We start from the raw sequence: 72,089 nt of genomic DNA, 5'->3' as shown, positions 1-72,089 counted from the left end.
ACTGTGATCTTTTCTACTTACTATTCTCAATTTGACACTATTTTATTAAGCATAAGAAATTCACATATGTAAAACCTTTAGAATTTAAGCATTCAGATCAATTAATCCTCAACATTCATAGGGAGAGATCAAGAAGAATATTATTATCTCATTCTACACAGACGTAACTCGGAAATACTACACTTTTGTTGGGTCTTATTGGCTTATATCTGTAATTCTAGCTACTTGGGAGGCTGAGATCTGAGGATTATGGTTTTCAACCAGCTTTGGGCAAAAAACTTTGTGAAGCTCATATTTACAATTAACCACCAAAATAAACTGGAGGTGGAACTGTGGATCAAACAGTAAAGAAATAACATTGAGCAAAAAAGTTCAGGAACAGTGCCGAAGCCCTGAGTTCAAGCGCCAAGATGGATACACACACACACACACACACACACACACACACACACACACACACACAGAGACACACCACACCACACACATAAAAGAAATACTGCATGTTTTCATGTTTATGTGACATATAATAGCATGAATGTGTTCATATGAATATGAACCCATAAAACCAAAACTTGGACCCAGGTCTCTGATAATAAGAACAGGACTCAGCATATTTTTCCTATGAAGATTTGCCTTTTCTTTAAAAGTCAGCTATACAAAGATCTGCCTTCACCTCCATAATAATCTTAGTTACAATATTCATTCTTACAATATTCATGTAAGAGAAATGTTCAGATATTATCAGGGGCCCATTTTGTTCCATCCACTGTTCACATCTTCACATTCTTGGCCATTCCATCTTCTTCTGGATGATTCTGGACTTGTTCTGACCTGTACATAAATTGTAAAAGATTCAATTGATTAGTTGTAATTCGGATTATTGTTACTTAGAAAAGATTCCAAATTAATAAGTACTAGGAAGGAAAAACCAGTAATAGCTTTAAGAACTTCACTCATAAGTTACTGGGCTCCATGTTCATTTGGATTTTTCTACATTATAACCTTCTTATCCAAAGTTTGTTACCCAGAAGTAAGACTGTCTTCACAACTCATAGCAGCTGACATTTATTGCTGGAATAGAACTTGAAGGACATGATCAGATTTAAAAATATGGTTTAATCTCTACAAGACAGTCAGCTTATACTTCATTCATGGTATCTTGTATTTCAGTAAAATCACTGGCTGCTTATGGCGATTAAACAAAATAATTTGGTAGCAATGCAAGAGAGAATAAATGGCACACAAAATAAAGAAAGTGGACCTAGGAATGTTTACAAGAGAGTCTGATTATTATTTTTTGATTATAAAGACTTCAACATGTTTTCTTGAGGACAAAAAGTAGTCTAAAACTCAGTGGCTTACATTGTGAGTCAACTCTTTCCCCAAAGGATCTAATTAAGATCTTTCTATAGCATTCTTGGTTAAACCACATATGACAACTTATATGATAACTTATTGACAGCCTGGAAAGAATCACCGAGAATCACAACTCTGAGAAAAGAGAAAACTAAACAATAACTAATAATAATTTCTAGGATTCACAGAGGTAAGAATTGGTAAGGGATCAATATAATGAGATGACATATCAAAATCGAGAGACAAAGGATAAAAAGACAAACAATAACAGCACAATTTGTCATTGCTTGATGTAATGTATGTTGCTCATGGAGGATAGAAGTCAGGACATAGGCATGTCAAAAGATCACAGTTGTTGTATGCTCTCATTTTGCACAGTGGTATTGGTTGTTTTTATTGTATTGTATAGTTATATTCCATTGTATAATATGTTGTTGTTTTTCTATTGGCTTCAAATCCAGTGTTTCATCTGATCTTTTGCTCTCATGATGTTGGATTCCTACTTATTCATACAATTCTTGTATCGTTAGTTCTTATCAAAGTCTTTTCTATTTTTGGCTATTACTAATGATTCTTTCCAGTTCATCCTCAGCCATTTTTCCTGCTTTGAATATTTTTTATAGTTTTCACTTTGATTTTAGTAGTATTATCTTGAAATTTTCTGTTTTCACCATAGTCTGATAGCAGGCTTCCTAAAACTTGATGGACTCTTTGTTATCTTTTTCCAGGTGTTCCTAATAGTTTCTGTCCATAGAGGTTTCTTGATTTGGAATGTAGTTGTGAATTGAAAAGAAAATTTTATACCCTATCTTAGAAACCTATATGATCAAAGATGGTAGAAAATAGACATTTATATAGAAATTCTTACATTTTCCCCTGTGTTAATTGTAGTCAATGATCTCTCAGTTAAAAGAATAGTGTTTATCATTTTATTACTAAAAGTATGTGCAAAAGCTGTTAGGTATAAAAAACTACAACCAATAAAACTAAACTCTATTAAAATTATTATCATTACTACCTTTATAAACACTGTTTTGCCTGTATATTTCACTCTAGAAGTAGAGAGAGAGAGACAGAGACAGAGACAGACACAGAGAGAGAAAGAGAGAGAGAGAGAGATTCAGGAAAAATATGCTTCCATTGTTATGAGGTTTGATAGGAGCAAAACATTCTCTAGCAAAGACTTAAAACTTATGCTTATAGGGAGAGAATTTATAATAATCGAATTATTAGAATGAAATTAACTTTTGTAGTGTATTCTGTCTCTGATTTTTGTTGCTTTTTAAAAAATTATTACTTTCCAGACCCTTTTCTGACACTCAAAGACAATCAGGAGTACACGACCAAAGATAACCCCCAATGCTCTTTTGTTCTTTTTCATGCTCAAGATGAGAAACATTCTCTTCCTCTATTTTCTACCAGAATCAAAGGAGCTGTGACTCATTGCTCACAAAGCTGGGAAATTTTCTCTGGAACCAAAAACATGGGGCTTCCTAAGCCAAATTTGGGCACAGTTCTGTTTAAAGAAGAGGAAGTAGATAGATTTCTGGCTTGGAGAAGATACTAAAAGAAGCGAAATTTGGGGAAATGCACAAGAAGAAAGCATTATGGGATATATGATTATTCTCCACAACTAGAGAGCAGCCATGGGACATGAAAGGGTTGGGCAGTTGATCTCCATACTGTGTACAGTGCTTCGGGATGAGTTGACTGGACTGTGGAGTGAATTGTCTTTGCTTTTGGCTCTTCCCCAAACTCCATTGAGATTTACTACTGTACAACTAGAACGAGTTATTAATTGAAGCTTATTTGAATATGTGTTCATATGACAAGGAGAGCGGAACAAACTAATTGGGATATCCTACCTTCTGCTTTCAAAAGAGCAGGCAATCAGTTTTGCACTGTGAGTTGTACCTGACATTCATATGCTATTATTACCATAATAGAAACTTTATATATAATAGCTGATTTAGTATACACAGATGAGTGCTGTTTTTATTGCAGAGAACGGAATGTTTGGTACTTGTATCTGTGAAATGAAAATAGTGAAAAAAACCACTTAAAATTGATGAATAGTTGGAGGTAGTGGAGATGGAGAAAGTGAGATTGAACAAGAGTATCAATCTCATTAAAATACTGTGTGTAAATGTATGAAAGACTATGGAGAAACCTCTGTGGATAATCAGAAATGTAACAACAGAAATGTGAAACAGGTGTTCCGAAGGGTGTTTGTAGGAGGCAGGAGGATGAGAGGAGTCGGTGAAGTAGAATGACTATGGCCAAAATACTTTCTGTATGTGTGTGAAAATGGAATAATGAAGCTTGTTCAGGCTGGTTTAGGAAGAGGGGAAGGATGTGATGGGAAGTGACGGAGAAGTCCAGTCTGATCAAGGTATATTGTATACATATCTGAACCTGCTGAAATGAAACCATCTTGTATAATTAATTGTTACCAATAAAATATGAGGAAAATGAATGAGGCTTTAAGTGTAAGTTTCAGGCTTATACATGAGCAGTTTGAGGATTCACAAAGTTAAAGAGATTGGTGAAACCTCACAACCAATGAATGACGAGAGACATTTAGCCGAGTCTTCCAGCAGCTCAGTGTGTTCCCAGCTGTTAGAAGCCTTCTAATCTAAGATATTCCTTATCTTCAATAATCTGGAATAGCATACATTTTTTTCCACTTAAATGAGACTGATTACCCTGGGACAATTTTAATGTAAATATAAACAAACATCCTCACCAAAATAGCTCCAGAGGTCAAGGAGGCAAGCTAATGAGAACAACACTGGCATGCTGGGGGACAATTGTTTTCCTGTAGTAAGGTCAAAGGAAATGATTTGCCAAATGAAATGAAATGAAACAGGCTTAGGAATTCTCATATTGATCTTCAAGAAGGTGGATGGCTGTCATGTATTTGTGGACCCCACAGTGTTTTGAAAACAGCTCCGTGGAATCACACTTTCAAATGGTAGCTCCAGCCTTATTACTGAGGGTAATCCTGGGTAGACAAAATCTCACTCATCTATCTTCCAGTTACAATTGAATTTCACTAAGCCTTACTCCCCTTTCCCTTTTCTACAAGTTGTGTATTTTATCTAGAATCACGAATCTAGCTAGGTTTAACCTGGATATGCATCATGTCTTGTAATAGAAGGTGAGGAACTTGCTTCCAGTCTCAGTTTGCCCAGGAATTAACCTAGTGTGTGTGGCCAAATCATACGACCTGTTTGTGCTTCATGGAATCCCTCTAGAATATGAACCTGCTTATTGGCTTTGAAGAAAGCTGTCATGTCACTAAGACATATGTTCAGATAACTTTTTTTTGCTGTACTGTGTTAGTGAAGAGAGAACAATAGAACAAAAAGGGGTGGAAGGGTAAGAAGAAGGAGGGGGAGAGAGAGAGAGATATCTGTCTACAATAGCACTAGTACCCTAAGGTTCCATTTTCATGATCTCATTTACATCTAATTACCTTTTAAAGGCTTTGCTGACAACACCATCACCTAGGAGGCTGAGGCTTCATTCTGTACATAAATGGGAGATTTAACCACTCCACAATACTTCACTGTTACTGTATTATTCCTGCCTAGCTTGCTTTGGGATGGAGGCTCATACAACTTCCACAGGTATATTGATGCACAAAAAGACTGCTGCACTCAAAGAAGTTTGAAATCTCTGTATAAATAAAATCAAATAAATTGTGTTTTCATTAAAGTTCTCAGAGAGGTAAACCACAAATGTCCATTTCTGAATTATAGAATACTTGCTAATATCTCCCAGAAGAGCAATCCACGGAAAATAATTTAAAGAACAAATATATTGACCATAAAATATGTGTATATATGTAAGTAAATTTATATGTATGCATATGTGCATGTAAATTATGACTACCTAGAAAAAACTGTGGCATACATATGCAAGCAATTAATATCAACAAATAGCAATATTATGACAGAATCACTGGGAGTGGTTTTTTTTCATCAGTGAAATGCAGGAATTATGGAACAATAGAATGTCAGAATGGAGAGGCTTTAAATTATAATTATGTGTTTTAAAATTTTTGTAGTGTTTTCTTAAACTAAATTTTTTTGCAGGTCCAGGGCTTGAACTCAGGGCCTGGTCCCTGGTCCCTGAGCCTCTCTGTGCTGAAGGCTAGCACTCTACCATTTGAGCCACAGCCACACTGCCAGATTTTTGTGAGTAATTAATTGGAGGTAAGAGTCTTATGGACTTTCCTGCCCAAGCTGGCTTTGAACTACAATCTCTACATAACAGGCTCCTGAATAGCTGCGATTACAGGCATGAGCCACTGATACCTGGCTTAAACTAAATTATACACGGAATCTTTCTGTGTCTGTATGTAGATAAATGCATATGTGTAACAGATTTTGCATGGGATAATGTGAAATACATGCAAGATAGCGACTGAGGACGTTGATTGACCTCTAGTGCATACTTTATTTTATCTATTCACTTATTTCTTTTGGGTTGGTTGTGAGGCTTGAACACAGGCCCTGGGTGCTGTCTCTGAGCTCTTTTGTTTCAGGCTAGTGCTCTACCACTTTGAGCCACAGCATCATTTTAAGTTTTCTGGTAGTTAATTGGAGATTATAGTCTTACAGAGTTTTCTGCCAGGGCTGGTTTCAAACTCAGATCCCATCCTCCTAAGTAGCTAGGATTACAAGTGTGAGCTACTAGTATCCAGCACGTATTTTGTTTTTTAAGAAAAAATAAAGAATCAGACTCTAAAAGGCCGAGGTGACTTTTCACATTGTATTGGCTAACTGAGGCTAAAAGCAAGGATTAGAATTCAAACATTCTAATTTAGTCCAGTGCTCATTCTCCCACACATTGATTCTCTATTTTCTTAAACTTTCAAATCACTTTTTTTGCTCAAATAAAATATCCTGTAAAACAATGTAACATGCTAAACAGAAGTGAAATGCAGCTCCTCTATTACTGGGGGTAGGAGATTAAGTTGGAGGAAGGAGAATTGGAGGACTGACAGCCTTGCCTGTCTCTTAGAGTAACCCTTACTGATTCTTGGTGGCTATGGGATACACAGCTTGAAAATAATGCTTCTGGCTCATGCCTATAATCCTAACTACTCAGGAGGCTGAGATCTGAGGATCATGGTTCAAAGCCAGGCTGGGCAGGAAAGTCCATAAGACACTTATCTTTATAAGTTATTAAAAAAGCTAGAAGTGGAGCAAAAGAAACTCAAGGACAGCCCCCAGGCCCTGAGTCCAAGCCCCATAATAGGCAAAATAATAATAGTTAATAATAATCATAAAACAATAATAATACAGTACATTAGACCTGTCAGAGCAATGCATTGGGAGCTTCAAAGAGGAAGGATACCACTAACACACATTAGAAGGACTAGCCTGATAAGGACTAGCCTGACGCCTTTTGGCGCTTACCCCTTAAGTGAGATCATGGCTCATAGTTAAAAAGGAAATTAAAAAATTTCATTGGCAAAGGGATTGTTCTTTCTGAAAGAACAAAATGGCAAATCTTATTTTTAATTTAAAGGGAGAAAATAAACAGTTCCTCTAAGCCTTACTAAATGAGCTGGCATGAGTTACCACAGCAGAGGCACAAAGAGCCTCAGGGCACGAGCTACTAGAAACTTGGCTAACTATCCAATTTGGTGAATCAATCCCCTTTCCATTTAATGAGATCAGGCTCCGGAAGAAAGGCAGGTGGCAGCATTGTGCAAAGCAGTGGGGGGGGGGGGGGTCTCATTTCAGTGCTTGTCTGGATAAGAAGACCCTAAACATCCTGCATGCCTCATCCTCAGCATGTATCTGAATTATTCACACAAAGTTGAAGTTGAATCGAATCACTCAACATTCTGTGAGATTTCTTCCTTTTTTTCTTCCCACTTGAAGAGAGACGACTATCAGCCCAGAAATTGAGTTGCCTTTTGTTGATGAAGTGAGATGGGAGGTAATTCAGAAGAGGAAATTTTTTGACCTATATGTCCAGCTGAGATTAATGCCTTCATTTTAAGTGAAGTAAGTCAAGCCCAGACTGTTTCTCCTTACATGTGGTAGCTAGGTTTAGCTTACAAACTCATAAGTATATATATGCAAAGGTATTAACTGAAATATGGTGGATTCAAGAGTTGAATTCCTTAGAGAGCTAATACCAAAGTTCAGCAAAATAAAACACCAGGAATCATGTACTCGAAAGGAGAAAGGTGGGGTCAGATGAAGGAAGAGAAGAGAGGGAGAGTGCTGACAAGAATCCAATGACTATTTAACAGAAACAAGAAGAGAAAGGGCAGGTGTGGCTAGGGGAGAATGTGGAAGGGGTGACATTGATCAAGATATATTGCATTCAGACACTGCTTTGTTAAATGACAAGTCCTTTATACAACTAAAATAAATCAGAAATAAAAGACACAAACTCTTGCTGTAGAACAGAGCCTGCCTTAGGGTGATGGCAGTCTTATGGCTGTTTGAAAACATTTACTCTCCTAGGAAAGAGTCATCTGAGACGGGTCTGATTCTCATCATTATCTGAGAACACCAAACAATAAGCATGAGATATATTATGCCCACACCTGAATTCAGGAAGGAATGTGCATAGCGTATCTCCTCACAGTGTGAACTAGAGTACTATGAATCAGATTTACAGTGTTGGCACCTTGCCTTTGGTCTCTCTTCAGTACAACTTTGCTCACAGCACATTGGGCAGATCTCAAAGCACCATGCAACCGCAGGTTTTTTTTTCTATTCAAATCTAGAGATTATTGAAGATAGCAACCTCTGGTGTGTTGCTATATAGTATATCACATCAATAATATATGTATGAGCAATGTTATATATTATTATATATTAATAAAGAACATATATTTTTCTTGGGTTATGTTTGTACACTAAGGATAATTAAATTTCCCATTAGAGTCTCTGTGATATCTTTTTAAATTTTTGCTTTGATCAAGGAGCTTATTTTTAATCAGAAGACCTGCATTTAAACCTGTTCTACCTCTTGTTAAATATCCTATTTAGTGATTCTATGGACCTTGATATAATTTCAAAACTGTATAAAAATATAATCCTCATTAGACTCCAGTCTCTATGTGTCTCAGTGCTTCAAAGTTGTGGGCAAGTGGATATGGAAGTCACTGATTTATTTAATAATTATGCATATTGAAAATGATATTGTCAGATATTGTACTAGTATCTGAGGAATAGGAATGAACACTGCCTCATTTCCAATGAGTTCTAGTGTATATGCATTTAATTTGTATTTGTTACCTATATACAATTCTAATATCTTTAGTTTTTTGAAGCATGAACATTTGCTATAATCAGGATCCACCTGAAGTTAGAAGAAAGTACAGAATCTTAAGGACAAATGAGGATGTACACATAGACAAAAAGCAAGAGCCACAAAATTGGTGGAGATAAAGAAGAGGAAATATTAAAGATCTGAGTGGCATACAAATACAAGCCTGTAGTACAATTACAAGTCAGAGAACAAAGATAATGCTTTATTATATGTTAGAATCCAATACCAGTAAACCATTCATTATGTGGCTGATTATATTTACAGAATAGATGTTCAATATGGGGATGGAGGTTCTGTAGCCTTGCTCAACTGAAGCTGTTTCTCTTAGATATTTGACATTTTCTGAATTTGTGTGGTTCAAAACCTTGCTATATCTGATATTCTTGAGGATAAATAAAGTGAGTTTTTTTTCCCTTGCAACCAGGAGGTATTAAGTCTAGATTTCTTGAGAGGGATCATTGGTTTATATGCTTGGGGAGAGAGGCACTCTTACCTTTCTTGTGCTTTATGCTTTCCTAAATTTCTAAATTCTTACATCTTTTTGAAGCAGTATATCAATCAGTGCTTTTGTTTATGTAAATATTTATACTACATGGTAAACTAATGTTTTACTTTAGTCATTATTTTGCATTTGCAGTGCAGAAAACAATCCATGTAGTTTAATTCCGTCAAATGTAATAACAACTCCTATACAGTGCTTGCCAAAACTTCCATTAAACACATATGCCTTGACTCACTGATTCCAATAATTGGGAAAACAACCTCTTCTAGCAGCTGGAGAATTCATGTTGCCATTGAACAGAGAGAGAGAGGAGAGAGAGAGAGAGAGAGAGAGAGAGAGAGAGAGAGAGAGAGAGAGCGAGAGAGAGAGCGAGAGAGAGAGCAAGTGTGAGAGAGGACCCCTGGAACTTTACTCACAAAGTTTCTTTCTGTGATGAGAAGTTCTAATGTTTCTCCTACTCCTTCCTGTAGTAGTTTCTTGGCTTCAAGTCTTACACTGAGGTATTTAGTCCATTTTGCATTGGTATTAGGGTAAGGTGATAGATAGGGACCCAGTTTTAGTTTTCCACATTTGGAAATCTAGTTTTCACAATACCATTTGTTAAGGAGGCTGTCTTACTTATAGCCTATGTTTTGGCATCTCTTTTCAACTATTAAATAGCTATAGGTCTATGAGTTTATCTTTAGGTCTTCTATTTTGTTCCATGGGTCCTCCGTCTTAAATTTCATTACCTCAGTCCATGCCCAGTAATATAATAAAAATATTCATGTTGTAAAACACACTAAACACACTTCAGTTTACCAGTTTATATGGAGAAGATGTTCATGACCTTTTAATATGTACTTTTTCTGTCTAGGGCCTTGTACTCATTGTTTAGTTCTACTTCTTTCATCTGTTCTCTTCCTGAAGATTATTGTTTGATTTTTCTTCTTCAATGGAGATAGCAGTGACCTTTAGTCATTTCTGCAAACTAGCATCTACCCTTGCTTTCCCGATCTCCATCCAACTAACTGGTCCTTACCAGAAGTCTCTGGCAGCCTAGTATAATAAAACAACCATGATTGTCTCATTAATTCTTGGTTCTGGCTTCCTTGCTAATCAGGTTAGCACTGCTAAAATTACTAAGAGAGGAAAGAATTGGTCCTCAGACTACGGTTCCAAGAAGCAGGCCAGAGATAAACATTTTCCAGCTGGGGAAATAAAACCTTCTATTTAGATATATGTGACCATCCACGAATTTAACCCATCTATACTTTAGATTTCTTGAAGGCAGGGTGCTCTTATACCTGACTTCTGAACCTTGTTTTGAAGGAGGCTTTAATCTTATTGTATTAAAGGCAAGAGAATTCTGAAATATTGCCTTTTTCCCTCTCTGTCCTTTGTGAATTCTCTTACTGCTTCTCAGAATGTGTCTGAGGGGAACACATTGTGCTTACATCTCAATAGGTGCTGCAACTGGAGGTAAATAGATTTGTTTTTGGCTTCTACTAACATTGTCTTGTAATTAATCAAAGCTGTTGATCACAATGTTATAAACATTCTTGCTGAAGGCTGAAGTATGGAGTTCGATACACATAAATTGCCCCAGGTTATTTATGTAACAATAATAGAAAAAAGTAGCTCTGTATGACTGAAGTAAATGAAAACTTACAGAAATAACAGTTTCCGTTTCATTGTAGCCTTATTTCTTGGTCACTATGACTTGAAAATACATTTGAGAACAATGACTCTTGCATTAATTTTGTGAAATGCCAACCCAGCTTACAAAGAAGGCTCCCTCCTCCCATCTATAAGATTATTAGCAAGATGGTATTATATAGCTATTCTTATCAATGACAAATACTCTAAAAACAGTACAGCAAACATTGACTGAGGATGACAGGTGTGCCTTAATGCATGTAGACTGTATTTGTGGCTGTGGCCTCCCTAATCACCCTGGAAGTCCTCATGAATGGAGAAGCACCCATGCTATTGCTTATATTCTTTCTGGAATTTGCATATACTGAAATAAAAACTCCAGAAATAGCAGCTGAGGAAACTGCCTGTAAAGTGTTGTCTAGCAACTCAAGTCTGAATGAGAATGACACACAGCTAGAGCTGTCTGAATTATCTGTGGAAAATAAATCCCTGGACCAACCTGGGAACTCTCATGCAGCAAGGTCCAGGTTGGAAGATAATTGGAATGATAATGGTTTTGATACTGTTGTATCCACTATTTATAAGGTCATTATCCTGATTATTTGTAGCAAATGCTTATAACCCAACTCTGTCTTCTATCTAATTAAAGAATATATGTTATAATTCTGATTTAATTGTATGTTTAACATCCTGAAGGAAGTCATATGAAGAGGCATGTCTTTGTGTGTTCTTCTTAATGTGCTGTGGGTACAGAGGGCCTGGTCACTAGTAAATAGGCAGACTTTGGAGATGAATTTCTCAGAAATAACTGAATTGTGAGAAGGTTGAAAGGCATGACATTGATCAAGATGCATTGTCTTCACTAACTGTTTTGTTAAAAGCTAATTCCTTTGTACAATTACTTAAAGGTAATAATAATAATAATAAAGAAATAACAAAACTATCCGTTATTTCCCTGAAGAAAAACATACAGTACCATAGGCAAAATGTGCATTTCTGCTTTTCCATTATACCTGGAAAAGTGAGAGCTAACAGAGAACAGGAATGAAAACACAATACATTGCAGTGGATATAAAACAGATACTGCAGGCTGCTACTTAGTGTTGTTATTCTAATAAGAAAATGGCATACAGTCAAAGCCATTTGATTTTCTGCAGTAAGTGTTTTGATACAAAAATAACCTTGGGGTTGACATATTGCTTGGTTGAAAAAAATCAAACCATTTTCCTCTTCCATCAAAGTATTATTTTTATAATAGTCCTTTTTAGATCAATTAAAGACCAGGAAAATTTTTGGTGGTATAATAAAGAAGAAAGAACATTGAATTCCTGGTAAGAATGTTCCTAAGTCAAAGAACTTAGTAAGTACTTTTTGCCTTTGTATTGTGATACTGCTTCTTAGAAATTTTAAGAGCTAGTACATAAAGGACAAATTTATTTTAAATTAACAACTAAATAGGAAAGAATAAGATGACTTTTCTCTTTGGTATCAACTTTTCCTGGCCATATTCTGTGCTTTTTGTCCATTTTTTTTCTAATTATTTGGCACTAACTCACTTTCATTTTTGGCTGTAATTTTACTCTATTCTCTCTCCAGACAATCTCAGTTACTCTCATCAACTGACATATCCAGATGAATATGTAAGCCTTCAAATTTCCTTGTGACTGATACCTCCAGAGTAATAGCTGTTATATATTCACTGGGTACTAATTATGTGCTTGACATATGATCAATAAGGGGACATACATGACTCCCTATACCTACTAATGAGGTGAGATCCCTTTTGTGATAGTAGGTGAAGGTTCTGCCCATTTGTGTTTCTTCCCATTCCCTTTCCCACATGCCAATGTAGGGCCTTCCTTCATAAATACCTTCCACCCAAATCTTCATCATAGTGTAATATCCAGGCTAGATTCTGATTTATCACCTGGAGCATAAATAAATATTTATCTTTCCCCCATTACCTAAAGTAGCTGAATGTTAGGCAAGGCTACGGTTAGGGAAAAGGATGGATCTGAGAAACCAGAAGAATGAAGGCAGAGAAAGACACAGATCAAATGAACCTTAAGGAAAGTTAAAGAGGGATGCCATGGTGGACTGAAAAAAGTCAGGAGACAGGAGGGTTTGGGGTGGGGGAGTGGGCTTTCATGCTTAGATTAAGCTTCTGGGCTGAAGACTGGGTTGGAGAATTTCAGGGAGAGTAATCATTGGAGCAAGCAATATTGAGTTATGAGAACAGAGTAGATTCTTATCAGCATAGAAAAGTACCTTTAAAAATTTTAAATATTTTTAGAACAGAAAAACAGTGGGCATTTCCAACATGACAATAAATTCCTATTCAATAATGATCAGGGGCTTCATGTCTGTGAGGGGTGGGTCAATCTTATTTCACCTCTATATTCTTAGACAGTTGCCACTGTGTCTCCTCTAGGGAATTCTGCTGAGACTTATTGGCCAGACCTACTGATTGAAGGATCTGGAGAGAAGTCAGGATTCTTAAGAAGTGAGACATGTGGTGGTGGGGGCTGGGGCTGGGGCTGCAAAAGAGGTAGGTGACAGGTTATCTGACTCACCACCTCTTCTTTGGTATCCCCAGTAACATGCAGCTGCTTGGAAACAGGGAACCGTTTTCGTATCCATCTTTGTAGTGTTCCTGCTTATCTATGCCTGGAAGGCAGTAGACAGCTGCCTCTGTGAGATCTTCCAGGAAGACTCTGAGTCAAGACTTGAGAAGAGAGGCTTGGATAGTTCAGGAGACCCTGGTGTGAAAGTAGGAAAGGGAGGCAGGGTGCAGTACTAAGACAATGTGCTTGTATGTGGGCTGATTTACTAGAACTTCATCCCTCAAGGGAATCCCGGGACACTGTATTCAAAGAACCTCACAGCCATTCTGCTGTGGGTCCAGGAAGAAGGAATATTTACATTTTAATCCCTGTGATTAAAAAAGCTGCTGAGCTCCATAAATCACACCCATTCTGCCAGGAAGAATGGGACTTTTGGATTTCAAAGAAAGTCTTAGGTAAAAGAGAGGAAGGTTTTAGGAAGTGGAAGTTAGATCAGTACATGATGACAGGTAATGCCAGAAGTATGGAGCGAGTCACTGCTAGAGCATCTCTCCTGATGGTCAGAAAAGTAATCCTTACAACCAAGAATTATGAGTGAACCTCAGGTCCACAAAATACCGAGCCAGTTATCTTCAAGTGTGCAAAAAAGTGATTCAGCCCTATGTTCAAACACAACTATTGTGTAGGAAAGGAACAGCTATCCAAAATATCTCAAGATGAAAACCAATTGATAATTCAATTTATTGTTTCCTGGCAGACGGGGCTTCTGGGCAAGCGTCATAGTTATAATGACATAGAAATAAAGAAAACTTCAGAGTAAAGAGGACATGATTAAACAAAGAGGCAACAGCTCACAGGGATGGATTCTGAGCAATCGAAGAGACCAGAAGCAGGAAGGACAAAGGAAACAGGCACTGTGCCTCTGTGTTTTATTAATGCCAAGAATCCTACCCATACTAGGCAGGGGAGGGGGAGTTTTGTCCAGATGGCAGGGGGAAGAGGAGATTTTGAACTGAGTCCATTAAGAATCAAAGGACTTTAAATAGGCACGAATGGAAGCAATTCCTGTGACTCTGTTTTCTCTTGTTTCAGGGAACTCAGTGGCTACAGGTGTGGCACTCTGGTCACATTCCCCCCAACATTATCCTTTGAATAATAGTTTTAGATGGATGGTTAAAATCTGTACTCCTGAAGTTTTTTCAATCTTTTGTCCATTAGTATAAGTATCTTGGACCTTTTGAACTAAAGATAGCTGAAGAAACTGTTTCTATTAAAGATTCTACACATGGCTTGAGTTGGCTGATGAGAATATTGTATTTATGGAGAACTGAAACATTGTAAGATCATAGCCAAAACTATCTAGAGGTATTTTAGGCCTTTGAGAAGTATTGATCTTAACTTGTCTATCTGTTCTTATTTGGAAAGTTTTTCATTTGCCTCTGAGTTTAGCAGATCTCCAGCCTCTACCAACTCTAAAGCTAAGAACATTACAAGTTCACATCTGAAACCTTTACATGAGTTTGCTACACCTGCCTACCTGATATTCCCACTAATATAAATGGGAAATGTATTACTTTATTACTTCTTTTGTTCTTTGGTTATGAACTTTGTGTTGCTTATTCCAGGATAGAACATGTCACTAAGGGTAAGTTTAATCCAGGTTCACAGGCCCTGTTCTCTTATATTTGGATCAGAACAAAATATTTTCTAATATATTTTAAAAGCCTAATTGTCTTACTTTAGTACTACTTATGCTGACACAGTGCTCGGTTTTGGAGAAAGGCTAAATGTGAAGCAGACACAGAAGTCTCTAAATGTCCCAGGATACTTTGCAAAAAATCACTTAACCTGGATTCATCATCAAGTATTTTGCTCCCTGTAGATAGAGAATATAAACCCCATAAAGTTTTCCTTTCTGTGCTTGGATGTAAGAAGATACTAGAATATAACCCAAAGCTCCACTTTATCACTATGGTTTCTCATGTATATCATATTTAGAGAAATAGAGGCAAAATAAGCTATGAGCAGCTTATTCAATAAAGTCCCCTGCCACCATTTTTCACGTAATCTGGGAACTAACTAGTCCACACTGAATTCAGTGCCTTTCAAGACTGTTTTTTTTTTTTTTTCGGGTTCTTGGGCTTGGGACTCAGAGCCTGAGCACTGTCCCTGGCTTCTTTTTGCTCAAGCCTAGCACTCTACCTCTTGAGTCATAGGGCCACTCCTGGCCTTTTCTGTTCATGTGGTGCTGAGGAATCGAACCCAGAGCTTCATGCATGCTAGGCAAGTATTCTACCTCCCAGCCCCTTTCAATAATTTTTATAGACATAATTACTTTGTAATGTACAGTTCTACAGGTCTACAGTTCTACAGGTCTACAATTCTACAGTTGCTTCCTGGCTCCTAGGAAGTACAATCTTGTTTTTTAAAAATGATCTTATAAAAAAATAATCTTATCCTGAAGTAAGATCTTCAGTGAATACTGATTTAATTATGTTTATAAAATCAACTTATTATCAAGTTATTGAAAAGATGAGCAAGAGTTCATCTTTTATTCTTTTTTATCTTTTATTCTTATTAATTATAAAATTCAATTAATAAAAGCATGAACCCTAAAGGGTTCAAATTTTATTAAATAGAAAGTCTCATTAATCTTCCTACTTCTGATGAATAAACTAAGGTTAGACTGGAAATAAAAGTAGCAAAATTTTTATATATGTATATACGTAGTTATTAAGGTATACATATATAAGCTACATAATCTAATATGTATATAATTTGTGTAATCTAATAGAAAAACCAGATATATTTTAATAATCTTGATGAATAGGATAAATACTATAGCCATTACAATTCCAAGCCTATTTTAAATGATATTATGGTTTAAACCTTATAGTCCCCATGCTAATGGCTCATACCATTAATTGGAGTTACTTAAGAAGCTGAGATCTGAAAGATGGTTATTCAAAGTCAGTATGGGCAGAAAAGTTCATTAGGTTTCATCTCTAGAATAACAAGAATAAATTCAGGCTAGAAGTGTGGCTTCAGTGGTATACTGCCAGCTGACCAAGCAAGTTAAGGGAGGGTTAATCCTTGTTCAAATTCCAATACAGTTTTAAAAGTGTGTGTATGTGTATGTGTGTGTGTGTGTGTGTATCTGTCTGTCTGTGTGTGTGTCTGTGTCTGTGTGTGACAGATGTGGTGGCACATGCTTGTCATGCTATTGTTAGCTGAGACCAGAGGATCTTAATTTTGAGCTCAACCTTACTCCTTAATAAATTCGAGCCAAACAGGGCCTACACAACTTCAAGGCCAGCCAGAGCTATTAGTGACATTTTGTATAAAAATTACATACATACCTAAATAAATAAGAAAGACAGAATATATGCCAAAATATTAGGTAATTCTAAACTTTCTTTTCTTATGGAATAATTTCACTTTATAGTTGAGAAAATGAGACAGCTTTAAAGCCAGCATTTACTTGACGTCTTGTTTTTTAATTGATAAAGGAGTGATGAAATTTTAGTTCTGTCCTTAGGACCCTTAATTCATTTGCCACCACCATGTTTACAGGTGTAATAATACAGGTAGGTTTGTTTTTTTCTTTTTCTTCTGCCTGTCCTGGGCTTGAACTCAGGGCCTGGGCACTGTGCCAGAGCTTCTTTTGTTCAAGGCTAGTGCTCTACTATTTGAGCCACAGCACCACTTCCAGCTTTTTCTGGGGAATGTTTTGGAAATAAAAGTCTTGTGGACTTTCTTGCCTGGGCTGGTGTCCTGGTAGTTTTTAGCAGATGTGTTCCATGGGTGGTCAGGACACATTGCTATTGTTCTTTGCCCTCCATAGGTGTAAGAAGGAGCACAATAAATTCCTGGAATTGTCACAGATCACAGAGCTGGTCAGCACAAACAGCTGTAAATGGAACAAAATACCCTTATCTTCTTACTTTCTCTTTTCTAAAGAGGAATAGATTTTTTGCTTATTTTCAGAGTGTGTTCTGATATGGACTAGCCAGAGAACAGCAAATCACTCTACTTCTCCCATGTGTCAAATGTCTATAATTACCAAAGTTAATGCTGTTTCTGAGAATTTCCTTCATGCTTTGTAGTTTCAGCCCCAAGCAGTTCCTTCTCCTTTTACTCTGGTGAGTTTATTTTAGCATGCTCATATCAATTAAGCTCTTAAATAACAGGAAACTCAAGGAGATGGCACTATTGATTAAGGTACTTACCAGAACTGCATTTGCCTATACATAAGAGGTGCTGAATTTTTAGCTATGATACTCAAGAAAAGACTATTCCATGGAGACAATTTTCCAGCTTCCAGCTTTACTGTGACTTCTTCTCCAGTGAGGCCAGCACCCCTACTCCTTGACACCACTGGTCCATGCATGCTGGGGAGGTGTCCTGGGATTTTTTGCTAGGTTTTACATTTTCATTAGTACCAAAGTTCTGTGAAACAAACTCAGGATAGCAGTTCTGCATTTCTAATACAACTGGTAACATACCTTACGTAGTTATTTAGGTTTATTACATGGATATAGTTAAATGTTGGTACAGGGATTCCTGCCATCTAACCAATTTAAGTCTGTATTGACAATATCTAGCCAAACCTGCACCCCCAAAACCTGATCATGGAAGCTTCGCATTCTAGTTCAAAAGGCTAAAAATACTGTCTTCCTATCCCCCCCCACCCTTCTACCACTTAGACAATCACATGCATTGTTTTGTTCTTTAGGCCTTCTCCCAACAGGATTTACTGTACAGGAAGTCTTTTCTCCAACATTTTGCAAGCTACTTTAAGCCCAGTATCCACAAATGTGTCAGTTCCCGCTATCTGTAGACAACCTATTCTCTTTTCTGTTCTTGTAGGCTGATGTCTCTATTTGGCCAGTAGTACAATCTTAGTCACTACAGCTTTATAATCAGGTGTACACAGTCTCTGGCAGAGCAAGTTTTCTCACCATTTTCTTCAAGAATTACTTGACTACTTTTGATTCCACATTTCACTATTAATTTTAGAATCAGTCAAATTTTGCAGAAAAGAACAGTTGAGAATTTGACTAACCATGTAATGCATCTATAAATTCAAATAAAAAGAATTAGTATGTTTTAACAGTGGTAATTTAATTCCTGAAAATAATGTAACTTCTGGATTAGTGGATACTCTTATTTTCTTCTTAGAACCCTGAGGAAGTAGAATTTGAGGCAGATGATCTGTGACTTATTTATGACCTTCTGATTACTGACCTAGATTTTTAGTATAAATACAGCAAGTGGATCTCTAGAAAAATAGACTAATGGTCTTTGTCATGGAATGGTTTGAACAGGATGTCCATAGTACCAAAGAACTTACTGTATACAAATCTAAAATGTATTGATATATGGGACATGGTTCTTTAGAAAATGACATTTAAGCTCTGAAACTCTGTAGGTTATAAAATTAAATATTTTGCAAGTTAAGATTTCAATACTATATGAAGAAATTTCTTTGGAAACTCCAACTGTCAATCCAAAAGCAGAGGATTTGTGTCTCATGCATGAAGGGAGAACTTGGGTAGCCATGTAATAAGGTGTTTAAACCTTTTCCTTGCTTTGCTTGTGACTCGTGTTTATTTCATGTCCTTGAAACTTTAGTGAGATTTAATAAAGCATAAGAAAATTGGTTTTAATGAGCTTGGGAAAGGTGATACACATATTTTTCCATGTGTATTTCTTCATTTATAGCATTTCAGAAAATTTTAAGTGTTATTGTTAAACGTCTATTTCCTGTTTCTGGCATATAGAAATATATTCTGTACCTAATAGCCTTTGAAGTTGGGATTATTAATTTGTATCTTCATATTATTGTATCTCTATGTGGTTTTCTACATATGCAGCCCTATCATCTACAGACATGAATAGTTGGTTTCTTATTTTCCATGATTTATCCCTTTATTATTTTATACTTTATGCTTTGCACTAATTTTGAATTCAATACATTTTTATGAATGTTTCAATTTAGAAGACATTAATTTTTTTCCATAATTATGTTAACCATGAGGTTTTTAATGCTCTATATCTTTAATGAAGTTCTCTACCTCCATTTTCATTCAATAATAAATGAATATTTTATCAATTTTTTGCATGTCATGAGATGATTTTTTCTTTATTCCATTATTGATAATACAGATATTGATAGGTTAGTCAAACATTATTTAAGAAGTGTTCTAAGCTGAATGTCAGTGGCTCATATCTATAATCCTAGCTACTCAGGAGGCTGAGATCTAAGTTTCATGGTTCAAAGCCGGCCCGGCAGGAAATCTGTGAGACACTTATCTCCCATAAACTACTCAGGAAAAACCTGAAGTGGTTCTGTTGCTCAAGCGGTAGAGCACTAACCTTGCATACAAAAAACACAGAGTACAAAGAGGCTCAGGGACAGAGCCCAGGCCCTGAGTTCAAACCCCAAAGTCAGCAGAAAAAAAAGGGGAGGTGGGGAGTGGCAATGCAATTGTATACAGAAAACCATGCTATTGTGAGTAGAGAAAGGATTAGAAAATTCCATAGATGATTGCTAACATTATTCATTATGACTACTATTAGAGCTATTTCAGTGAAATAGTCCTTGTGATTCTGGAGGGAGGCAGCCAGGAAAGAAACAAAGTTGGCAATACAGAACTTTCTCTTAGGTTCTGCTGATAGTGTCTCTAACACTCAAGGCAAACTTAGGGAATAGTGTGATGCCTGTGCTTTTTCTATGTAGTTGGCCATTTTCACCTCCAGTTCTTCTATCTCTTCCTACTGAGCCAGTGAGGACACAGACTCAGTGTTCCAGAGGGAGAAATGGGGACCTTCCAGACAGCATTGCTCATGTCACCTGAGGAGTTGGGCTATTGTCTGTGCCTTATCCTTCAGAATCTGTTCTTCCAGATGAAATTTTGGTGTGTGAAATGGAGATAAGGTGGGCATACGATGCAATAACACTTCTATTTCCTTTTGTTATGAGCTGAAGTATATCTTCTTGTCCAAATTTGTTGTTGAAGCCCTAATGCCATTACTGCAGAATGTGACAGTATTTGGAGCTAGGGCCATTAAAAGAGGTACACAAGTTACAATGAAATCACGAAGGTGGCCTCCAATCTAATCTTGCCAATGTCTTTATAGAAAAGGAAACTGAAACATCAAGGGTCATATATACACAGAAAAAAATATAAGAAGGAAGTTACCCATCAGTAAAAGAGAAAGGCCTCAGGGGGAAGGGAGGGGGAAGCCTCTGCTAATAGCATAAACTTGGACTTCTAGAGTCCAGAACTGTGGGGAAGTAAATTCCTGTTGTCTAAGTCACCTAGTTTGTAAAATTTTGTTATGGCAACAATAGCAAATTAACATATCCTCTTGATCCTGTGCCTTCTGAATTTTACCCACATCCTTTTCCATCGCTGTCTTCCAGAGTTGTTTAGACGGCACCTTCTCTGAGTATGACCATCCTGGGCATTGGATCAGAGCAGTGTGTATTCAGCTGTGATACTTCACGGATGGTTGGAAGTTACATTGCTGTTTCACTGGGAGCAATTGACAGATTCGCTCCCAGAAGTCTAGTTGATGGCATTTCCTCTCCATATGAATTTCTGTTGTTACCTCTGCCTCTTACCTGCCAGCAGAGGATAAGTTTGGTTTGTATCCATTTTTCTCAGTGCAGAATCCAAAATATACCCCAAGAATGGACAAGGAGTACTTAGAATGAAAACTTCAAGATCAAAAAAATTCCTTTTCTAGGGATGGAGTTTTACTTATTCTTTCTTCTGGGAAAAGCCAGCTCCACAGGCCAAAAGGAATGAACTACATATAAGCCATTTTAACTTCAGCTACTGAGAAACCTGGGTAAGACTGGAAGACAGAGGGTGAGCCTTTTTGGATAGCTTGCAGCCCCAGTTCTCAAACGATGTTCGCACTTTTTTCTGAGCTTCTGCAAATAAATCTCTCACCACCAACTTCTTCCATATTTGATATCTTAAAGGAGCCACTCGTGTCCTGCAACCGCTAATCTCTGCTCCTAGCCCAGAATAGGAGCTAATCTAGTTCACACTCTCTCAGCTCTGTTCCAAATATTATTTGCATTATAGTATAAATATTATATTATCTAACTTGTGTTTCTCTTTCTTTTACCAGGAGTTTACATTAGGATCAAGGGCTCTTAGCATGAGTTTTCTATTTGCTTCAGGACTCCATAAGCACCCAGATTGTTGATAGATACTAGATCATTTTCTTTCAGGGACTTTTGATTCTTAATGGCTCCAGAAGGTATCATACTGAAATGAAAACTTTTACTACCCAGATACATTTGGCCTAAGAAGAAAATTCTGTGCTTGTTTCTATTGTCATGTGCAATCTAGTCTATTTCCACAAAGTTAATCTTGGTAAAAAAACACATAAAATTCCCACATTTGATTTTGGACATTATCACATTGGAATTTTCAACTCATTAATATAAGAGTAGATTACAAGTTTTTTTTTTTTGACAATTGCTAATTTAGAGCGTTTTTGTGGGTTCCAAAGTGATCCTTTGGTGCATTACACTTGAATCAAGAATCCCAGATAACATTTTCTGGCTGGGGATATGTCCTAGTGGTAGAGTGCTTGCCTAGCATACGTGAAGCCCTGGGTTCAATTCCTCAGTACCACATATATAGAAAAGGCCAGAAGTGGTCCTGTGGCTCAAGTGGTAAAATGCTAGCTAACCTTGAGCAAAATGAAGCCAGGGACAGTGCTTAGGCCCTGAGTGCAAGACTCAGGACTGGCAAGAAAAAAGCCAGATAACATTTTCTTGCTGGTATCCTTTGATATGAGTCCAAGACCATTACCAAGATGAGAAACCTATCTCAAAGAATCATGCTGAAAAATGGCGACTCATTTTTAATAAGGGTTTTTAGGGTATTTTCCAATTTTCATGTTTCTGTTAGGCTTTGCACTTTGTTTATGCAGAAACTGACTCTAATTGCATGTTATAGGAACTCACAAAACAAAAATGTATTTTTTGATCTCTTTGTTTTTATATATTATCAGCTATAGACTTCTGATTATTTTTAACCAAACCACACACTAACTGCTCAGTCTTAAAATCACTTGGTTTCTCATAATGGTTCTGAATACAAGTAGCATATTTAAACAAAATAAAATGAGAAGTAGTAAATTAATAGAATAAGGGACTGTGAGAAAAATTAAGAAAATTTTTGGAACTTTGGGTAGTGTTTATCAAAAACTATTTTTCAAAATTGTTTGCCAGTCGCTTGAAATGAAACATTAGATTACTTAACCAAACTTTGGATTATTTGGCATCATTTGAGATGATTTTTTGGTATCTTAAATGAATTATAATAATTTGTTTTTTGCTTTGATTCCAAGAGTACATAATTATATTAATACAGGTATAATAAATTTCATGATGAATGTACTTTCAACCTTAGGTATCCCTCAAATTCAATCCTAGTCAGTTAATATAAATCTTGCTCTCTTTTGTTTACATGGAGGAGGAAAGAAATTGGACACAGTGGGTGAGTTTTGTATGATGGACTTTCAGTAAGTTTTCTTGTCCAATATACAATTGTCCATTAGTTCAGGAATTAAAAACTCCTACAGGTGAATAAAAAACATCTTAGGAAAAAATGTTAAAAGGTTTAGTCTTTCCTGTTTCCTCCACACAGAGCTAATTTCCAGGCTGGAAGAAGCATTAGCATGCGTAGGCATACATACCAGAAGGCTCTGTAAAAGGGGAAGAAAAAGTACTGTCTGAATGAAATCTCTTCTTTAACTGTTGATTCTAGATAGGAATGGATAAAAGAAAAAGTGGAAAAAAATGCCTTTTTTTCTAGATAATTTATTTAAAAATTTGAATATTTGTAAAAGGTGGCAAACCTGTGATGGATATTTCCATAGGCAGAATTAGCAAAATTACAATATTTTTTTCATTAAAAGTCACTGAGTTAGGAGACCTGGATTGTTTTCTAGCTGGTTTGGAGTAAAATTTTTCTGCTTTGTGCTCTACTTTCTAGCCATAAAATGAGGACTTCAAAGAGTGGTAAAAGCATTGGTTCCTAAGGTCTTGAAATCTGAAAAGTGATGATTCTAAAATAATTTCCACAAATTTATCTCTGAAGTTCCATATTTAAAGGTTGTTTTGTGAAACTTATATTGAAGATGTTTTTCTCTGAGAGGCAACAAGTTGTGACGATATGAGCTAGTGGTGACTTAACAAAGGAAGAATACACCAGATGACAGTTAAAGAAAGAAACCAGGTATATATAAAGCTTGGAAAGAATTTGAGCTGGATTCAAACACTAACTCACCTAGAATAACTTGGGCTTCATAGTTACTAGTATTAAGGAAAGTGTAGCGCACCTAGAAATGACATGACATTTGCTTTATGGGTCTCCTCAAAGTAAAGTGACTCTGGAAATAAAAATGGAGTTTTCTTTGAAAGGGCTCAGATGAACCTGTGGCTCAGATGACTCACATCAGAGGAACAATGAGCAGTTTCCTCAGAATTTATCTGACTTCCTCGAGTAGAATTCTTTTTTAGAAGAAAGTTGACAAAGATTTAGAGGTGTGTGCTATCAACCTAAAAGGGTGAGAAGAAGCAAAGATGCTTTGTTTCTGTAAGACAGACTATAGGTTCCACAGATCGGACTCTTGAATCCACATGAAAGGAACTGAGAAGAGGATTATGCAAGGTCTGTGGCAACAGTGCCAAAAAAAGAGGAATACTGAAAAGTGATGCTTTGGCTCAGGTAGAAATCACTCCTGTGGGAGGCAGAGGGAGGCACAGTGAAAATCAGCGCCTTCTACTTGCTAGGCAAGTGATCTACTTGAGACACACCCCCAGCTCCCACAAAACACAATTTTGTAAATTTACTTTAAAATGGTATGCTTGCAAAATCTCCTTAAAAGCTTTTCCATTTTTTTTAGTATGTTCATTTTATTTTTCAGTGCTCCAGAGTTTTTGGTGTAGAGATCTTTCATCTCCTTGGTTAGATTTGTTTATATATACATATATAACATATATATATATATAAAACACATATTTAACATATATATATATGTTAGTTTTTGAGGTCACTGTGAAAGGGACTAATTTCAGAATTCTTTTTCAATGAGCTTATTTTTGTCTCTCTACTGTCTGGTTTTGGGTATTTTCTTGAGTCCACTGGAGGAGGATGTGTGGGTTTATTTATGGGCTTTTTGTTCTGTTTCATTGTTTTACATATCAATTTTTATGCCAAGAACATGTTGTTTTTGTTATTATGGCTCTGTAAGATAATTTAAAATCAGGTATTGTGATAACTTCCACCATTTCTCTTTACTCAGACTGAGTTGGGAATCACAGAAGTGCTTTTACATGAATTTGAGAATGTTTTCCCCCTAATTCTGAGAAGAATATTATTGGTATTTTGAATCAATAGATCACTTTTAGTAATATAGCCATTTTTCACAATACTCATTCTGATGATCTATGAACATGAGAGGTCTTTTTATCTTTTAGTGTAGATAGTTTTTTTTCACTGTTTTATAGTTTTCAGGATAGAAGTAGGTCTTTTATTTCTTTGGTTAGATTTATTCTGGTATTCATTAATTTTTTTAGGTCATTTTGATTGGGACTGGTTTGCGACTCTTTTCATTGAATTTGTTATTAGTGTATAGAAATACTACTGATTTCTGCATATTTATTCTGTATCCTGCTAATTTGTTGCAGCTTTATCAGACCCCAAATTATTAAGGTCTTATCAATAGAGGATCAGCTAATATGCAAGTATTTAAAAAGAGATTTTACAAATCATGCCTGATTTGTCTTCTTTCTATTCTTTGTATAGTTTTTAACCAGACTACAGTTCTTTTTATAAATACTGAGTAAATGTTAAGAAAATTCGATATCTATATGCAGAAAGCTGCAATCAGATGAAAAATAATTGCTCATCATTCCTAGTCATCAGGGAAATGCAAATAACCTCAGTGGGAAAAATATTACTCCAGTAAGAATAGCTTAATCAGAAAGACTAAGGATAACAATGCTAGTAAGGATGTGGTGCAAAGGGAGGCTTTGAACATTGTTGTTAGTCATGTAAATTAGTGTTCCTAGTGTGGAAAACAGGATGGAGGTTCCTCAAAATGTTACAATAGTATTTGCATCTGAGCTAGTAATCCTATTGCTGGCTTAACCAATTAGCTAAAGCAATGCATGTATAGCTCTGTTTATTGTGGAATTATTCACAAATGCCAAGAAATGGAAACCAACACGTGTCCATCAACTGGTGCATAGATTGTGTAGTTATGGATGTGTAATTTATAGACATAATGAAACAGTTTTCCACCATGGAAGCCATTTAGAGCAAGGTGGTTGAATTCTGGGTCACATAGAACAATGTGAATCATGTTAAATGGAACAAACCAGGCAGAGACATTCAAGTACCATATATTCATACTAAATATTTAAAAGTTGATTTCATTTTGAAGGTGGAAGAATTGTCACTAGAGACCAGAAAAGTATACGGAAGTGGGACAATGTTTATTAAAAGGTTTTAAGTTACAGTTAGGAACAAGAAGTTCTAGTTATTGAACTCAGGGCCTCATACTTGCTAGACAGAAAACCTATCACAACATACTTCTAGCCCTTTTTTCAGTGATTATTTGTGAGGTAGCTTCTCATGTTATGCCCAGCAAGGCCTTGTCTTGATGCTTCTAGTGTGATTCTCTTACTTGTTAGGGATAACAGGTACAGGCCACTGAGCCCACCTTTGTTTCCTGCTGAGAGGACTGATACCAACCACTGCATCCACTTATTGATGATTAAGAATTTTCATTCTTTTTTTTTTTTCTTTTTACTAGCCCTGGGGCTTGAACTCAGGGTCCAGACACTGACCCTGAGCTTCTTTTGCTCAAGGCTAGCACTCTACCACTTGAGCCACAGCACCACTTCTGGCTTTTTTCTATATATGCGGTGCTGAGGAATTGAACCCAGGGCTTCACATATGCAAGGCAAGCACCCTACCTCTAGGCCACATTCCCAGTCCAAGAATTTTCATTCTTTAAAAGCTTCTACTTATTGCTGCTGAGAAGGGAATCTGTCTGCTTGTCCATTTTTGTATTATCCAATATAAAAGCTTGTATTTTATATTCTCTGAGATTTAAGATGTTTTGATTGCAACTCAAGTACTGGCTTATTGGTTGATAAAGCAATCATATATAAAGAGCATTCTAGAGATGTTTTAAAAGAAGTCAATCATGATAGAGTGTTCATTTTCAAACCATGGTTTTTAGAATCTTGCAAAGCCTTTTTGAACTTTCCCTTCCTCCCTCCTTCCCTTCCTTGTTTTCTGGTACCGGGAATCAAACGCAAGGTTGTACACTCACTGCTTTTACATTTCAGTTTACTTTTTCAGATAGGCACTCACTAACTTTTACCCAGGCTCATTTCAAACCAAGATTCTCCATTCTTTCCCTCTGAGGTGCTTGGGTTATACGCATGTACCACTAGATTGGTTTTTGACTTGCAACCATTTTCCCACAGGAAAATGTCCTCAATTGCTTACTATGTTTCTACCCTGAATATTTCTTCTTGTTTTACTCCTCTCCACTGGGTGCCATTTTAAGCATTCTGTGCCCAAGAGATCTCATGCTTTGGGGAAAAAAATGTAAAAGTTTTTTCTGCTTTCCTGTACTAGTTTCAAAGTATGTTATTATGTCAAATATTTTCTAGGTGTTATGCACTTTTCTTTTAATTCTGTGTCCTTTGAGACTCTTCAGGTTAATATTATTTTTCTTTGTTCATATCTTCATAAGTGTGAGCTAAACCACTTAACTTGACATCACAAGCCCTTGCTATTTGAAAGAGATAAATATTATAAGGTGGGAAAATGTCTCCCATTTTGATGAGCAGAGCAGAATCAGATGAAATTATGGCTTGGTTAATGCTCAGAGTTTGCGAGGTCAGTACTGCTTTGAGGTTCTTCTTTCTCATAAGTCTTTACAGGGAAGGTTCCACCTTCTGGATGAGTTTTTAACTTACACAATAACATATTTATACAATGGACCAGACATGGTGAAGTTTCTTTTTTTTCCTACTGTTGTTGGAACTACTGTCTTTCTTGCTCACTCTGCTATGTCTGCTTTTCTTTCCATTCAAGAGGCTCACCAGCCCAACTCATTGCACATAGTAGGCTTTATATGTTCAAATTTGCAGTCTAGTTGTCTTTTTTATTTACCACATGATTAAAATGATGAGATCATCAGACTGAAACAAGTAAGTTAGGCAAAGCAATACCAATAGAAAGACTAGTACTATAAATAGCAGGCAGAAAAGAATTAAGGCACTTTGAAATAGGAAATGGACCTAAGAAAGACAGTCAAAACACCCTCACCAGAAACATTTGTCCAGAATGAATATAACTATTCTCAGATGTTTTCTACTGGAAAGATGAAAGGAAAAGAGTTTGAAAGAAAAACAAGACAAAAAAGTTGTGCCTAAGGATCTATTGCAGAGAAAAATCTCATTGTATTTTAACTTCTTCAAAAACTACATTATAGAAAGTTTATAAATAAACAGACCATCAACTTTTGGGCTTTTTCTGAAGTCTCTTGTATTTTAAGATACAGGAACATAAAATACAGTTGTGGTACAGGTTTCACTTCTCTTTTTCCTTTTAGTTAGTTGAAATAAGACAAAGTTCTCTGTTTAGTACAATCTGTCCATCCAATTTCTTAACACAGGCCAAAAGTAGCATGGTGTCCTTGGGCCTTGTAAGAGAGAGGAGTAATGAGAACTGGATGAACCCCATTTAGCACTGAGGTCTGAAGTCAGGCCCACACCCTCGTTCTTAAAATTCAGAGAAAAGTTAAATTGGTACAAAAATAGATCCTCTGGAAACATTTCCTACTTGGACATAACATTTTAGTATTTTGGTTCTTTTGATGTTTCACATCAAGCACTGTGAAATAAATAACAATGGGAGCCCTTTTCAGAAAAATCAGATGAACCCAGTGATTTATCAAGTAGATGCTGCATGGTCGATTCATGGAGGGAGCAATTCATGCTTCTAGGCTTCCGTTCCAGTACTCACCAGTCACCACACGTGGAAGTGAGTGGACAACAGATAGAGATTTAAACACCAGGTACATAGGGGTCTACGTGGTTGAAAAATAGTACAATTGCAAAGGGAATGGGCTTGAGACTTTTAGCAGAAAATACATGTAGAATAAGATAAAAAAAATTTAAAGGTAGAATGTAAAAATGAATTTGGGACCTTAGAGTCCATAATATTTTATTTCAGCCAGTCATATTTTTCTTGTAAAACAAAACTATCATCAAGAAAAGAGAAACAGAAAAGAGAGACTCTGGTTTTCTGTTCCTTTCTATCCACATGGATTTCAGTGACTTTCACTCACTGCTGTACCATTGCCAACACTCTCTGAAAGGGAAGATAGAAGATTGTGAATCGTGCCAATGAGTACAAACAAGGAGAAAAAGATGCTGCATGAATGTTCCACTTATCAGAGGAAACCCACACAGTAGATGTACTCTGGGGATTTCCCTCCCTCCATTCTGTACAGCTGGAGCTGCGAGTTATCAGAGACAATCTTTTCTGGTCTCAAAAAGCATTTCTCTTTTACCTCAACCTCAAGCTTATTCCTCTTTGCTAAGATATCAGAAACCATTTTTCCTCCCTTAAACTTAAGATGAATTCTCCTAGGTTGATAACTCCATGTTCAAGTTTAGATAACAAATATTCTTTCATAAAGGTCAAAATGAAAAAAGGGACAGGTAACTTTTTTTCATTATATTCTGGCTGCTTTTCCAACGGCAATGAACCAAGAGTAAAATGGAGTGAGAAGTTTCTTTTTTTTTCTTTTTTTTTTTTGCCAGTCCTGGGCTTGGACTCAGGGCCTGAGCACTGTCCCTGGCTTCTTTTTGCTCAAGGCTAGCACTCTGCCACTTGAGCCACAGTGCCACTTCTGGCCGTTTTCTATATATGTGGTGCTGGGGAATCGAACTCAGGGCTTCATGTATGCAAGGAAAGCACCCTTGCCACTAGGGCACATTCCCAGCCCAGGAGTGAGGAGTTTTGAAAAACATGTGAAGAATTTGTAGATTAGTCAAAGATAATTAAAATAATCTTGCAGATTTCTACCTTCCTACAGCACTCTCTACTCTGAAGCTTTTGATAGCTTTCTCATCAAAGGCAAGGACAAAATAAGTAGTCTTCCAGAACCAAGTGTAAAATAAACTTTCAAAAGATTAGGTGAGGCAGGTTTAATGGAGCTCAAAACATTTGTGTTATAATTGGTCACTGGATTGATGGTAAGATTCCCTAGTGATATTTCACATTATTGAGTAAATAACTTATTTTTGGCTCTACAAACATCTAACTAAAGTTGAAGTCCAGGTCAAGATAACCTAGAGTTATCCTGTAATAAGTTAGATTACTTCTTCTATCATTCTGTTTGAAAGATTTTGAATGAATTAATAAATAATAGTGTGTGCTTACTAAGTAACTATTTTAGAAATCCTGAAAGATTATGGGGGCATGAGGTTTTTAAAAGAGGATATTTGGAAACTAAAAAAAAAATAATAAGTCTCATATCTGGTAAAGAATTATAAGAATATTGAGTGGGAGGAACAATTATATAGACAAAATGCTTTTAAGTATGGATTATTTTATTATAATGCCAAATGAATTAAATATCTTTTTTTTAATTTATCGATCCTGGGGCTTGAACTCTGGGCCTGGGTGCTGTCCTTAAGCTTTTCATCTTAAGGCTAGTGCTCTACCACTTGAGCCACTTATGATTTTCTGGTTGCTAACTGGAGAAAAGAGTCTCACAGACTTTCCTGCCCAGGCTGGCTTTAAACTATGATCCTCAGATCTCAGCCTCCAGAATAGCAAGGATTATAGGCATGAGACATCGGCACAAGCTGAATTAAATATCTTTTGATAAAGGAAATGAGAAAAACTGAAATAATAAATTAAGTGAACCAGGTAAAAAAAGAGAAATAACTACAAAAGCAATACTTGCAAAAATGTTTGGTGTAAGTGAACTGAACACCTGGGGGGGGGGGAGGGAAAGGGGGGGAGGGAGGGGGGCATGAGGGACAAGGCAACAAACAGTACAAGAAATGTATCCAATGCCCAATGTATGATACTGTAACCTCTCTGTACATCAGTTTGATAATAAAAATTTGAGAAAAAAAATAAATTAAGTGAACCATATTCCTACCATTCAAATATAACAACAATCATAGGAATACACAGAATACAACTAGCATCTGGGAATGTTTACCAGAAAAGGTTTATGGAAAGTACATATAGCATTGCAATGAAATCATAATAAATGTTCTCTGAGCACTAGCTATATAGGTGATAACATGGGTTAAATAAATTAGGTCTAGCTTAATTTTTAAAACAATTTGTAAACTATTAAAGAATAGAAAGTTAAAAATATACAGTGAATTACGTTTTTATTTCCATTTTACAGAAAAGGAGAATGCCAGATCAAAATAAATATTTATCCTTAAGTGTAGGAGTTTGAATTTTTGTTTATAGCCGTCTTAATTTCAGACCTTTTATTTTAAAAATATGTTTATTATCATGTTAATTGTAAGAAGGATTTCACTGTAGTATTTATGACATGCACAAAATGTACATTGATCAAACACACCTACCTATTCTTCCAACCTCCATCTTTCTCTCCACTCCCTCTTTTCAATTTTTGGAGTATTATACTTTTTCCTTATATGCTTATAGTATACTTAGATACCAATCAGCCCTTGTTTTGTTTTAACCATTGGGTTTTTTTTTCCTTTTATTTTTTTTTTCTCAAATTTTTATTATCAAACTGCCATTGGGTTTTTTTTATGTATACAATGTTTCATTTAATTCTCTTTAAGGAAATCTCCACATCTGTCATATGAAACCAAGTCTTCCTATATAAACAAATCCTTTCAGCCTTAAATCACATTGGGATTTGAAATACATATTTAGATTAGATTATATATACATATAAAGTACAAATACAAGTACACATTATATAGCATACATATGTAAATATATACTAAGATATTAATAGATTATCATTTTAAAAATTGGAGTCTAAATTTTAGTATTTTCTAGTATCAATATATTTATACAAGATTGCTGTTTCTTTTAAATATGTTAGGCTTTTTATCCAGATTTCGTATTTCCTAGCATAAGCATATTTGTATTAGATTAACATTCCACTGGGTTCAAATATTTGATTTTGCTTCAATGATTGCCTGTTAGTTGCATTAGAAATCTGTTTTTGACATTTGCTATTTAACCAGTCCATTACGTGGCCAGTTAAGACCCACCCGTTGAAAATCTGTCCCTGGCTTGCATAGCTTGTCCGAACAAATGAGGTCATTATTTACCCTGAAACTGGTTCCAAATTAAGCTTATATTTTATTTACAAGATCATACTTATTACTAGTTGTTTGGCAAATTTCAGTGTGATAAGAAAATTGCTGCCCCCTGAATAGTCTAGGTCCCAAATCAAAGAGAATCTCTCTCTCTCTCTGTGTGTGTGTGTGTGTGTGTGTGTGTGTGTGTGTGTTCCAATAAGATGTACTTGAAACACAGGGATAATATTTGGTTCTGCTTATGGGAACCTAGGGCTCATCTTTAAAACTAGTAAGGTCCTTACCAGTTTCTCATTGTTTAGAAAATCTTTTATATATACCACACATACATCTAGTGGATATTAGATGATCTAGTGGATGAATGATGATCTTGGGAATTCAGAGCAAAAGGGCTCTTGGCAAGAAAGGATCAAATAGAAAAATGTTTTGTACATTGGTTGTGAAGGCTTTGGAGAAGCATATCAGGAGAGCAAGGTGAAGCACTGAAAGAAATTTTGAGACATTTGAATTGATAGCTCTACCTTTTGTTTACTTTTCCAGTGGAAATTAACTTGTATCTGTTTGTTCTACAAAATAAAATGTTCACATCTACTTCTTCCTACTGTTCCCATAGATGGTAGACATTCAGGCCTTTAGGCCTCCATCATTCCACAGACAGTCCAAGATCTTGGAGAACTGAAAGAGGGCCAGGAAGGGTGAACTATCTATGCCAGAAGTCAGCTTCTTTTCATGTGGGCTGGTTTCAGTAGTAAAGGAGGATTTTAAGAGAGAGAGAGAAAGAGACAGAGAGATAACAGAGACAGAGACACACAGAGAGACAGAAACAGGGACACAGAAAGAGACATAGAGAGAGAGATAGAGACAGAGAAAGCGAGGCAGAGACAGAGAGACAGAGACAGGAGTTTCTGGAGGCCTAACCTCAGAAATCAGCATGATGCAAATAAAACAATCTTAAATCTACTGATAACAAATCAAGCTCTATGCTACCTCTCTGAACATTCTTTAAACCACTTTGTATCTCAAATACAGCTTAGATTCAGTCAAGTATACATACAGTATAATTTATTCCCTTAACATTAATTGGTCCTCTGAGAGTAGAGCAAAGAAACTAGAATGGAGATCCAAGATTACCACAAATGCTTGATTTGGCACCAAAAACTAACCTTTCCCCCACTTCAAGAAGATCTTGAGGACACACTATGCTTATCTTCTCAAGTTTCAGGGCACACTAAGTTCTGGACTATTGTTATCACTAGCCTTCAATGTCATTTTTTGTAGGAATTGAAAGAGGGTCTATACAACCTGGGAGAACATCAGGCAATCATTGGTAACTTAGGTAAGAAACTTAAAAATTTGCCATCATCTAAGATGGAGGGAGGAATTTCAGGCTGATGTGTCCTGGTAGGACCACACTAAGATATTGATACATGTGAAAGTTACCCAACAATTACCGTTCTTTGGATTTTTCTGTGGTAATACACATGATCATATACAAAATACTTTTATGGGTGAAGGCAAATTTGGGCAGTTGAATTATTAGTTGGATCAAAGAGATTTTGGAGCATCTACAAACAATATGCTCTACTTTCTAATTCTTTCCCAGACTCATTTGTTACACACCCATGTCTTTCAGTATTCCAATTGACAGCTGAATGTAAGCAGTGAAGGTCTGATTCTTTGATCCCACAGAGTTTCTGGCCTAGATTAATAGAGAGAAATTCAAAGATTCAGGGCAGATGTCTAATGATGTAAGTGGAAGAGATGGAGTTGGAAAGTAAGTATGAGGACACATTAAACACTTTGTTTTCTACTTGAACTCAAAGTTTCTGAACAACTATCATGTGAATTAGTGGGTAAATTGCTAATTGTGTCTGTGGAGCATTATTGTATATATATTTTCATATGAAGTGTAACAATAAAAATGTTACAAAATTACTACTAAATGAATTGTTAAAAATGATTACAGTCTCAGTTATAAAATTAGTGATGTTTTTGTCTTATGTTCTTGAATTATGCTTTTCATAAAGTTTACATGGGCATAAATGTCTTTAGATATTACAGAGCTGAAACATTTTAAAATCTACAAGCAAATAAATAATCTTATTCAATCTCAGAAATAAAATAAAAATAAACTTTTCCTGAAACTTCAGTTTGGTTACTGTTTCCATTATTCAACTCTCTCTTGCAGACAAGTGCTTATTTTTTTTATGTCTGTGTTTATTTGTAAGTAGAATTCAATTTGCTGCTTTTATTTTCCATTTATACACATATGAAACTTTTCTGTTATCAGTCACATTTAATATTTTAGTATGCAAGTGAAATAAATGCATTTGTTGTATTACTTTAAGTCTTAATGGAGCCCTTAGGAATTAAAACAAAAGAGTCTTGTCTTGCTGGATTTGTCCAACCTGGGATAACTTCATTAAACTATTAATAGAGTAGATTTCATCTCTGGGGCTAGCATCTGGAGAACAACATCAGTACTTTAAAAAAGAGAAGAAGGGATGTTGAAGTTAATAAAGTAGCCTAAGATTCCAACATTCTTTCTCCTCTTAGTAAATGGAAACACAGTCTTGTGAAGATTGGTATCTCAAAATATATAGCTTTGGGAGAAGAATCTCTGTTGTGTGACCCATATTTGTTGAAATTTCTTAAAATATAAAGCTAGCAGAAGTTCCTGAGTGGGCAGACATGTCTGAGTATGGCCGTGAAAATAGAAAGCTGGTAAGACTTGCCAAGTTCTTGGGCTCCGATTGCCCAGGGGTCCTTCTGCAATGGAACACCCTGATTTGGGAGGAACAAATGTCCACATGCTTGCAGCCTTCAGAACATTCTCAGTGTACCAGTAGCATTCTTTAAAAGATGCACTGCTAAGACCTGAATACTGTCTTCATCCCTCTCTAGGGTTTTACAGTTGTTGTTTTTTTTCACCATGAATTTTTGAAGGACTAGATTTTTTGTTGCTGGCAACACCTGGGAAGTAGAAATGGCTTGGATTAGATAGGGGTTTGAAAGGCAGAATTTTTGTTGCAGAGGAGTTCATTGCTATTATAACTTACAGCTATTGCCTTTGTTGTGTTTCTATTTTATGGACTTTTAGACTATTACTTTGATATTTTGATGTATTTTACCTGAAGGAAAACTATAGTTTACAGTCTTGAAACATGCACTTGCTTGGAGGGAAATAAGAAGCCACTTATTGGAGAAATCATTCAGTGAATGGCAAATGGAAACAGCTTTGCAGGTGAATCTGTGGTTCCTGAAAGCAGAAATCACCTTCATTCTGGAGGACATGTTTAGGAGAAGTTTCCTCACTCTGTTAGGCAGATGACATAGATGGTCTCAGAAGTGGCTCAGACACACAAGTCCTGGGCAGTGGCAGGGAATTGCTCACAATCATGACATTGGCTTCCACGATCAGATGAACAAATACAGGGTAAAATGATATGACAAAGTTTTCAGAATTAATTTTGGACAGGAGTTAATTTTTTGGTGGTCAATACCATCATGCTGGAAAGTGATGATTTCAGCATCTGCTCTGAAACAGAAGTAGAGCTCATCAAAATCTCTCACAAACTGAATTTGCCTTGAGAGCCGGCAGAGCATCCCAGTCAGTGAGAAGGTAGGCAGCGAGCACGTCCATGCAGCCTCCTCTGTCCTTTGGTATGGGCGGTTCTATGGTTTGGAGAACATGTGCCTCTTCCAGAGGCAAGGAGCATCTCCGCTAAGCAGAAATGTGCATTTCCTTGGAAAACATTGTTAGTTATTGTGGTGGCTTGGCCATGTAGTCCTGAGTGACAACACTCAGTGCCTGTGAGATGCTTTATGGAGGAGAGTCGACTGGCTCAGCATCTTGGATTAACAATTTTATACTGGGTAGTTCAACTTCTAACTGCTTCCTCCCAGATGTGGACACAGTTTTGGCCACACAGTGTAAATCAGCTGAGCTCTTTGTGGTCTTCATCATAGATCGTTCTGGGATAAATTTAGCTTCACTCTTGCTTTATTGATGGAACCTACTCACAATGCATGCAACAAGGTCAAGAGCAGATTAATTTAGTAATAAATATCAAGATCAAAGTTCAACTGTTGGCCCTGGTGTGAGCTAGGCAGACTAGTTGACTGCTTTTCTCATTAAGTGGAATATGCACTCCACAATAAGCTTGCTTTCTTATTTTAATCAAATGTATATGTAAGTTATGATTGCGTGTATAGAAACTGTCAATGTCTCTTGTATGTACACACATAGTTCTTGATTTCACAGGAAGGATCTGGAAGCCCTGGTGAATACTTTTGATGCTATACACGGTCTGTGAGATTTCTCTAGAAACATACTATTGAAATGATCCCTGAAAGTATAGTATTAGCTGAACACTTTTGAGTGTGTGCATTAGATTGGCTTTATCTTCTAATTAAATGGCACTTGCATTCTTAAATATTACTCAGATGAACACTCAAAAGTGCAGATTCGGTGTGCAGAAACAGTGCTCTTATAAAAATGTTTCTATTTTTGTGCTAAACTCTCAATCAGATTTGCAGATGAGTATAGTTTTTTTCTCTAGGAGACTATTCCTACATCTGAATCTAATGCGTGCCAATGATGAAAACTTGAGAAAAATAGAGTAAGATATAGCTTTGGTATTTAAAAACAAATGGTGTAATGCTTTTATGTCAAAATAAATATATCAAATAAACTTTGTGGCAATTTTTTTCTGTGTTCAGCTATTCTGAGGAAAATTAGGTTTCGTTTTACAATAGAGAATGCATGTTTAGAAAAGTATCAGTGAGGGCTGGGGATATAGCCTAGTGGCAAGAGTGCCTGCCTCGGATACATGAGGCCCTAGGTTCAATTCCCCAGCACCACATATACAGAAAACGGCCAGAAGCGGCGCTGTGGCTCAAGTGGCAGAGTGCTAGCCTTGAGCGGGAAGAAGCCAGGGACAGTGCTCAGGCCCTGAGTCCAAGGCCCAGGACTGGCCAAAAAAAAAAAAAAAAAAGAAAAGTATCAGTGACTGTCATGTAAGCTCTAAGAGAATTGGATTTGAAAGTCATGAAACCTGTTTTTGATTCATTAATTAATTTGTGAAATATTTATTATGATTCAACTACATGTTTTACATTGTGGAAACATGAATAGATCAGAGTGGTTCTGTCTTTCAAAGTGCTACAACCTTGTGTGTTATTATTATTTATATATGCAAAATACTCATGTCATACAAGATTATAAACATGAGTAAGTACATACCCCTAAGCCAAGTCATTTTTTTAAAGCATGTAAACAAAATTTATCTTTTATAATTGTATTTACTTAGTTTTCATATTATTGGTTAATGTTTAACTATTGTAAGTTATTCCCTTGTGAAAGTACAATTGATCTTTCTTTCCCAGTTGGTCAGAATTTAGGCCTTCCCACTTTCTACTATAAAAATATCTTTGTAGTATTTGCTTGCATGTATGTATATGAACATTTTTAGTAGGAAAGTTACTTTATCATGTGAAAACTGTATCTTTAACTTTGCCAACAAAGGCCAAAATATTGTCCAAAGAGAATGTACAAATTTCAACTCATATGCAACACAGGAAAAGTAAAGTCATCTCTTAAGGTCATATTTCATTTTTTTCACTCAGATAAAAATGAAAAAGTATTTCAAAATTATTTCTTTATACTTTTCCTAAATTATTTGCATTTGAACTCTGTTTAGTATATTTATTAATTTTTTTCCTGCTCCATGAATAGTACTGGTTTCTTCAGACTTTTATATGTCTAACCTCATTAATTCATTATGTTCATATTCTAAGTATGAATTCTATGATTTGCAGAAAAATGTCTTTTCCCACTTTGTGATTTAACTCTTTCTTTTGTTTATAGTGTTGTCTTATAACAACTTTATTTGCAATTCAGTATACTTCAATTTGTAAATGATTTCACAGTTGCTTGTCTCCTTTAAAATACAGATGACTGCTGGGTGCCGGGTGCCCTTGGCTCATGCCTGTAATCCTAGCTATTTAGGAGGCTGAAATCTGAGGATTGCAGCTTGAAACCAGCTAGGGCAGAAAAGTCCCCATAAGATTCTTATTTCCAATAAACTACTCATAAAAAGCTGGAAGTGGCGCTGTGGTTCAAGTGGTAGAGTGCTTGCCTTGAGCACAAAGAAGCTCTGGGACAGAGCTCTGGCACAGAGTTCAAGCCCCAGGATATCCACCCCCCCCCAAAAAAAGGGAAGAAATAGATTCCCACTCAATTTACAAAAAGTATTCTCCTAGACCTTATTCCAAAAGCTTTAAGATTTGGCTATGCTACACACACACACACACACACACACACACACACACACACACAAACACTTTCCCCATGGTTATACACAGTAATTAAAAGCATGAATGAGGATAAGATTTCTTCAAATGAAAGTATAAAGTAAGAAAAAAAAAGATCTAAATGAGATTCAAAGAACTCTAATAACTAGTGACTAATACAAAAGTAGAAAATGAAATGCCAAAGAGGTAGAGAATAATCTTGAAGTTCTTATTACCTCTGTAACCAAATAAAAATAATTTCAATAAGTGGAGAGTATTCAATGGTGTCAGATTGTATGCTAGGACATTTATAAGGTCCTGGATCCTTAAAGCTACTTACTACAAGAAGGAGAGGGAAAACACTAAAACTCATTGGCATCAGAAAGAATTTTCGTAGTGGGACTCCAGGGACTCAGCAAATTGGAGGAAGAATTGATAAATAGAAGCACATTAAGGTAAAATCATCTTCACAATGAAGGACATAGTTGTTAAGCTCAAAACACAGTTTACAGAATGGGAGAACATCTTTAAAGGTCACGTCTTAGAGGTACCAAAGGCCAATAAATACATGAGGAATTGCTCAACATGCTTGGTCATAAAGGAAATGAAAATCAAAACAAAATTGAGATTCCATCTCACTCTAGTCAAAATGGTGATCATCAAGAATATGAACAACAATAGATGATGATGATGATACTGGGTTAAAAGTATCCTATCCTGTTGGTGGGGATGCTAATTAGTGCAACCATTATGGAAGGCAGTATGCAGACTTTATTAATCCATGAGGAAGAATAAGAGCATGTCATTTGCAGGGAAGATGATGGACCTGAAAAAAACAAAACACCATTATATTTAGTGAAGTAAGACAGGCTCAGAGAGAAAAGGACACTTGTTTTCTCTCAGAGGTGAAAAATTAGACCTAAAGTATAAACATACTTGAAAGCACATACAGGACAATGTGCATAGTCCTATCTGCACAGTACTATATGCACGTGATCAAACTAATCAAAGGAGTGAGATTCAACAGAATAATCTTTTTGAACAATTAGCAGGCAATTCAACAACATTGGTACCGGGAAGCTTGTCATGACTGAGGGGATGGAGGCAGAAGTTTACTTCTTTAATTTTTGTTTAATTCATTGCTGCCTTCTCCCAAAGTGTACCCAGGTGCTTATACTGCTTTTCCTGGACTATTAACACTGTGTTACTTAATTGTGTTATTACTGGCTGCAACAAAATAGACTCAGGTCTATTTTATCTCGTTATAAAGAGCATTTCAATGCCAGTGACTGAGTCTTATAACCCTGCCACTCAGAAGGCTGAGAGCTGAGAATTGAGGTTTGAACCCATCCTAGGCAGACATTTAATGAGACTCTTATTTCCAGTTAACCAGCAAAAATATGGAATGGAGGAATGGTTCATGTGGTGGAGTGACAGTCATGAATGAAAAAGCCGAGTGAGAATGTAAAGCATTGGGTTTAAGTTTCAATACAAGCTAAGTAAATAAAGAAGTAAATATACATCAATAACAATAAAACCTCCCAAATCCTACATTTCATCTAACATCCTCTCTCAAGTATCATTTTGTTTGTCTTTCATTACCTAGACTTTGAGAGAATAGTATCTTCTTGCAGTTTTGATTTTCACAAATCTCACTCATTTCTTAATCTATTCCAACATGACTCTTCTTAAGGTCAACAGACATCTTCATATTAGTAGATGAAGTATGAATTTTCACTACGTTATAATTGTCTCAGCACAATCTGATATCTTGAATTTCCCACAGTTATTATAATTATTTTGTTTGGTTTTTGAGATAATACCGCCTTCTAGGTCCCCCCTCCCCTTATCACCTAATCTCCTAACTTCCTGATCCTTAAATAAGTTATCATTTGAGTTTTTCTAAATCTCATTTGCAGATTCTTATTTTCTAACTCTATACTCTTATTTGAGCAATTCTATCCCCCATGACACTAATTACCACATACCTATTTGTACATACATACATACATACATATATACATACATACATATATTTACAGGCTTCTTCTTTGAAACTAACATAAAGATACATCTATATCTACAGATACATCTTTGCTATATATCTTTACTACTGTGTGTGTGTGTATATGTGTGTGTTTTTAATTTTAAGGACTTATTTTTAACATCATAAAATAGTTTCCAAGCTCTGGAGGTGCAGCTCCAAAAGTCATGATACTCTTACACAAAATCTAATCATTTGCTATAATTTCTTGTATGGTAAATTGGACCATAGTCCATTCACTTAGGCATGTCCTAAATCTGATGTTTCATTTGCCTCTTTTCTCTGACCTTCAACAGAAATCAAGGTTATTATATAGCTAATTTGAAGACAGACATAAATTCTGTGATAGCTTTCTTTTCAAACTTCTCCATTTATCTTCAGAAATAGTACAAATTTTTATTTCATAGAACTACAATAATCACTGCTTTTATTATCATCAGTTATACATTTTGAAAGGGTGTTCAGTAGACATATCTAATTGTTGCAGAATTTTTGCTCAATCTCCAAAGGCAAGAACAATAGATGCAAGGTGCATCTCAGCTGTCAATTTTCACTTAAATTTTCCAAAAATAAGCAACTCCATAGATAACTCTAGAATTCACAGACAATTCTGAGGAGGTGTCTCGTGGACCACATTCCTTCATAATAAGGACATTCCTCTGGATTTCAAGGTTCATGAATATCGTTCACATATTCAATTCAGTAACAACATTAAAGTTATTTGCTTGCCTTTCTCAGACTTAGCTTACTCTTTGACTCTAGCCTTCATCTAGCACTTAGAATTGAGGTTTTTTTCCCACTGCTTTTGCAGTTTCTGAACTGTTAGATACTTTTATACAGGTTAGCATGCCTTTACAAGTGAAGTTCTGCAGCTGTCTTTATACTTGAGTTCTCACACCTTCTAAAAATGATTTTAAGTGTTAACCTCTAACCTCGAGCTGTATGTGAGATCATAAATAACCCCTGGAGAAGGCATTTCTTTTGATATTTCAACTGTCCTATTCTCCATCTCTGACATTTAACCATAGAGACTTCGAAACAATGTGTTTGCCAGCAAACTACGATTTCCCAGGATTATCCCATAATTATGCATTTTTAAATATCAGATAGAAGTACATCTCTTTGGCACTTATTTGCATTTTGTGGTTTTTCATTGTTGGGCAACATCAGCACATTTTTCTAAAATCCATGCTCCAAAAATGGATTGCATAATGTTGCATAATGAAGGTAGGTTTTTACCTAGAATAAAGGGGAAAATGACTCAATGAACAAGAACAAGGCTGAAATCCTGAAATTTCCATATTATTCACTAAGCCCCAAATGATATTTTATGTCAGAGGTGTTTGTTTTTAATGCAGTGTTAAATATATCTGCACATATGAGAAGCTGTAAGATTATTGTATCTGTATTTTTTTCCAACACAGAATGATTCACAACTTATAAAAATGTATCATGGAGTACATTTTTGTTGAAATACAACACAATTACAATCAACTTTTTGATGAATTAGACCATCTCAACTACATTGAAAGAGAAAATGGAAAATCCACAGCATCATTGTGGTTACTTAAGTTTTGTGGGAAGTATAAGAAAAATTAAAACTCCCAGAGGATTATTTTTGTTTCTGTGAAACTTATCATGTGCTAAATAAGATGAGAATAGGTCAAAGAGATAAAAAAAAATGGTTACACATTTCACCTTAATAGAAATGTTGCCTGCAATTTGTCATAGCTAGAATCTGGAACCAACCCAGATGCCCCTCAGTAGATGAATGGATCAGGAAAATGTGGTACATATACACAATGGAATTTTATGCCTCTATCAGAAAGAATGACATTGCCCCATTTGTAAGGAAATGAAAGGACTTGGAAAAAGTTATACTAAGTGAAGTGAGCCAGACCCAAAGAAACATGGACTCTACGGTCTCCCTTATCAGGAATAATTAACACAGGTTTAGACAAGTCACAGCAGAGGATCACAAGAGCCCAATAGCTATACCCTTATGAACACATAAGATGATGCTAAGTGAAATGAACTCCATGTTATGGAAACGATTGTTATATCACAGTTGTAACTACTTTCATCGTGCTATGTGTAACTGTAGCTTCTATTATTGATGATCTTCTTGTATCCCCTTCCTGTGGTTGTACCTACACTATCTCTGTATCTTATCTGAGTACATTGGAAACCGTATATACTGGTATTAGAACTAGGAAATTGAAAAGGAATACCAAAATCGAGAGACAACAGGTAAAAAAAGACAACTACAAAAGCAATACTTGCAAAACTGTTTGATATAAATGAACTGAACAATTCATGGGAGGGGGGGATGGAAAGGGGGAGGTGGGAATGAGGGAGGAGGTAACAAACAGTACAAGAAATGTATCCAATGCCTAACGTATGAAACTGTAACCTCTCTGTACATCAGTTTGATAATAAAAATTAAAAAAAAAGAAATGTTGCCTGAATAAGATACTTGAAATTATATCAAACTCAGAAATAAACAAATTTGAAATTTCTCTTGTTTACAACCTCCACAGGGCTTAGTTTGAAGCATTTTATTGATTAAAACAGTAGAAAGTCAGAATATTAGACTTTTAAAAAAGTTATTTATTTCTGTTATTATTCTTACGTAGTTGTATAAAAGGGATTCAATTCAACATGTCATATCAGTTTGTGAATACAATGTATATATCTAAAAATTTTCAATTTATTGTCAAGGTGATGTACAGAGAAGTTACAGTTACATATGTTAGGTAGTAAGTACATTTCTTGTTACCCCTTCCTCCCTCATTTTTTTCCAACCTCCCCTCCCCCACTCCCAGTTGCCCACCAGTTAATTTCCAAAATTTTGCATTGGTTCACCTTTTATCCTTTGTCTCACCAATTTGATGTTCTCCTTCCCTTCCCTAGTTCAGATAAATATATATACAACACCAAGGGCACCAAAATAAAAAATATTAGCAACAGTGAATAAACCATAGAAAAGAGAAAAGAAAAAATTTCACATAGTACATTAAAAATAACAGCCACAATTAAAAAAAACCCTCTTGTTTCCATATTAAGTAAAGTGAACCAGGCCCAAAGAAACATAGATTCCATGGTTTCCCTCCTTGGTAATAATTAGCAAATGTCTAGGATAGTCCTAACAGAGGATCACAGTATCAGTAGCTGTGTACATATGATCATATAAGGTGATGCTAAGTGCAATGAATGCAAAGATATGGAAAAAAGAATATTAGACTTTTAAGGACAAATGAATAATTTGCTCAAATAGAAATAAGTGGTTTATTATTGCTGTTATTTTCAACATACCATGTGAAATTATGCTCTTTTTCTTTTGTCTTTTTTCCCCATGATTTTACCCCTGATGTCACTGTAACTGATTTTGGTACCCTGGATATTGTATATACATGTATTGGAACTAGGGAAGGGAAGGGGAATATCAAAATTGAAAGATAAGGGATAAAAAGACAAACCAATGCAACAGCAATGCTTACAAAACTATATGCTGTAAACCAACTGTACAACTCATGGGGAGGAGAGGGACATGAAGAGGGTGAAGGTGGGGGGGTGGAAGAATGAGGGAGGAGGTAACAAGTTGAATAAGAAATGTACACACTGACTTATGTATGAAACTGTAACCTGTCTGTACATCACTTTGAAACTTAATTAATTAATTAATAGGGGACACCACAGAGGAGATTTACCCACTCTCAACTAGCTAAATACATCAGAAAGCCAGCTGCTGAGAAAAGAATGTGTTCAAAATCTAAAATATTGGAACCTTTATAGTTGGCGCCTGGGCAAGACTGTCTCTTGTCCTTGTGAGGAACTGATGTTAAAACTTCCCTTGGGAGAAGTTGGGGAAGAAGATGGATCAGGGGGAATCAATGGAAGTTTACAGAGTAACAAAATAATCAAGAGACTCAGGGTTTCCAGAGACTCAGGGGAGAGGTTAATATTGTTGGCTACAAATAGTAACAAAGTGTTTTTATCCACCAGGAAAATATTTTATATGCTAATTGTGGTATCTTCTAATTGGTTCATCAAAATTCATTCCATTTTATACTTTAAGCAGGTTAATTTGTGTGTGTGTGTGTGTGTGTGTGTGCCTCAAAAAAGAATTAAAAACAAAAGACCTCCTGAGGCAACAAACAATACAAGAAATGTATCCAATGCCTAATGTATGAAACTGTAACCTCTCTGTACATCAGTTCGATAATAAAAATTTGAAAAAAAAATAAAAATGGGCAAAGAAAAATTTAAAAGGCAATTTGTAAAACAGAACTTTTGTAATAACTCCTTCACCCAAATAAAGATGCTCAAATTCTGGAATAATTAATAAAATGTGTGTTTATGTAGTATTGTGAAAACACTCACATCTTACTAATAAAGTGTTAAAGTATATGTCATGAAAGATGGGAACTATAATTTAGAACAGTTACTTCAGAAAATAATTTGATCTTAAAAATTATACAAATCCATTCCATGTGAGTCAACAATTCCATTTACTGGCACACAGTATAAGAAAATTCTGTACTAATGTAGGAGGAAAGTTGAACACGAACCTTATACAAACCCTACAGTTTTTGAACTTGAGCTTTCTCAAGCCCTTACAAGATATGGCAATGGCCATTTCTCCTTCTCACAGATGTTACTGCTGATCTTTATACTGAAGACTTTGTCTAATTATTCAATTTAAATCAGCATTTTCTATCCCTAATAATGATCACATTAGTTGTGTGTTATAGGTGTAACAATTAATGACTACATTACTGCTTGAAATTATGTTGTTCATTTATTTGTTGGTAATTCCTTTTTTTTACCCACAGAGTGGAACTTAAACAGCAAATAGACAATGATTTGTCTGCCTTCTTGTATATAGAAGATCTCTAACAGATTTAACACACTAGATATTCATATAGTTAATAAGACATTACATTATTTGTTAATGCAAAATTCTAGAAATGACCTACATATGTATTAATGTTGTTTATTCTTATATCAGTTATAATAATAAATAGCTAGTAATAGAAGTGAAGCACTGGGTCCACAACAGAGTTAAGTAAAAGCAATCAAGCTTTCAAACTATTTTATATTAAATTATTAAAGTAAATTAAAAGTAACATCTTCTAGACCTTACTACTCAATGAGTTCTGTGGATTGGTGTGGGTTTGTGAACTGAACAGTATGTTCCATTACGAAGATTTGGGAATGTATTAAGTAACTTTTTAGCAATTTAGTATTACTATGACATCCAACCTGTGATCAGTGGATTGCTTCTCATAATGTTATGGACAAGTGATCAAAAACACCTGTGAACCGCTTTGTGGTCTAAACTACTCATCAGATACCAGTGAAACAAACATGTTCCTCAAAATTATGAGACACACAAAAATAAAGTGATGTCATTTGCAAGGAAGTGAATGGACTTGGAAAAATTATATTAAGTAAAGTTAGGCTCAGAGGTTGTTAGATATCAGAGAAAGTTAGATCTAAATTATAAATACATATGTAAATATATAAAGGCTAGTATTCATCTCTCTTTCTCTTTACACACACACACACACACACAAATGTGTTAATTAAAGTATGATATATGCAGGGGAGAATTCCAATGGTGCAATGCCTTTGAACAACAAAGTTATAGTAACAAAATGAAAACAAAAACCAGGAATCTGGAATATGTGTCTTGGAGGTATGAGGTCAAGGGAAGGGCATGCAGACAAAGAGAAAGAGAAATGGAGGATGAATGTATTCATAAGGGTCAATGCACATATGTGAAAGTAGAACTAGGTAAATTGAGGGGATTGGTGGGGTTGGGAGAGATGTGCAGAAAGATATTGATCAAGAGGCATTGTACTCACCAACTGACATGTTGACTTAAAACCTCTTTATATAAATGCTTCATGATATTAAGAATAATGCATGGTTCCATTACATATAGATTAAGAAATGTGACTTCAGGGCTGGGGATATAGCCTAGTGGCAAGAGTGCCTGCCTCGGATACACGAGGCCCTAGGTTCGATTCCCCAGCACCACATATACAGAAAACGGCCAGAAGCGGTGCTGTGGCTCAAGTGGCAGAGTGCTAGCCTTGAGTGGGAAGAAGCCAGGGACAGTGCTCAGGCCCTGAGTTCAAGGCCCAGGACTGGCCAAAAAAAAAAAAAAATTAAAAAAAAAAAAGAAATGTGACTTCAGGTGATAGTTTGTATTTTTAATTTTTTTATGTATGAAATTGGTTGGAAAATATATACAAGATTCATGACAGTAGTTATGTGTATGTGGAACATGAGTAGGAGAATAGGATTAGGGACTGGGACTTTACAAGTTTCATGTTAATTTAGTCTATTTCAGTTTGTTGAAAGAATGGTGACACAAATGATGAGAAGTTGTTTTTAGGTCTAGGAAACATGGGATTTTTATTGCTATTTATACTGCTATTTGGTATTAAAGAAAAGTCAGAAAAAAGGGGAAGATATTCTGCTAGACAGAGCAGGAAGTTAGCTTCAAGAAGATTATCTTCAACAAAAGTAATGGGATGGGATCTGATCCTAGCAGCATAAAAATCAAGTGTGTTGAAAATAATTATAATGATATCCCACTTGTTTCCATAACTTGGTGTTCATTTGACTTATGTTTTCATACAGGCATAGCTATTGGGCTATGATCTTCTGCTATGACTAGCCTAAACATGTATTAATTATTCCCTATGAGCGAAACCATAGAGTCCATCTTTCTTTGGGTCTGGCTCACTACACTTAGTATAATTTTTTTCCAAGTCCTCCCATTTCCTTACGAATGGGGCAATGCCTTTCTTTCTGATAGAGGCATAGAATTCCATTATTTATATGTACCATATTTTCCTGATCCACTTGTCTACTGAGGGGCATCTGGGTTGGTTCATTGTAATTATTTTCAACATGCCATGTACCCTTTTTTTACTTCTCTAGTATTCCCTTCCTGTGGTTGTACCCCCATGATCACTGTATCTCATCTGAGTAACCTGGATACTGTATATACGTGTATTAGGACTAGGGAAGGGAAAGGGAATATAAAAACCGAGTAACAAAGGATCAAAATACAAACCATACACAAAGCAATATTTACAAAACTATCTGGTGTAAACCAACTGTACAACTCATGGGAGGTGGAAAGAGGAAGGGGGAGGCGAGGGAAAAATGAGGGAGGAGGTAACAAGTTGGATAAGAAATGTACTCACTGCCTTGCATATAAAACTGTAATCCCTCTGCTCTTCACTTTGACAATAAAGGGAAAAAAAACTAAAAGATCAAGTGTGAGAAAGAGAAAAAGAAAGAGGGGAGGAGACAGGAGGGAAAGAGTGGGAAGATGGTAAGAGGAGAGGAGAGGAAAGGAGGAAGGAAGGGGAAAGGAGGAGCGGGAAAGGAAGGAAGGGGAAAAGAGGCAGCACAGGCATGGTGGTTAGCAGGTGACTATTATTGTGTGTTCTATGATCCCCGGTTCCCTCACTTGAGTCCTTAGAGGATTTTCAGTAGCAAGACTGAGTGAGATTGACAGGGTCAGCATCTTTGAGTTCATTTCAGATTTCTATCCGTCCCCACAAATATAAAACAAACTATGTACAGCATACAAGGGAAGGCAAGAAGGAGGAAAAGATAAAGCAAAAGTGAAAAGCAAACATTTCAGCTTTGAAAATCAGCAGTATAGGGTGAAAATATCTTAGTTGAAAGGCTCTGACAGACAATGGGTGATCTACTTCTTTAAATTTACTTTTTATAATTAGCTGCCAACACACGATGAAATGACTCAAAGTAGTCAATGTCTACCTCCAGGATTTACCTGATTATTATTGTAAGATGCTTTGTTGTGAGTGTTGCAGGTTGTCCAAATACTGCATTGATATACACACAAAGTCTTAAAAAAGTCTTGGAAGAACTTATTCCCTTCCACCTCACAAAGTTTGAAATAGAGACACAAAGGCAAATATTATGAAGAATATTACAGTTGGTTCTTAAAACACTGTGCATTAGGCTACCATTCATTAGCAAATAAGAATCATGGTAGACATAAAAAAGTGACTTTGTTGAAAACGTGTCTAACTAGCTTGAGAGGTGACTGAGGCTACTCCTTTTGAAGGAATTAAAAATTCCACTTTTGTTTGAAGCCATGGATGCACAGTGTTGGTGCATGGAGTGTGGCCTTTGGCACTTGACACACTTTCTTCTGACTCAAGAAGAACTCAGTGTAAGTTTAGCTAGTAGGCACAATCACACACTTGTCAACTCTCGCAAAGGGGCTGCTGTCTTATTTATTAGGCAGTGATTGATCTTATCAACCTGTTAGTAAAACACTATGAAAGACAGCCTTAGAAAAGTAGGTTATTTCACCTCCCATGCTTCTGGATTGGGAGGATTAATATAATCAAAATGGCAATATTGCCAAAGGCTATCTACAAATTCAATGCAATACCCATTAATATCCCAACACCATTTTTTAATGAAATAGAGGAAGCAATCCAGAAATTCATATGGAACAATAAAAGACCATGAATAGCTAAAACAATCCTAAGCAGAAAGAACAGTGCTGGAGGAATTACAATACCCAACTTCAAGCGGTATTATAAAGCTATAGTAATAAAAACAGCTTAGTTTTGGCACGTGAACAGGCCTGAAGACCAATGGAACAGAATTGAAGACCCAGAAATGAACCCACAGACTACGCCTACTTAATCTTTGATAAAGGAGCTAAAACAATAGTCTGGAAGAAAGATAGCCTCTTTAACAAATGGTGCTGGCAAAGCTGGTTCAAGATATGCAACAAACTAAAACTAGATCCTTATATATCACCCTGCACCAAAATCAATTCCAAATGGATCAAAGACCTAGAAATCAAAACAGATACCATGAAAACACTAATCGAAGGAGTAGGAGAAACACTTGGGCTCCTTGGCACAGGATGGAACTTTCTTAACAAAGACCCAGAAAGACTACAAATCAAAGAAAGGTTAGACAAATGGGACTGCATCAAACTGCAGAGCTTCTGCAGGGCAAAGGACATAGCTCGCAAGATTAACAGAAAGCCCACATATTGGGAGAAGATCTTTACTGGCCATTCAATGGACGAAGGCCTCATATATAAAATATATGCAGAACTAAAAAAATTACCTTCTTCCAAAACAAAACCGCAAAGAACCAATAGCCCCCTCATCAAATGGGCTAGAGACTTAAAAGAGACTTCTCTGATGAGAAAATGAGAATGGCCCAGAGACATATGAAAAAGTGCTCTACATCACTGGCCATAAAAGAAATGCAAATCAAAACAACATTGAGATTCCACCTCACCCTAGTAAGAATGTCATATATCAAGAAAACTAACAATAACAACTGTTGGAGGGGATGTGGCCAAAAGGGAACCCTACTTCATTGTTGGTGGGAATGTAACCTGGTTCAGCCACTCTGGCAAGCAGTATGGAGATTCCTCAGAAGGCTAAACATAGAACTCCCCTATGACCCAGCAGCCCCACTTTTAGGTATCTATCCAAAAGACCACAAACGTAATCACAGTAAAGCCACTAGCACGACAGTGTTCATCGCAGCACAATTTGTCATAGCTAGAATCTGGAACCAACCCAGATGCCCCTCAGTAGATGAATGGATCAGGAAAATGTGGTACATATACACAATGGAATTTTATGCTTCTATTAGAAAAAATGACATTGTCCCATTTGTAAGGAAATTGAAGGTCTTGGAAAAAGTTATACTAAGTGACATGAGCCAGACCCAAAGAAACATGGTCTCTATGGTCTCCATTATTGGGAATAATTAGCACAGGTTTAGGCAAGTCACAGCAGAGGATCACAGGAGCCCAATAGCTATACCCTTATGAACACATAAGATAATGCTAAGTGAAATGAACTCCATGTTATGGAAACGATTGTTATATCACAGTTGTAACTACTTTCAATGTCCCATATGTAACTGTAGCATCTATTATTGATGATGATCTTGGATCACCTTCCTGTGGTTTCACCTACACTTTCTCTGTATCTTATCTGAGTATATTGGAAACCGGGTATACTGGTATTAGAACTAGGAAATTGGAAGCGAATATCAAAATCGAGAGACACAGGATAAGAAAAGACAAACAACTACAAAAGCAATACTTGCAAAACTGTTTGGTGTAAATGAACTGAACAACTCATGGGGGGGGAAGGGAAAGGGGGAGAGGGGAATGAGGGACGAGGTAACATACAGTACAAGAAATATATCCAATGCCTAAAGTATGAAACTGTAACCCCTGTGTAATTCAGTTTGATATATATATATATATATATATATATATATATATAAAGCATTTGATGAAGCTGTTGCAATGTCAAAAAAATGAAAAAAAAAAGAATAAATTGGTAGAGTGTGTGAAAAAAAAGAAAAGTAGGTTACTTCAGTCTGATCTGCCTTTTGCTATTTCTGTGCCCTAAGTAACAACTCTACAGACATTATTGCTGAAACATAAATGCCATGAGTGAGTTTTAAGTGAGTCATTTGTGTCTATCATTGGCCAATTAACAGAAACTGCTAATGTGCCTTGGCACAGTGAATCTTTGCTAAAGGATGATGAGTTTTATTGCAAAGATTAGCTGTTCCAAAATAAACTTCCTGAGGGGCTTTTGGGTTCCAGGGGCCAACATGGCAATTTCTCATTGTATTATGAAACAATATCCTATTAATTAAAAACTGAAGCAGAAATTGGTGTACACAGTTCTTTTCAAGTAGAACATATTGGGTAAATCAGTAGCCTAGCTTACTCAAAATAAAACATTTGTTTTCAAAAGGAGATGTTACTTAAAAAAATTGGTGGGAAGTCAATACAAAAATCATTGTCAGATGGCAGCTAGAAGAACAGCAGAAGGGCTGATTCTCAGATCTGTATTTGACCACATTCTGAGTATGATTGGTCAAACTTGGTCAAACTTAAGCTTCCAGTAGGAGTTTTAATGTTCAATATACTAAATGTCCCAACTAGCTCTCAAATTCTACTAAGGTGTACGATATAAAAATGTAGTGTTTGATCAGAAATATTTATGATGTGTGGTTTAACTTATTTTAATCTTGAGGAGATTGATATGGAAAAATATTGAATACACTGAATTATGCTTACAAGTAACTTCAGAATACATGATTGGTATATTTAGTCCAATAAATCTGTATTTTGGGGGAAGAACAGCAATCAATAAAATTATTTTTCAACTGATTTTTATCAAGAAATCAATTAAAAATCACATTGTAACTTGGATTGTACAGTACAAAATTCTGGTCCTCATTAGTCACTAAAATATTCACATAGGCCAGGTATCATATTAGTTATTTTTTAACTTATTATATTGCTTTAGAAATTCTATGTTTATTATTTTAACTAAAATCGCAAATAAATACTTGTTTGAACTCAGTGCTCCTTGTTCACTGGGCTTGCTTGCCAGGTTAGTGCCTGCCTCCCTTCCTCCCTCCCTCCCTCCCTTCCTCCCTCCCTCCCTCCCTCCCTCCCTCCCTCCCTCCTTCCCTTCCTTTCCCTTCTCTTTCTTTCCTTCCTTCCTTCTGTCTCTCCTGTCTCTCTCTCTCTTTCTCTGCTCCTCTGTCTAGCTTTGGTTATGGCCCAAACTTCTCTCTTAAAACTAAAATCATCTATGATCATACTGCTTGAAAAAAATGATTTCTAAAACTACAGTAACTCTTCTCAACAAAACTAAACAAAATCCTATAGTCCATACTGGAAACTGTTATTGTCATTACTACTTTGTGGCAATACTGAGATTTGAACTGTCGGTTCTCCAACTTGAGCAATACCCCTAGGCATTTCTTACTTTAGTGATTTTCAGTCTTGCATTTATGCCCAGACCTGCCTGGACAGCAATTCTCCTATTTATTGTTGTGCATAGCTTGGATGACAGGTATGCCCCACTAGGCCTAATTTTTTTGGTAGAGATGGCATCTCTCTTCTTTTTTCCTGGCTTGGCCTGAAAGTACAATTCTTCTGATCATGCATAGTGACAAAAGAGTTCCCCAATGCACACATTCCCAGCAAAGGTTAAAAGAAACAACACCTTGCATCTTGCTTCCTCTCTCACAGGGTAAACAAGTGCCCTATTATGGTCTACTAATGCATTCTTTGTCTCTTGTTTACTTGCTTGTTTGCTTCTTGCCATTTTGCTGTTTAAAATAGCCCTTAAGGACAATACTGAAATGCTGCCTGATCTTCATTTTACTTCTGTGATGACTTTGGAGGAAAAGCATTCAATGAGCTTCACTCCACTAGGAAGTATAGTGATGGTGTCCATAAGTTCACTGATCATGAATTAACGATATAGAGGTTACAAAGCATATTTTATTTAATTAGAGATGCAAATGAAGATAGTTTTGAACTGATCTGTTGGTGGAAATGTGGCTAGAAGCGGGCAGGAACCTAATCCTGATTTTCCAGTAGGAACAGATGATTCATTACTACTGAGTTCAGCGATTCCAGCACATCACAGATACTGAGAACTAACAGCACAGATATCTGGCAATTCTACAAGTTTCAAGGGGGTATATGTACAGAATATCAGGCATGGGGTATTTACCATTGGCGGAAGTCACACATTCTCCCAGGAAAATCAAAGGCCACTAAGAGACCCAAAAACACTGGGGAAGACTTGGCGTGGGCCTTAGCCAGGATCCTTTGCTCATGTGTTTGTGCTATTTTTATTCTGTTAGTTATATGGCTTGCCTTTCTGCTTTATTGCTCTCATTCTTTTCTCCCCACATCTGACATTCTAGCCAAATGTGTCTGACTGGATACCGCTACCTCACGCACAGGCTGTGGCCTCTATGTCTGATTCATGTGAGTCCCTGTACTTGGAAACAGTTTGGTCTCTTTAGATGTACAAACCTGAACTATTTTCCCCGAAACCTCCTCACCCTCCTGTTGCCATCTCCAGACAGCCATGATTTCTCACTTGGTTAGATAAATACTACAGTCTATTCTTTTGTAGCAATGAAATACCTGAGTAGAAAAACAAAGTCAAACTCGAGATTGTTTTTCCTACTGCAGACTCCCAACATGCTTCTGATACAGGTGGGGGGCAATGTTCTCCACCCATGCAGGCAAGCAATGCTATAGCAGGGTGTCTTCTAATTCAATTTGGTTCTGACTGAGTCTATCTAGACATATTCTCAGCTCCTGTATCACGAGGGCTCAGTCCCGCCACTGCTCTCTGCTTCAGATGACAATTGTGAATCCTAGGTTGATTTGCCTAGACTTCCACTTGACTGATGATCAACTGGGGTTCCCACAACCATCTCCTTTGGGTCCATTAATTTGCTAAAGCAGCTCACAGAACTTGTACATACTCATGTGTGCCAGTTTATTTTAAAGGATACAGAAAAAGAGCTGCATAGGGAGACACATATGCAAGGGGTGAGGAGACCATTTGCCACATCTGGCAAACCACTCCTCAAGAACCTTACGTGCTCAGTTTTCTGGAGTTTTGGGACACTGTTTATTGGTTTGTTTATAATGGAAGCTTTATTGTATAGACATAGCTGGTTATGCCATTGAGTTTAGGTGAATAATTTCTCTCTCTAGCCAAGAAGTTGGAGATTAGAGTGGAAAGTCCTAATTGTATAATCATATTTTGATCTTTTCTGTAAGGCGCTAACATCCTCAATCTACACAGCGATTCCTCAATCAGTCCATTAGAATGCAAGAAAAATAAAACCTTACATGTTGAAGATTCCAAGGACTTTAGAAATTCTATGCCAGGGAAGTAGTAGATCAAATAAATATTTCACAATATCACGACATGGTTTCTTCAATTGTGATGATTAAGTACTTTTCTGACTCATGTTTTATGACCAGTTTTGCCAATGCCTTGAACATGTTCAATATTGTATTTACAAAATAACAGTGCATAGTTTAGTGGTTCTCAGCAAATTCGGTCACAATTCCTTTAAAAGAATGGCTGTCCTTTCCCAGGCATTTGAAGTTCTTGTTCCTATCATTATCACCTCTTCATCAAGCCTTTGTTAAAAACTGATTTACTTCAGTCTCCTCACAATAACATTGAAAAGTTGAAGCCCACAGAAGCCAAAGAACTTGTTCCAGGCAAATGGAAAAGGTAGAACAATGTAGAAGATTTATCATTTCCAGACTAGCAGTCTTCCTATGTGGATGACTCAATCTTGATCATAAAATTACTTTCTTCTCTCTCCAAATAGGGACAAAGGAGTGAAACTCCTGTAAACTTCATTTCTCGACTGTAGACGAGTGCACTTCTGAAGGTTGCTTGTGTTCATGGAGAACTGAAAGTCATGGACAGAGAGGCAAGAAATTGATTATCACTGTAAAGCTGCCATTCACCATTCCTGAGTCACCAACTGACCAAAGGTCTTGGACAATCAAGGGTATAAGGGCCCCAGGGAGTCAATGTGTGTGTTCTTCAGAATGTCTAACTGGTTTGATCTTCTAGCAGTCAGGAATTCAGGGGAAGTCATTAGACTTAAAGTTTTGTGTGCTTTTTGTACTTCAGATACTGGTTTTCTTTGGAGGATCTTCTCTAACTCTGATCCATAGAACTATGCTAAATGTTGGTTAATTGTCTGGGAGCATTTATATCTTGAGATGCACTGAGATTTCCAGATAGACAAACTTTGCATCATATACTTAAAGATAGATATTCCTGTTCTTGGGGCATACATTATAGGCCAGACTGTATATCATTGCTGTTAATCCAATGGCTAGATTGATTCCCTTTTGTTCTTTAAGGAAGTGGATGAGATGACAGCCTTAATTACAGCCATCACTAGTTTTATTTATTTTACATATACACAATCATATTTACTTCCCTTACTAGTTTTTCAAGTTTCTCTAGGCCTTCCCAAACATACATCAGAGAGCTACCAAACTTAAATCTTATGGCAATAGGATAGTAATAAGTATTTATGTGGCCTTTGACAGTATTACTTAGTAACAAATATCAACTTTGAATTTATTAATATGTATTAATTTAGTACCAATATTAAATTCATTAAAGGTTTATTGTAAAGGTGATACACAGTTACAGAAGTCAAGCATTGAGTACATTTCTTTTTGAAGCGTTACCTCTTCTTTTGTTTGCTCCCAGTTTTTTGCCTCCTGACCTCCCACCTCCATATTTCTTAATATTTATCAATGTTACTGCTCAGATGAGGATTGCTTGGCCAGGCTAGACAGGTGTTCAGTGAGTAGTTAGAAATACTGGAATTTAGCATGCTTCCCAATAAGGACATCTTATTCAGGTAATGAGAAAAGCTCTACCAGGAAAAAAATCTCATTCTAGCAATGAGAGGCCCAATAGTTTGCAGACACCGGTTAGATAAGAGAGAATCATGTCAGGACCCAAACAGTCACTTGTGCCCAGCCTTCTAAAATCAAAATGAAATGATTGGTAAACCTGGTTACCTGACACTAGAGACCATGCCTATTGACCTTCCTCCTGGGCAGAAACTTGCACACTTGCTTTTCTATCACCAATAATTTTTATAGCACCAGGAAAAATCCAGATCTTCCTTATCCTTATTGGACCTTATATTGTTAATATTTTAAGTAAGTTTATTTCCCTTCATTTCCAGGCTATAAAACTTCAATGATACAGCTCACATGCTAACTCTAACACCCTCTGAGCCTAGCTATTCTTCCTTGAGCACAACTACTTCTAGTTACTTCTCCAAAGGATGTACCTCTTCTACAAGAAACCCCTAGATCTCAAGGGATGTCAAGGGATCTAAGCTGTACATACTGACATGCAACAAAGACAAGAGAAACTCCTGATTTAGGTCAACAGTGAATACTGCCAGGAAGTCTCTAGAGGCTGATTTTTGCTTCCTATTCCCAGAAAAGTTTATGGAGTATTGAGTTTTTGAGGGGGAAAGATAGGTGGTAGTAGCCTTAACCGTGGGGAAGTGTAGAGGGAGGAAGAGATCCTAGGATCTCTGAGACAAAAACTTCGGAATTTAAGTTTTGCAACCAACCTATGTAGCCCACCAAGGTCATGAAATCTAAAAAGACTTCTAAAATTTATTATGGACTACTCCACCCACCTAAGGATTAATGAAAAGCTTTGTTATAGCCAAAGGTAGGCTAGCAAAGACTTGCTGAAACAATAGGTCTTTAATTCACCCAGGCCAGTAAACCAAGTTCTAGAAGTGTACATAATTCAATAAACCTCTCTCACCTTGGAAGGGTGACTCTGCTCATGTGCTGATTCTAGGCAGAGACTTAAAGCTCCTAACACCTTATACTTCCAATAAACACATGTGCTGGAGTAAAGACCTTTTACATCTTGCTCTTGAGATGATCTGCTTTCAGTCTATTGAATGTATATGCATTTCCTAATCATCTTTCCTATCACTTTTACTACAAGAAAAGTATATATATGAAATAGGCAATATTTTCTAATCTCTCTCAAATATAGTCATCTCTCTAATTTTAGACAAATGAAGAGAATCTGTGTGCGGCGGGGTAGAATGCAGTCAAGAATTCAATGTTATATCTTACAAAATTAAGAAAAGTAAGGGAAAAGGTACGTTGGAAGGGATGGATGACAGTCTTGTTCAAGAGGCATTGGATTAATAAACTGCTTTGTTAAATGGCAACTTCTTTGTACAAGTGCTCAAAGGTAATAAATAAAAATATTACATAAATACTTCAATAAGTAAAGCTTAAAGTAAATGGGGAAAATGTATTTTCTCATAGGAGGAACATGGCATTTTTTTAAAAGACACGATTAAAAGACACGATAATGAAGCCAGTACAAAAAGAAGATGAAAAGTTGACCTGTTTAAAAAGTAATTAATGAGGGGCTGGGGACATAGCCTAGTGGCAAGAGTGCCTGCCTCGGATACACGAGGCCCTAGGTTCGATTCCCCAGCACCACATATACAGAAAACGGCCAGAAGCGGCGCTGTGGCTCAAGTGGCAGAGTGCTAGCCTTGAGCGGGAAGAAGCCAGGGACAGTGCTCAGGCCCTGAGTCCAAGGCCCAGGACTGGCCAAAAAAAAAAAAAAAAAAAGTAATTAATGAGGGTGGAGGAACTGAGGAGGAGGGAAAATGGGAGAAAAACGAGGGAGGAGGTAACAAGTTTGACAAGAAATGTACTCCCTGCCTTACATATGTGACTGAAGCCACTCTGCACATCACCTCGACAATAAAATTAAGTAAAAAGGTGATTGATGAAAAATGAACAATACTTGCATTTATAAGTGCAGACAATTTGTACTAAAATATCTGAGATAATAAAAATAAATTACATTGTATTACATTACATTAGAGAAAAATGCATTTGATTGGCTGATACTATTGTATTATTATAAAATACACACAAATGTTTGTAATCATATGCATAGCTTTTTTTATTAATTAAATTTTGTTGACATAGTGTTGTGCAAAAGGGGTACAGCTACATAATAGGGCAGTGAGTACATTTCTTGTGATATCTTACACCCTCGTTTTTTTTTCCCTTCCCTAGATCAGGTAGGCATATATACAATACCCAGTGTACCAAAATCATATACAGTAGCCACTTGGCGTACGCCAAAGGAAATTCACCTAGAACTTTAAATATAATGTCAACAATAGAGTTTGCTTATCCTTGTCTTAAATGATCATATATACATAGCTGTTGAGCTATTGTGATCCACTGAGAGGTTTATTTTTAACCTTTATATTTTGAGTAGTTGTTTGGTTTTAGATACATAATGTAAGGTCACTGACCCAAACCTGTGGAAATACCATTTGACAAGAAGTTTCTGTTTTGCAGACCTGGTCTCTACTGTCCCCCCCACACCCTAACAGTCATATGTCAAGGAGACCATGCCCCTTTTTTCTCTGTGTTCTGGGCTTGTCTCACTCAACATTATTTGTTCAAGTTCTGACCATTTCTCTGCGAATACCAATATTTTATCATTTCTAATAGCTATGTAGTATTCCATTGTGTATAGGTACCACATGTTTTGGATCCATTCATCTGTAGAGGGGCATCTGGGTTGTTTCCATATATTTTGGCTATTGTGAATTGTGCAGTGATAAACATGGATGTGCAGATGTCTTTTTGATATCCTGAGACCTGTTGTTCAGGATAGATGCCTAGGAATGGTATGGCTGGGTCATAGGGTAGGCCTATGCTGAGCTTTTTGAGGAACCCCCATACTGTTCTCCAAAGTGGTTGTACTAATTTGTACTCCCACCAACAGTGGAGGAGGGTTCCTCTTTCCCCACATCCCCTCCAGCATTTGTCAGAGTATAGGCCATTCTAACTGGAGTGAGGTGGTATCTCAGGGTTGTTTTTATTTGCAATTCCTTTACTGCCAGGGACGTTGAACATTTCCTCATATGTTTCTTGGCCATTTTTATCTCCTCTCCTGTGAAGTGTCTCTTTAGCTCCTTTGCCCATTTAACAATTGGTTTACTAGGTTTGAAGGGGGTTAGTTTTTTGAGTTCTCTGTAGATGACGGATATTAGGCCTTTGTCTGTTGCTGTGCTGGTGAAGATCCTTTCCCAAATGGTTCCCATATAGTTTGGTGGCTATGTCTTTAGCTGTGCAGAAACTTTTTATTTTGTAGTAGTCCCATTTGTCAAGTCTCTCCCCTAACTGTTGTGCTCCTGCGACTATATTCAGAAAGTTTCTTCCTGTGCCTATAAGTTCAAGCGTCTTTCCTACTCTGCCCTTCAGTAGTTTCAAGGACTCAGGTCTGATGTTGAGGTCCTTGATCCATTTTGAGTTGATCTTGGTGCATGGTGATAGGCTAAGGTCTACTTTGAGTTTTCTACATATGGCTGCGCAGTTTTCCCAGCACTAGTAGTTGAAGAGGCTATGTTTTTTCCATTGTATGTCTTTAGCTCCTTTGTCGAATATCAGCTGACTGTAAGAATGTGGCTTTATTTCTGGGTCTTCTATTCTATTCCATTGGTCTTCAGGTCTGTTTTTATTCCAATACCAGGCTGTTTTGTTATGATGGCTCTATAATAGAGCTTAAAATCTGGTCTTGTGATACCTCCTGCACTGCTTCTTTTGCCTAGAATTGCTTTGGCTATTCTAGGTCTTTTGCTGTTCCACATGAATTTATGGGTTGCTTTCTCTATTTCAGTGAAGAATGTAGCTGGGATCTTGATGGGGATTGCATTGAATTAGTATAACATTTTGAGCAATATGGCCATTTTTACTATATTGATTCTGCCTACCCATGAGCATGGGAGGACTTTCCATCTCCTTGTGTCCTCTCTGATTTCCCTTTTTAGATTTTTTATAGTTCTCATTAAATAAGTCATTTACATCTTTAGTTAGGTTAATCCCTAGGTAATTCATTCTTTTTTAACTATTGTAAATGGTATTATTTCAATAATTTCCTTTTCTGCTTGTACATTACTGGTGTACAGAAAAGCTGCTGAATTTTGTGGGTTGTTTTTGTATCCTCCTACTTTGCCAAAATGGTTTATTAGGTGTAGGAGTTTGGGGACTGATCTTTTTGGGTCCTTCAGATATAAGATCATGTCATCTGTGAATAGGGATAGTTTGATTTCTTCTTTGCCAATGTGGATCCCTTTGCTGCCCTCCTCTTGCCTTATTGCTATGGCTAGGGATTCCAGCACTATGTTGAAAAGAAGTGGGGAGACTGGGCATCCTTGTCTTGTTCCTGAGTTTAGGGGGAATGGTTTTAGTTTCTCCCCATTTAATATGATATTAGCAGTTGGTCTGTTGTAGATGGCTTTTATTGTTTTAAAGAATGTTCCCTCTATTCCTGTTCTCTCCAGGGCTTTTAACATGTATGGGTGTTGTATTTTGTCAAAGGTTTTTTGGGCATCAGCTAAGATGATGACGTGGTTCTTGGTCTTAGCTCTGTTGATGTGATGAATTACGTTGATTGATTTACGGATGTTGAGCCATCCTTGTGTCTGTGGGATGAAGCCTACTTGATCATAATGTATAATTTTCTTGACCAGTTTCTGGATCCTTTTAGCTAATATTTTGTTGAGGAGCTTTGCATCTTTGTTCATTAGTGATATTGGTCTGTAATTCTCTTTTTTTGTTGGGTCTTTGCCTGGTTTGGGGTATTACATTACATTAGAGAAAAATGCATTTGATTGGCAGACACTATTGTATTATTAAAAAATACACACAAATATTTGTAATCATATATATAGCTATTTTTTTAAATAAAAATTTTCTGAGTAGTACAAAATCTAGGGACTGGAAGGACAATATTGTATTGTACCTCACATTATGAAGATTGTAATTTTGAACAAGGCTCCTCTGGTAGCTCTCCAGCTCAGGTCATAGTAGTTAACAGGAGATGCTGGGTATTTATCTGGGGTCAGGCTGGTCGGAAGGCCAGTGGCAGGTAGAATGATGGCTAAGGATGCTTAGAAGTCTGAGCTCTGGTAAATCCACTCTCTTCCATATGGTTCAGGACCTTTCTGTGGGGTATCTCCAGAAGAATAGTTGAGAATTTAACATGTATGCTTAAGGATAAGAACACAGGAAGAACTGAAAGGTTTTATTTATTAATTAAAAAAAACTGGACCCACAGCTGGCATATAGACAGTTCTACATTCTATTGGTCAAAGTGCTTCTAATTAGAACCAGATTCAAGGGAGGCAACATACACACCACATCTGAGTGGGAGAAGTTTCAGAGAATTTGTGACCATCTATAATTTGCCACAGATGGTAAACTATGGTAGGAATGCAGAAAAAATAAAAATAAAAGCAAGATGAGAGAACTGTACCAAGCACTTTATCAATGCAGAACGATGAACACTTTAAAAATAGAATTTGAACCTCTCTAGCAATGATAAGGAACTCAAACTGACCCAGCAAACAAAACTGTAACCACAAATAGCCAAATGGTATGAGTCTGGAGCAGAGTTAACTGAGGTGAATCCATAGGGCAAGGACAGTCCCCCCAGAATCTATTGCTTGCATATAGTGTGATACTATATTATTCATCTATTCATTATTACATGATAAATTACTCTCCACAAAACATCCTCCTCCTATAGATTGACTACTGAATAACAGCCATTATTTTCATTCCCCTAGAAGGGTATATTATGTCCACAATATTTAATATTAGCTATACATGATTTATCACAGTGCTAAACATATTTTCAAGAGTACATTTTGACTGGAAAAAAAACCTTGTAATTAAAAAGCCTTATCCCTCTGTAGTTTTTGTGAATAGAGGGTTTGGGAACTTTACTGATGGGTGATTCTTGCTCAAGGATTTTCATGAAGTTGTGGTTAGACTGCCAGCAAGAATGTAATGTCATTGAGATATCTGGAGGAGCATCCACCTGCAGCATAACTACTGTAGTTGTTGGAAGGGGCTTTAATCCCTTCTTATATGCATAGGGCTGCTCTGCACAGAGCTTCCCCTAAGACAGTGATACAAGATAAGGAGAATCAGAATTTTCTTATCCACTTTGGAAATGATAACCACATTACTTCTGTATACAACCTGGTCACAGATCAGTATGTCAGACCCTGATAGGTACAGGAAGAGGCTAAACAAGAATACAAATACCAGGGAGGGTTGCTGGTGCTCCCACCTGCAATTTTAGCTATTTAGGAGACAAAGATTGAAAGGGTCATGGTTCCAGGCCAGCCTGGCTCAGGGTTGGGGAACTTCACAACACTCCATCACTAAAGAAAAAGCTAATTGTTGTGGTATTTGCCTGCCATCCAAGCTGTGGCAGAAAATATAAACAGGAGGGCTGTAGTGCATCATAAATGGAGAGGGCTAGACACAGGTTTTTCATGTCTGTAATCCTAACTACTCAGGAGACTAAGATCTGAGGACTGTGGCTCAAAGCCAGCCCAGTTTACCATCAGAAAGCCAGAAGTGAAGCTCAGGCTCAATTGGCAGAAATCTAGCCTTGAGTGAAAAACTAAGGAACAGAGCCTAAGCTCTGAGTTCAAGCCCCAGCACCAGTAAGTGGTTACCTGCATATTAAATGTGGAAACCTGACTTCAAGTTCCAACACTTGAATCATAATCATGGGAGCCATATTTGGAGGCTGGTAGTCACTACTATACAGATCAGGATTCCAATCTTTGCTGTCATGCCACATGTTGATGCCTTCTGAGTAGGCTTTTCCAGGTTTGTCATAGATTGAAAGGGGTAGCACACCCTAAAAAGGTGGGCATGGACTCAGAAAAGAACCAGCAGACTTTCACTAGCTGTGAAAGTGCTGTGCCCTGTGCTGGCTTTGCTGTTAATGAAACTAAATATGAATCCACTGCAAATATCCTAACTGAACCATGGATCACCAAATGCCCAAATGCCTGATCTTTAGAAAGATAAAATATAACTTGCAGCAGTCTTTCAAAAGTATTTCAGAAAAGAGTTTACTACAGCCAAGAAAATAACACAAAGCAAGCTGAAACAATGCTTTGCACCTACAGCAAAAGTATCAAGTGATTATGTATACCATTTATACTTAGGTGTGTAAAGAACAATAGAGGTCATCTAGCCTAACTTTGTAATTTAAATTGTATTTTAATAAGTTATATACTATGAAATCTTCTCTCTATGGTATTCAGTTCGGTGAATTTTCATGAATCATGTATCCACCATAGTATTTGTGATATAGCAAAGTTCCATGGGTTTAAAATGTTCATACTGTTTCTCTGTAGTTAATTGTTCCCCCACCTTCCAACTTCTGGCTGTGGTCTGTCTTTGCAGTATTTCCACTTACAGAATTTCACAAAAATGGAAACATAAATTATACTGAATATCTTGTAGTTGGCTTTCTTGAGTCACTTTTTTCCATGTGTTAAATAACTCAATAGCTTGTTCCTTTCTGAGCTCAACAGTAGTTAATTGTATAGGTATTCTGTAATAGGGGATCTATAGATTGAAGAGCATATAAAAATAACAGTGAAGCCGGACTGGGTTTAATAGCAGTGAATATTTTTCTTTGCCATTACTAGGGTTTCAACTCAGTGCCTTTGCTTGCTTGACTAGCACTCTTTCACTTGAGAGTCATGCCTCTAGCCTGTCGTTTTGTTGGTAAGTTTTGAACATGGAGGCTCATGAACTTTGCTTCTTGGCCTGGCTTTGGCCTAGATCATCTTGATCCCAGCTTCCTATGTAGATATGATTAAAGGTGTAAACATCATAGTCTTAGCCAGCACCCTTACCCAGCTAAGAATACTCAAAATTTTATTCTAGAAAGAGGTTTTCTATTAGATTATAATTATTCAAGAAACATATAAACAATAAGAAGAAAGTATTTTAAAGGGTATTTTTCTCCCAACCATGACTTATTGCTTTTGCTGCTTATATTCTTTATGAGGGTTTCACCAATAATTGGAATTGTTAGGTCCTTTATACATCTTTAAAAAGAACATGGGTATTACCTAGTGAAGCTCTAACAAACTCATGATGGATGGATTTGTGTAAAATGTAGACACAGCTTGCACACCAAGGTCAGTAAACACCCATTCACTTGTTCATAGAACTGATTCCATAAAACTAATGTGTTTGATCAACATTGTACTTGGTAATTTGAAGAAGACTTCCCAAAGTTTGTGGATTTTGAACTATTTCCCAGAAGACCACAGAAACATGGAATTGTGAAAATGAGAAGAGTCAAGATGAGAAAAGCCATGATGAATACACACTCATACAAACAAAACAAAGAAACAGAGCAGTCATAACTTCCAAAAAAAGTGTAGTAACTAACAACAACAAAATTTCCATCCCCCAATTAAATGGTACCTTTTACTTAATAATAGCATCTAAATGTAGTGTTGGTCAAAGTGAAACAAACACAAAATTGTTTGGGAACATGTGCACACAAACCACAGGATGATTCATTTGTATTTACATTTGTTGGTTTCACTTATTATAGCTGTATTCCAGAATTTACCAAAACTCTTCTGGATATTTGATAGATTTTGGCAACTCTAATTTGAAAATAAATGTGTTCAAGGAAAAAATATGGGCATAATCTACACAGTGCTTTAACAGTAAAACTTTAATTCTGTCATCATTGCTAAATGACCAGACCAAAGGGAGCGTGCCTTGGCCTATGAGAGCAAAGCTCCACATGGTTTTGCAGACTTAGAACACTGAGGGGAAATGGTGTGCACACTCTGGCATTTCCTGTCTTGATACACTCCCTTTTAGATTCTAAAGGTTAAGCTAAAGGTCACAATAACTTAAACATCTTAGTACCCAGCTTTACCTAACAGGCAATAGACACGCACACACCAATCTAGGATTAGCATGGTACTATTTCCTTCAGGATCTAAGGTTGGAACATAAAACTCCAAATTCACATTGTTTAAACTGGAGCACAGCATTGACCACAGGAATGAGCACCACCACAGAACCTCAGTCACAAAGCAACCTGGATCTAATGGCCTGTTCAGACTCCATAGCATTATTTGTTAATTCCTTACAACCAGTATCTATTGATCATGATTTCTTCTTCAGTCATTGAATATGAATAGGAAGGATGGCCTTAGGGACTGAGCTCCTGGTTTGCTGAATGTACTAACAAGTGCTTAACCAAAACAACAAACATTCTTCATATAGGGAGAACACAGAAAAGAGCTATGGGCATGATCGACCTCATCTGTGTCCCATTACTCATTTAGATCCCTGAAGAAGGTAAGCAGGAGAAATTGGGGATGAGAGACTCAAGTTTACTGGTGAATTTATGGGCAAAATAAATTTATTTGGGAGCACTAATATTCAGAACTGTTTAAATGATTAAATGATTCATAGAGGCAGGGAGGTGGGAAGTTTCTGCCAAGTTCTGTTTTTTGAAAGTTCATCTGACAGAACTTCTTGCAGTGATGGAAGAAAAAATATTCTACAATCAGTGCTGTCTAGGAGTTACATGTGGCTCTTGAGCATTTAAAATGTATGAGTGAGAATACTGGAACTTCAATTAAATTTTAAAACACCCATTCATCCTAGTTACTCAGAAGGCCGAAAGATAGAGGATCATAGTTTAAAACCAGCCAGAGCAGAGAAGTCTGAGAGACTTCAAATCTAGTTAACTAGCAAGAAGCACCTAGGGAGGTGTGGCTCAAGTAGTAGAACACTAGACTAGCTGTGTGGACATTGAAGTAGAGTGGGGGTTCGCTACAATGAAACAGGGTTCCCCCCAAGGGAGGGGATTCCTGGTTCCCCCAAGAGTCCACCACACAGTCTCCAGCTACAAGGTGACAAAAAGACAGTTTTATTGGGGAAGTAAAAAGTGAACAAAAAGTGAACCGACAGGCCTTGGTCGCAGCCCGGACTCGGGAGCCGAAACTGCCAACCACGTGTGGAGCCCAGACTCGGGAGCTGGGCTTGTACACACCTGGGCGGCCCAGACTCGGGAGCTGGGACCGCCCCCGTGTGGCCTTCCAGCCTGGTTATAAGGCAAACATCACAGACAAACTTGTCACACGCAGGTGACCAATGAAGATACAACACTTACAGAGCATGCTAGGCCGCACGCAGGTGGCCAATAGAGTTACAGTCTGTCTCATAATATTCATTTGAACTAACCTATCATTCTAGTTAGAATTGACGCATGGATTTGGCGGGGCTCACATGATGCAGGCGGATATGCCTATTCATAGCTGGTTTCCTTGAAGCTCCCAAGCCTCAGGTGGTTAATCTACATAACTTATCATAATAAAGAGGAGGACACAGGTTCCCTTGAAGCTCCCAGGCCTCAGGTAGTCAATCTACATAGTAAAGGGAGCTTCCCTGAATAGGGTGGGGGAGGGCTTAGTGGAGATGGAGTTGGCTTCTGCTCTAATCTGAGCTGGAGTCAACCTGAAGTCCCTCCACAGCTATTGATGGCACTGGGCAGATCTGGCCTCCCCACTACATTCCCCCGTTTTTTTTCTTGTACATGAAAATCAAATCATTGATTTCTCTAAGAGCTTTTTGCCTAGACTGTAACATGGTTTCATCCACAGGTTTCTGGGGAGAGCAAGCATGATACAAGAGCCAGTGTGATGTCACTGCTGCTCTTAGGCTTGTACCCAGAAAGAACCTGGTCATCTATGAGGTCCACCCCCAGGGCAGTTACAGGTGTTCTCACCTGTTTTAAGTCTCCATCCAGTTACCTAGGTAACTGGCATACCTCCTCTGAGGTCGCACCCTAGTTCATCTGGACACCCTAATACACTTGGATACACCTCCCACTCCAAGCATTTCCTGGGAGTGACTCTGTAGCCTGCCACGCATGTTTTTCTCAACTCCAGTTAACTTAGAGGAGTGGGAAGGTTACCACAGGAAGAATGTCTCCCCAGTATCTTAGATTTACTACCCACTATCACAGATGACTGGCAAGTTCCTGCCCAGTAGAAAGACATGGGCATTTAGAAAGGCATGCTTATAAACCATTCTTTTAGGACCTCCCGGCTCCAGTTAACTTTTGAAAGGCCAAACACAGGTGACTCTGAGATCTGACACTGTCTCTGCCATCCAAGCAGTGGCTTGCTGCCTCTGGATGCTCCATTTGTCCCAGGAGTGACTTTTCCACTCAGAGGTAAATGCACCTTTGGCATTTCTCTTGGTCCGTCACTGGACTTGGACTCAGGGCTTGAGTGCTGTCCCTCAGCTCTCCAGCTCAAGACTAGCACTCTACCACTTTGAGCCTCAAAGCAACTCACAGCTCTGTTCCCAGCACTCTGCTGGCTGAGTAGAGACGAAGACTCTCACAGGGACCTTTCTCTGCCCGGGCTGGCTTTGAACCGCAGATTTCAGATCAGTGAGTCATATAAGAGGCCACTTTACTCCAATTAAAGCAACAAGGTGGTCCACACAGAAATAGTTTTTAAGCATGCTCTTACCTGGAACTTGCTAAGGAATCACCTGTCCTGTGTGGGTCTGTTGAAAACTGTTACAAAAATGCCTATAGACAGACTGGAAATGCATTTTTGATTTTAAAGTCTTTTCCTCAGTTCCTCTTTTGACAATGTAATAAACCTCCAAAAATTTGGTAATGCTCAAACTCCAAGTTCCATCTTAAACTCGTCCATTCTTACTCTTTATCAAAGTCACAAGAACATTACTAGTTCAAATGTTTTACAAATGTCCATTTTAGTGGGTCATCACCAGATTGCAATATCCTCTAGCATTTTGTCCATTTCAGGTATATAGTAGAACCGGCGGATTAATTCCGCTAGCTTGCTCTTTCCTAGATGGGTTCCCTGGTGTATTTGCTTAATGAGAGTCTGTCCTAATGCTCGTGGAAGAATAATTCTTCCACTGTGAGTCTGTTTCCAGTTTCCCTTTTCACTTACATTGTGAAGAGACTGGAGAAACTTTTGATCTTCAGAAGAATACTGGGGCTTCTCTGGGAGGGCTGGCGTTGGGAGAAGGGCTAATGCCATCGGGCCCCTATCTCTTGTAGCCACTTCCCGTGCAGCCTCATCCGCTCTCCGGTTCCCCTTTGCTTCCTCTGAGTTTCCCTTCTGATGTCCTTGGCAGTGCATTACAGCAACTGCCTTTGGCAACCATATGGCCCGAAGTAGGCCTAATATCTGTTCTTTGTTTTTGATGGTTTTGCCTTCTGCTGTCAGCAGCCCGCGCTCCTTATAAATGGCCCCGTGTACATGTACAGTGGCAAATGCATACCTGCTGTCCGTATAGATGTTGACCTTCTTGTCCTTTCCCAGCGTCAGAGCTTGGGTTAGGGCAATGAGCTCAGCTTTTTGCGCTGAGGTGCTCACTGGTAACGGCTCAGCCCAGATGACCTGGTCCCCTTCCACGACCGCTGCTCCCGCTAGCCTTACTCCGTCCATCACGTAGCTGCTCCCATCGGTGAACATGGTCTTTTCCGCGTCTGGTAGCGGGACATCTGTGAGGTCTGGTCGAATGCTGTGGACATGGGCCACAACCTCCGCACAGTCGTGCAGCACTGTCTGATCAGTGTCTGGCAGCAGGGTAGTAGGGTTGAGGGCTGTGGAAGCTCGGAAAGTCACTTTAGGCTGATTGAGCAACAGGGCCTGGTACTGTGTTAGCCCGGCATTGGACATCCACCGGTCCGGGGGGCTTTGCAACAAGTTACTTTTGTCCTTTGGTTGGTCATCGGCCCTAAGGCCTGCTTTAAAACTGACATATCTGCTCCAGTGTCCACTAAGAATCTGACTGGTTTTCCCTCCACTTTTAGAGTTACCCTAGGCTCTGGGAGGGGAGAGCCCCGACTCTGTCAATCATCCAAGGCCAGTGTTTTGGTTTCCCTTCTCTTTGGGCATTCTCCTCTCCAATGCCCTTTCCTCTTGCAGTAGCTGCACTGATCCTTCTCTAACATCCACGCTCTTTCCCTACTTTTACTTCTACTTCTCCATAGTCTTCTCTCACGGGGCTCAGAGCCTGTTTTCCTCTTCTGTTCCTCTTGGGAGATAGCAAAAATCTTAGCCAGTTTCCTAACCTGTCTCTCTTCTGCAGAATCCCTGTTGTCAAAAACTCTGATGGCAATCTCCACTAACTCTGACAAATTTTTTCCTTCAAACCCTTCAATCTTCTGAATCTTTCTTCTAATGTCTGGAGCTGCTTGTCCCACAAATGCTACATTAATCGCCTTTTTATTTTCCTCAGCCTCTGGGTCTATAGGAGTATAAGTACGGTAAGCATCAAGAAGCCTTTCTAAATAGGCTGCTGGGGACTCATCCATTCCCTGTCTTACTTCCCCTACTTTAGACAAGTTCATAGGGCGCTTTCCAGCAGCCCGGAGACCACCCAGAATAGTCTGGCGATAAACCTTTAGCCGCTCCCTACCTGCTGATGAATTCGGGTTCCAGTCCGGATTCCGGGAGGGCAGGGCTTCCTCTATCTCAAGGGGGTCTTCCGATGGCCTGCCGTTGTTTCCTGGGACCAGCTTCTTGGCTTCCCGGAGAATCCTGTCTTTCTCCTCAGTGGTGAAGAGGATGTCCAGGAGTTGCTGGATATCGGCCCAGGTGGGTCGATGAGTCATAAAGAGAGTTTCTAACAAAGAGGTTAGTGCCTGAGGCTTCTTTGAGAAGGGAGGGTTCTGTTGTTTCCAATTTAATAGATCATTAGAAGCAAAGGGGACATGAACCTCATAAGGGTGAGCCTGGCCCTCTTCAGGGGGTCCCACCTGTCTAAGTGGGAGTGCAGCAGGGGGAGGAAGGGGATCCCTACTTTGGTGGGCTGAGGGGCGAGTCTCTCTCCTGTCCCTTCCTCCAGCCTCCCCATATGAAGAGCCAGAGCGAGTATGGGATGGACTCAAGAGGACTTGATCTGACTCCCTGAGGGAGAGGTCAATAGGCACCCTATGGCGGACGCGCGGGGGGATTGAGTGGGGTGTGAGCAAGATATCCTCCTCCTCCTCCTCCTCCGGCGGGAGAGGCAGCATGCCCTTCAGCTGTTTAGGAAGCAGCGGCGGCCGTGATTTCAAAGCCAAAACAGTGGAGGTATTCTCGGGAGGCAAAAGGGGTTTCAGCCACTCTGGAGGTTCCTCTATTAAATAGCGCCATGCTACGATGTAGGGAACCTGGTCCAGATATTCTCGGTCGCTGACAATCATTGCCTGGGATTCATAAACAAGTGAGAGATTAAAGGTGCCTTCTGGGGGCCACCCAGTACCGAGGGTGGGCCATACCAGCTGGCAGAAAGTAGTCAGTTTTCCAGGGAAGACACAATCACCAGATAACTTTGCTCTCTTCTCAAAATCTTTAAAATGTTCTAAGATCAGGTTTAGGGGGAGTTTCTCAGCAGAAGCCACTTGTCGTCCCATATTTTCCTGTAAAACACATCTGATAGCAACAATTACCAAAAGCAAAACCAAGAACAGACACAGGTAGAGGAGCAGTTCCTCAGTGGATTTTGGTCGTTCCATGCTTCCCTGTAGAGGAAAGTCAATCATAGCACTAGCAAACAGGAGTAGGAGTGTGAACAAACACAGATAGACAAGACCACGTGCCGAACAGGGAACAAGGTCAGAATTGCTGATTTTTTTACAAAATTTATACATGTCCTCCCCAATGAGGACTTCCAGAAGGGAGTCAAGGCGTCCCTTGACCACCCCGGCCTTAGAGAGCTCTGCTGCGTCCAGCTTCTCTCTGTCTTAGGCCTACAGACGGTGCACCTTCAGATTCAGACGGGCCCACTCGGCAGCCCCACAGACGGCCTTCACGGCCAGTGCACTCATGCAGACGGCCTTTACAGCCAGTGCACTTACAGACGGGCCCACTCGGCAGCCCCACAGACGGCCTTCACGGCCAGTGCACTCATGCAGACGGCCCTTACAGCCAGTGCACTTACAGACGGGCCCACTCGGCAGCCCCACAGACGGCCTCTACGGCCAGTGCACTCATGCAGACGGCCTTTACAGCCAGTGCACTTACAGACGGGCCCACTCGGCAGCCCCACAGACGGCCTTCACGGCCAGTGCACTCATGCAGACGGCCCTTACAGCCAGTGCACTTACAGATGGGCCCACTCGGCAGCCCCACAGACGGCCTCTACGGCCAGTGCACTCATGCAGACGGCCTTTACAGCCAGTGCACTCTTACAGACGGGCCCACTCGGCAGCCCCACAGACGGCCTCCACGGCCAGTGCACTCATGCAGACGGCCCTTACAGCCAGTGCACTTACAGACGGGCCCACTCGGCAGCCCCACAGACGGCCTCCACGGCCAGTGCACTCATGCAGACGGCCCTTACAGCCAGTGCACTTACAGATGGGCCCACTCGGCAGCCCCACAGACGGCCTCTACGGCCAGTGCACTCATGCAGACGGCCTTTACAGCCAGTGCACTCTTACAGACGGGCCCACTCGGCAGCCCCACAGACGGCCTTCACGGCCAGTGCACTCATGCAGACGGCCCTTACAGCCAGTGCACTTACAGACGGGCCCACTCGGCAGCCCCACAGACGGCCTCCACGGCCAGTGCACTCATGCAGACGGCCCTTACAGCCAGTGCACTTACAGACGGGCCCACTCGGCAGCCCCACAGACGGCCTCCACGGCCAGTGCACTCATGCAGACGGCCCTTACAGCCAGTGCACTCTACGAATGGGCCCACTTCGGCAGCCCTAAAAACGGGCCTGCTCAGGCAGCCCTACACATACCTCATTCCTCCGGAGGTTCCTTTTCTTCACCTGGGCGTCTTCCCCAACAAAATATTGTGGTTAAGGACTCTTCCCGGCCCATGCACCAATATGAAGTAGAGTGGGGGTTCGCTACAATGAAACAGGGTTCCCCCCAAGGGAGGGGATTCCTGGTTCCCCCAAGAGTCCACCACACAGTCTCCAGCTACAAGGTGACAAAAAGACAGTTTTATTGGGGAAGTAAAAAGTGAACAAAAAGTGAACCGACAGGCCTTGGTCGCAGCCCGGACTCGGGAGCCGAAACTGCCAACCACGTGTGGAGCCCAGACTCGGGAGCTGGGCTTGTACACACCTGGGCGGCCCAGACTCGGGAGCTGGGACCGCCCCCGTGTGGCCTTCCAGCCTGGTTATAAGGCAAACATCACAGACAAACTTGTCACACGCAGGTGACCAATGAAGATACAACACTTACAGAGCATGCTAGGCCGCACGCAGGTGGCCAATAGAGTTACAGTCTGTCTCATAATATTCATTTGAACTAACCTATCATTCTAGTTAGAATTGACGCATGGATTTGGCGGGGCTCACATGATGCAGGCGGATATGCCTATTCATAGCTGGTTTCCTTGAAGCTCCCAAGCCTCAGGTGGTTAATCTACATAACTTATCATAATAAAGAGGAGGACACAGGTTCCCTTGAAGCTCCCAGGCCTCAGGTAGTCAATCTACATAGTAAAGGGAGCTTCCCTGAATAGGGTGGGGGAGGGCTTAGTGGAGATGGAGTTGGCTTCTGCTCTAATCTGAGCTGGAGTCAACCTGAAGTCCCTCCACAGCTATTGATGGCACTGGGCAGATCTGGCCTCCCCACTACAGACATGAGGCCTTGAAAGCAAACGCCA

The sequence above is a fragment of the Perognathus longimembris genome, chromosome 19, assembly GCF_023159225.1.
Source record: "Perognathus longimembris pacificus isolate PPM17 chromosome 19, ASM2315922v1, whole genome shotgun sequence".
Lineage (NCBI taxonomy): Eukaryota > Metazoa > Chordata > Mammalia > Rodentia > Heteromyidae > Perognathus > Perognathus longimembris.
Note: the sequence above shows the minus strand (reverse complement) of the source record.